Source organism: Apus apus, chromosome 2, assembly GCF_020740795.1.
Source record: "Apus apus isolate bApuApu2 chromosome 2, bApuApu2.pri.cur, whole genome shotgun sequence".
Lineage (NCBI taxonomy): Eukaryota > Metazoa > Chordata > Aves > Apodiformes > Apodidae > Apus > Apus apus.
In genome coordinates, this window is record NC_067283.1 from 70,391,208 (window position 1) to 70,443,327 (window position 52,120).

The 52,120-nt window shown below is 42.3% G+C and overlaps 1 protein-coding gene across 1 annotated transcript; it reads left to right on the forward strand.

Moving 5' to 3' along the window:
* Positions 1-8,814: 8,814 nt before the first annotated feature.
* DUSP22 (dual specificity phosphatase 22) lies at positions 8,815-51,654 on the forward strand. The gene is made up of 7 exons (XM_051610582.1): positions 8,815-9,113; positions 15,033-15,066; positions 23,142-23,224; positions 37,994-38,043; positions 43,297-43,371; positions 44,815-44,986; positions 47,858-51,654. Exons 1-7 carry the CDS (start codon positions 9,093-9,095, stop codon positions 48,041-48,043), a joined length of 621 nt encoding a protein of 206 aa, XP_051466542.1. The 5' UTR covers positions 8,815-9,092; the 3' UTR covers positions 48,044-51,654.
* The last annotated feature ends 466 nt before the right edge of the window (positions 51,655-52,120 follow it).

Sequence of the window (52,120 nt, forward strand, 5' to 3'; positions counted from 1 at the left end):
CTCTATTCAGGTATTAAGAGAGTATAAGATGAGTTTCATTTTCTGCCAAACGACAAATAAAGTAACCATCAAAGAAGGTGAAATAATAACCAGATGAAAAAAGACACTGAAATTTCCTGAAATGTCTTATTTCTTCATTTACAAAAAGATCAAATGAATCTTCTATGACAAAAGGTGTTCCTGTTCCTACTAAAATCTGTGACAAAACTCATTGACAACTTCATTGACTTCACAGCATAAGCTGCTCCCATTAGGCAGTAAAAATACAAATCCTGACTGTGCCTTCGTGGACTTCGGTGTAAATTTGCGCTAACCCTACCCGAATCTAAGTAGAGTTTGACTATTGCATTCCCTCCATGTGGGTTTGACTCTTTCTGAACAAAGTACAGTTGTTCACAATGAAGAGACAAAAGTATTTTTGCTTACAGAATCAGGTTGAAAGACATGAGTTAATGAAAAAAAACGTAGTAAGTCTACTGATTAGCAGAACATTCAGCCTGTGTCATCAGCCTTGTCAGATGGATTTCAGCGGAAATACACTGTTTTTTCACAAGTAGTGCTCTGGCAGACTGCAAAATTTTCTCAGGTTAAGGGGAAGCATACACAGAAGGAAGACTAAAAACTTTCTGCTCTCAGAGACATCTCCTTGCTCCCCACCCTTCTCCCTACTCCCCACCCTTCTCCCTACTCCCCACCCTTCTCCCTACTCCAATTTCCCCCAGTATTTGTATAATGGTCTTTTTCAGAATTCTTTTCCCAGGATTCCTCAAACCCTAAAAGGCTCATTAAAAAGCCTGAGTTTGAAGGAAGGTCCTTTTGTGGATTAGTAACTGGTTAGAGGATGAAAAGCAAAGGTGGGAGCTACTGATCTTTTTTCACAATTAAAGGAAGTTGCAAGAGGAAGGCAGGGGAAGGAGACCGTGCCAGGCCCTGCATTGTCCAAGACATCCACAAATGCGCTGGAAGAGATGGTGGATAGCCAAGATGGCTGATGAGTCAAAGGTGTTTCAATAGAAAAAAAAATGAAGCTGCCTGAGAAATAGCACAAGGATCTGGCATTATCAACAGACTGGGCAATAAAAATGGCAGAGAAAAGACAATGCTAATAAATACTAAACCGTGCATATGGGAAAAAATACAACCCTAATAAATGCAAAGAGCTCTGAATGAGCAGTTGTCACTCAAGAAATAGATCTTGGAGTCACTGTAAATGTTAACATAAAAACAACCAGCTGAACATTCAGACAGGGAACTGGGTGTGCCCTTGGCTCACAAACCTGACCTGCTGGTTGCCAGAAACTGGAAGATATAAAAGGGGAAGGAACCATTTGTACTCACTCGGTTTCTCGTAGGTGTCCTCTCCTTGCCACTGTGGAGCTATATGGATCTTTGCTATGATCTAGAACAGCTGCTCTTATATTGTTATGTAAAATGAACTGTTTGAGAGAGTAGATCTAACCTGGAGTCACAAAAGAAAGTGAAACTATAGAGAAGTATTCAACCTGGGAACCAAAGTCTCAAGTCACGTACATAATCAAGTCCCAGGCTAAAGGACCAAAGGACCAGAACAAACAAAAAAGCCTCAGAAGAGACCACAAGGAGACCCTGAATTAACCCTTGACAGGTTAGAAGCTTGCTGGGTCTTGCTGGTGCTTTAGCACAGGGGATGACCAAGACTCCAAAATACCACAATAAAACATCAAAGAAACACTTGGAAGAGCTCAGAGACAGATGACAGCAACACATCCTGCAACTGCAAGGTGTCCAGTAGGTGCAGAAAGAGACAGACATCAGCTTAGTGAACAGAATGTATACAAGGAAGACAGTATCAGCAATTCCAGTAGCTCTTCCTTGGAAAAAAAGGTCAATGACCTGTCAACCTAAAAGCAAGGGGGCCTATCCCCGACCCATAATTCTTACATTCTATGACATAACTTTACTGATGACTGTGCCTGTTGTGCTGGACAAGACATATGGGATACTATAATGTCTGAAAAAGTCTTTAGTCTAATGACCCTTAATTTACACCATGTGCAGTGGAGTACAGGTTTACACATCAACATCAGATGTTAATCTTTACTTAACTGGGCCACAACAGTGAAATAGTATGTCAGTGGTTGATACTTTGCTCAGTACACACAGTGCTCAACAGGAGGTATGTTAGAACAGGGATTTGTAGAAGCATGAAGAGACAGATATAGAGGCAAAGAATAGAATTTGAATACCTGCCATTGTTACTGCTTCCTGAGCTTGTCATGATCCACATCCCCAAAAGTACTAAACAGTTGCTGAGAGCAGTTGCAGTTATATTGATCCAGGATGTCTCAGATGGCCACATACTTAAGAGAGAAAACACATTTTTAATTATAACTTGCGGCAGGCAGGCAGACAAGGGCGCTCAGTCTGCTCCTTAACTTGGGAATATCTTAGTAGTTTACACCTGAACACCCAGAGAGGGACATTTCTTGGCTCTAAGCATGCTCTGTGCCCTGCTTCCCTTATCTCCGATTCTTGGCTACACCACAGACTGCTCACAGACAGCCCACTGAAGTGTCCTGGGCATGCAGAATCCCAGATACACTGGAAACATTCTGCCAGACTTTCAAGGTAACCAGCTACCTCGGAGACAACTTTGGAGGGATTGTGTTGCCACAGTCAGATAACTGCAACAGGCCAAAATAACCAAACCAAGTGAAAACTCTGCAAGGGAAATCAAATAACTAATTTTGGATAATAATACTGCTGTATCAAGAGCGAGCCACTAGTCCAAGTAACAGTGCAAGGGCCTAAAGAGTAACTGAATGTTCTTGGAGAATGCAATAAATGTATTGGAAAATCAATAATTTTGATTGTGTTTTTCATAAATGGTATTTAGGGGCTACTATTTTAGATACTGGCTGAGAAAAAAAGATACAGAGAAAACAGAACTGTATCTTTAACTGTTTTCAGGCTTCCAAACACAGGAACTCTTAAAACATATTCCGTTAAGCAGAAGTTATTGGGAAAATGTCATAAAAATAAAGCACTCTGCCCAGTGCTGGAGGCAGGCTGTGATTACTAAATGCCACAGTTTACACTGAGTATCATGTGATGGTGGAGGGATGGGGAACTACCTCCTGGCACTGACCACAGCCACTTCTGTGGCTAATTCAAAGATTCCTGCTGACTTTGGTGGGTCACAGCTGGTGGCTGAAAATCTCAATGATGCTCACCAAATTTCAGTGGGAACTTAAAAATTTATCTCTTTCTACTCTGAAAAGCTTTAATGGACAGTGTAAGAGAAGTCCAATGGATCTTATGGTCTGTTGGCATCCTGCAGGGAGGTGTTGTGAAGGCTGTGTTCCCCTAGGATTACATGTATGTGACCTGGAAGCAGAGGTTAGGTTATTATAACATTATTTTTCCATTTGAGGACACTTTGATATGTGCCCAGAGAGACAAATACATACCAAGCTTATCAAGGGAACATATTTGGATATTTTCAGTCACACTCAGCAATGGACTATTCTTAGTAACTAATAATATACATGTGCCTTGCAGCATGCTTTTTGATAGCCTAGTTTCTGTTCTTTAGGGATCTAACATTTTATCATATTTCCAAAGAATTCTGGATTAAAATAAAATGTCTTAGTCTTTTTATAACATGGCAGTTTCTCACAGTGAAAAATAATCAGATCTGCTGCTAGGACTAATGTCTTTCTTATGTATGAATTGGAGGTCAAAGTGCCAGGTTGAGCTGGTAAATATGTGCAAGTCAAAGCAGTATAAATGAAGGGTTAAAACTGACTGCTGTAAATGTTAAAGAAATTATGTATTTCTAATCACTTAGTGAAATCAGAATTTTCAAGGCCTAATATTTTTTTCTATCTCTATTTTTTAAGTGTTTAAACCAAGAACTCCGTGGTGATCCCAGTATCTGCAGTTCATTTGCAATCCATAATGAGTTTTAAGGTGGATTAGTTGATTTGGTTTTTTTTTTGAAGCCTGAAGTACCTACAGACAATAGCTGCTGGCAGGTTTAAAGACACAGAAGTGCAGTAATGTGGTACACGGTTGCCATAGCAGCTAACCTACATCTAAATTATCCATTTGCTAGTGTTCTTCCTCCTGTCTGAATGGCCAGTTCCATTTTTTTGAGACCTGCCTTCTGCAAAGCCTTCCTTTGACCCACTTCAGCCTCATCTGCTGGATCAGCCCTTTCATCCTGGCATACTCCACATTCTGTTCATATTATCCGTTAATGGAAGGGGAAGCGAGAGGAGTACAGGGTAGAAGGAGATGATGGTTGTCCAGCTACTCTGCCTGCTGAGAGTGGCTTCTTGAAAGCTTATTTTTGCTGAAGTAGACCACAGTGGTAACTCCTTTCAGTTTCAGGACTTAAATCATGCTACAACATAATTTCTTTCGATGAAGTTACTGCAGATTCATAGTGACATAATAAAAGCCAAATTTGGCCTTAAGATGGTGAATTTATCAAACGGTGAATGAATTCTGCTCTGTGGATACATGGCAATAAATCAGGATGCTATCTCTTCTATCCACAAACAGGCTTTGTAATGCTTTAGTAATGTTTATTACCAAGTAGAAATAATAAAAGAAAAGGCACTGAGCCATACAAGCTTTTTCCCTTCCATTTCACTCCCTCCCAGCACAGTTAGAAAACAAGTCCAGTGGTACTTTATTAATGTTAAGGTTATGTTGTTTATTTCTGGTGAGACAGCTCCTTTCTGTCAAATCACTCTTATTTCAGAGGAAAACCATTCCACGGACTATTTCTGACCAATCATAACTTTAATCTCCCTTCTTGCCACCTCTAAGAACTAAGCTGTGACGCCACTTCAGGGGAACCCAGCCCAAGTCTTATCAGTTCCTGACAGATCATGGGTCGCTGACATGCCTTCTGCATATGGCTGAATGTGAGCTCAGGGTTTACAGAAAGTGAGATCAGAAGATAAATAGACAGTATTTACTTACTTATTTTTAATATAGTATGCTCAATGTACTGTCAAAGCAGAAGTTTTGCTAATTTTTTTCAGAAGGTTCAGTTTCAGTATCAGTTTGGCTGGTTGTTAGTTTTCAGGCAGTTGCCTAGAAGACAATCACTGCTGCTGAAGACTTGGCATTGTCAGATACATTTGCATGCAAAATAAAGGAGTGGGGATTACTGAATTTATCATCCTTATATCACAACGAAGTAGCAAAATCCCCATATTTGTCAGATTACAGGCCATGCTAAAGTGATTTCTCTTTTCAGGGATACTGAAAGGTATGAGATTCAGCAATAGTTGTTTTTTTTTTCTTATTTTCTGAGTTCATTTATACAGTCCAGCCACCTCAGGATAACTTGCTTTTAAAAATGGACTTTCAGAATATTAAAACCAGTGCAGATATTAAGCACAAGGAATAAAACCTTGAGAAGTGACAGTGAATAACACTTGACGTTGATTTAGGCTTGCTGAAGACCTGTCCCTGTAAATGCATTATGTGGTAGTTTATGGGACAACAGCTGAAGAACTAAAGCCATCAGGTTGTGGAATAACTGACAAGAGAGACAGGTCTGGCAGCAGTATCAGGATTCCCCCTCTAGACCCATGAGGAGGAAAAAGAGCTACTATATATCATCCTAAATGTTTTAAGAAAGAAGTGGATTTCCTCCCACTGCTTTTTTAGTCTTGGCACGTTACACTCTCCCACTCTGGTTTTTGCTCTTTCACTGTAAAAAGCTGCATGCATGCAATACAGTTCTAATAAGGAAAAGCACTGCAGGCTGAAGTAGGCACCCTGAAGGGAGTCACGAAACTTGAACATAAAACAGAGAATCATACTTCCCATTCAGAAGAGCAGGAATGCATGACACTTTGCATTCAGAAAAATGTCAGTTGTATTTCATCTGTATTGTCTAATATAGCAATTTCATGTGAATTGCCCATGCAGGATAATTTTCAGGACTCTTTGCAAATATCAGAAATATTATTTGTATTTTACAGATGGAGAAGCCAAGTTATGGGGAACTGAAGTCTGACCAGCCCAGACTTCCAGCATATTGACTGCAAGGCCTTCCGGTTACCATCAACCTCAGCACAACACGGGTCCCTGCAATAATCAGGGATATTGTTTACTGTTTATTCTTTTGTCTCACAAAAAGAAACTACTTGCCAGAGTTGCTGGCAAGGAATTATTTCATTTGGGAGCAGAATGTGTTTAGTTGTTATTATGGCAAGCTGTGATTCATACCTTTTAGACCTCAGCTGTATTTTGCAGGGCATGAGAATGAAGTAAATGGAGAAAAAAGCTCTGGAGAGCTTTGCCAATGAAATATTAAAGCCAGTATCTGTGATAAAGCTCACAGCTATTGCTTTTCAGCAGTATTGAGGGGGGACGGAGGGAAGAAGTGCAGTACAGTAAGTTCGGTGGCTATCCTTGCTGGCCTTACAGAAGAGACTACTCTGATGTTTTTGTGGCCAACAATGACACGACACACACCTCAAGCTGTGGAGTCTCAGGGAGGAGAGGTTGAGAAATGGTTCAAAAACCAAAACAATGTCTCCTAGTTGTTCCCCTGTGCTGCTGCCAGCTGTGGCAGGGCCGGGCAAACTGCTAAGTCCAAGAGGCTGTCTGGGAGTTTCATGTGATGAAATGATCCAGGCTGAAGTATGTGTTGGCTTCCTACTGCTCTGCTGGCAAGGATCCTTGGGGGAGACCCAGACGTGCAGGAACCAGCAGGGGCTGGTTCACACTAAACCTCCCTGACATGGGTTGAGGTGTAGCTCAGCAGTGCTCTTGGGGCTGCCCGATTCAGGTAGAGCAGAAGTGGCCCATCCTCAGCAGTCCATGCTGCTTGCTTTCCTCTTAGAACTCCACGACAAGATTACTCTGCAAACCTCTTGCTAGCACCTGCCTCCTCGCGGGTGATCCACACACTGCTGGCACCGAAGCTGGTGCTGACCTGCCTGCAGGCTGCAGACTGCTCTGGAGCCCTTCCTACCTCAGCTGTCCTGGGCTGCACTCCTCCAGCAATGCTGCTCTTGGGTGTGTTTCCTCGCCCTGAAACTTAAGCATCTGTGGTGATGACATGGCTGTTTCACAGCAAGAATTTTCCAGCTTCACAGGCAGTTAAACTGATGGCGTGACTTCTGTTTTGCTTTCAAGTGTGTCATTGGCTTCTGTGGGAACAGCACTGCTTTTTGAAGGTGTAGCAGAAGCAGGTGGTCCGGCTCCCTGTCTCCGTGTGCACTGCTCTGATCCCACAGGGAGCGGGCTGTCACCACCCAGCTTGCTGTGGGGTTAGTTCACTGCACAAGTTTGGTGTCAGGGTTGCTTACGGAAGGGGTCAGCTGAGGGTACAGTTGAGGGTGGCGTGGAGGACATGTGACCACCTCTTAAGCAATAGCCAGCATTTGATTGCAGGAGGAGGTTGTGAAATTGTCCCTTCAGAGTGTGTTTGCACTGGAAACCACTGTCTCTAAGTAACAGTCTCCCATCACTCATCTATCCGTCATTTCATAGTTCATCCATCCATCTCCATCATTTCAGAGTTCACCCATCCGTTACTTGATACCTGTCTTTGCTGCCTGGAGGCTTTACTCTGGTCTCCATCTGTCACCTTTCTACTGTGTACGTTGGGCTGCAGGTGCCCCTGACCTGCCTGGTCCTACCAAAGTGTGTCCAACAAATGACATCTTGACAGAACTTCGAGTCACAGGTGACATGTGTGTACCCGTGTCGTTGGTTTTTGTGGTTTTTTTTTTTTTTTTTTTCAGCGTAGCATTTGTTTATGTAATGACAACTGCTGGGAATGGAGATGCATTTGTCTACAGTAAGATATTTTAAGTATCTCTATGAAATATTATACACACTTGACACTGATGCGTATGTCAGTGTGTAGGGAACCTGAGGGTGGCTGTGGAGCAGCACCCCTTGTCTTTGCTTTGCCTTTGAGCAAAATCCACTAAGGACTTCAGTTTTTTGGGTGTGTTATTGGGTTGATTAATGGGAGAGATCTGATCTGGTAACGTCCCTTGTGTATTTAAACTGTATCCCTTCAACCGTGTGCACGCCGGATGACATGAGCTCTTTGGAGTAAGTTATCTTCGCTCACCACCAGACAGACCCCAAACAGCTGCCTGCAGCTACCAGGATAGGGCTGCATCATGCCACGTTTAACTGCGCATCAGGGCGCAAAAGCGAGGGCTTGGAAGGACCGAGCCTGCCCAGGCGCTGCGACAAGCACCTTTCCCTGCCTGAGGAGTGGCATGAGACCAGGTGGCCTCCCTTCCCACCGCAGCCAGCCTGGCACCGTGATCTTTGCTCCAAGCTACTTGCTACTTGCGCGCAGGGACAAGGACGCGGGTCGCTCGGCGAGCCCTGCTCCCCCGGCAGCCCGCGCCTCACGCCCGCGGCCAAGCGCTGCTCCTCGGCCTGGCGCCCGGGCACCGCACGCCGGAGGCGGGAGGCGGGAGGCTGCGGGCCCGCAGAGGCAGGCAGGCAGCACCTGCCCGCCCCGGCACCGCGTGTGGCAGCCCCACCCTCCCCGGGGGCACCGGCAGCGGGCAGGTCCCGCCGGGCAGCCGCAGCGGGGCTCCCAGCAGACGATCCCGATCCCGACCCGGCGCTTACTCATCCCCTCGGGAGCGGGGCGAGGCCGGGCGGCCGGCGGGGCGCCGGCGGGGGGGGCAGGTCGGCGGCGCGGGGGCCGCTGGGAGCTGTAGTTCGGCTTGGCGGGCGGCGGCGGGGCGGCGGGGCGGCGCGGACTACGGGCCCCAGGGTGCCCGGCGGCCGGGGCTGTCCCCGCACGTCGGGGCGGCGGCGGGAGGCAGTGCCTGGCGGCGCGGCCCCGCGGCTCGGCGCTCCCGGGGGCGGCCGAGCGGAAACCCGCCCCCGGCAGCCCGGAGAGAGCCCCGGCCAGGGCGGGGGGAGATGCGCCTCACCCTTCCCGAGAGCAGCAAGCCGCGGCCGTCCTTTCGTTAACAAGTAGCTCGCCCCCGGCCCCCCTTCCCTCCCCGGCAAGCCCTGTCCCATGCACGCTGCCCCGGCGGCGCGCTAGCCGGCAGCCGACGGCTCCTCCCGCCGTGCGGGGCGGGGGGGCTTGAGCCATGGGGAATGGGATGAACAAGGTAACGCCGCTCGTCGTGGTTGCTGCGCGGGAGTGCATGTGCGGGGGCCGTGGCCCCTGCCCCGCCTTGGCGCGGCCGCTGGGCGCCCGCGTTGAAAACACAAAGGCCAGGGCAGGAGAGGCTGCTCCCCGCCGACTGCGGGGGTCCCCTGGAGCGGGGGGGGGGGGGGGGGGGAAGGCGGGGAGGCTGTGGCTGCGCCGCTCCCTCCCGGGGCGCGCCTCCCGCCCAGCCGCAGCGGGGGAGGGGGGGGGGGGGGAGCCCGGTTTCGGTGATGCTCGCCCGGGCTTCCCCTCCCCGCGGTACGCGAGCCCAGGTCCCCAGCGAGCCGTGCCCCCCCCCCCCCCCCGGCGCTGCGCTTCAGGCCGCCGCGGGGGCCGGGCCCGCTCGCTTTCCGCCCGCCTTCCCCGCCGGGGGTGCCCTGGGGCGCGGGGCAGAGGCGGCAGCTCCCGGGCTTTGCGGCAGGACCTGCGGCGTGGTGCTGCCAGCCCGCAGAAGCCTGCGAGCGCGGGGCCGTGTCGTGTGGCTTCTCCGTCCCCTGCCGCCCTCCCGCCAACAGGCTTGAGGGCCCGCGGGGGCTCTGCCCGCCCCGCCCTGGGGTGCGGGTCTCGGGGGGCCTGGTGCTGGTGGGACGGGAGAGCGTGGTCCCCGCGGAGACGGCAGCAAGGACGGCAGGTGGATCTGGTTTGCCGAGGGTGTTGGCCCTTTGGCAGCGGGGTCTGGCTGCAAGTGCCGGTTCCCCTGGCGTGTCGGGGTGGTTACCCCGAAGGACAGCTGTGATTTTTTTTCTCAGAATCTCCTCCTCTGTTTTAAACCTAGGTCTGAAAGTGCGGTGGTAACTGGCCTTTTATATGCAGCTTACTGTGAGGAGCAGAAGTTGAGTCATCTCTCTGTAACATCCTGCTTTGAAGTACTTTGGGCGTGAGCTTTAGTGTGAGCGTGGCCTCCAATAAAGCGGAGAAGAGCTAGAGGTAGCTGCTGACAAGGTGTACCTCCTTGCCCCCTTGCAAGTCAGATTGGTGAACATCCAGAGTGCATGGCATGCAACCTGAGAGGTGAAGCTTTTTTATCCTCTGGATAGAGACATTGAAATAGGAACTTCAGGCAGGGGAAGGACCTGGCTAGTCCGAATGAGTTGACAGGTAGGAGGGAGAACCTCCCTTGGTTCTTCCCTCCTTTTTGGCTTCCCAAGTCTGGCAATAATGTTGTGACAGGTAGCCACTCCTTGGAAGTACCTTCTAGGCTTCGCCAGTTAGGAAGAAACACAGAAATCTGAATTCTTTCAGATTTCTAGTATGTTTGTAGTTCTTTCCTGGGAATGTTTGAAATCATCACATTTAGAGTGACATTATAAGGGGTGCTGAAGTTGCAGTCTAAGGGGGGGGGGGGGATGAGAATTGTCAACCCTTTGAAGCTCAGCACTCTTTGCATTGCATCTTGCAGACATTGTGTGGGTAGGAATTGGCGATCTGTGACTCTAGGCAAGGTGGTCATTTTAATTCAGTTAAGTGTTGCCCTGACACATATCAACCACAGCTTTTGAAATAAGCGTAACACTACTCTGATTTTTCTCCTCCTTTCTTATGCCTGTATCCGAGAGGATGAAATGTTGAGCAGTTTGGGAGGAGCAGGCTCCTTTAAGGAGGCTACAATCATGTTGGGTACTGGCCATCAGGGTTTATTTTTGTAGGGGTCCCCGCATGTAGGTCTAGTACTTGCCACCTTCAGAATGTGCTGCTGGATCATCTGTTCCTTTTGATCTTCTGAGTCAGTGAACGTTGGAGGGGCAAGGACAGGCGTGGAGTCATCAAGGGTGATGTAGGGGAGGGGTATTTGTTTGACTCAGTGCAGTCTATCAATACTAATTGTCTTAGTTCCAACTGAAGTGGTTTTTTTTGTGGTAGAGCTGTATGCGAGTGGCAGGAGAAAAGCAGTTTATCCAATGGTGGATTATTTTATTTAGGGAATCTCTTTGTACTGATGCCAGGGGGAGAGGATTAGTGGTGACCTGGAATGGGTATGGTAAGGAAAAGTTCCAGAGTTTCCTACAGCTGCTGTGGCTGCTCTTGGATGCTGAGCCTTTCTCAGTGGCATGGTCCTTCTGTCACATGATATTGATGTATTTCATAGCAAATAGCAATTGCACCTGACTTCATGTGGCCATTAGTGCTGATCAAGGCCTGGAGGTCTGGCATTCTTTTTAGGTGGGGCTTATCTTTTGTTGCTAGTTTTTTCTGTAAAGCTATCTCTGCTTAGTTTTTTCCTGAAGCCCACCCAAGCCTCCTGACTTTTTCCCAAAATAAACTGAAAGCACTGGTTCATAAATACACTTCTTATTCTGCTCAGAAAATGAGAGTTGGCTAGTGAGTGTGCATTGGCTTAGGTACTATTAATTTTCAGTGCTTTACTTTGTTTTTTTAAAATCTTTTAAGTACAGGATGAGTAATGGGGTCTGACTTTGGAAATTGTCTGGGCGGCATGATTGTCTTCATGCTTAATGTTTAACTTTGACTTGTATTCAAAGTTCAAGTTGAAGTCTGTGGTTGAAAATTACAATGTTTTCCAGGAGCTGAAGTCTAACAGCTGAGATGGTGACAAGAGACTGTAGTACTTAGGTTTGATTATCTGTGAACAAGATATGCTTAGTGGAGAGTTTTTCCTGGGTTTTAGTTCTTGTTACAGTTAACAGCCTGTTACTCATGCAGGCTCTTCTGAAGCTGCTGAGTTGAGTGTTATCTCTACAGAAAGGGCAGATAAGCCCTGTTGGTTGTAGGAGTTGATTCATAAGAAATGTAAATCAGTGTGGATAGTTACAGCTAATGCAACCAGTTCTGGGGAAGCTGCACAGATTCACCATCAGCAGCAAATCCCACTGCCTGACCCATGGCACTCTGTTATACTGCTGGACAAGGTGGGCTCGTCTGCTCCTGCAGCACTTGGCAGTCTTGTCAAAAAGCCCAATAAACAACCCTGGAGTGCCCATTGGTACTAGCACATCTAGAAGCTGTGTTTGGCAAGGAGTTAGATGCTTTATTATAAGTGTGTGCCTATATAGGAAGCAGTCCTTTAAGACATTTTCCAGAGAGGATTATGAGAACATAAGCAGCTAGAGCAATGATCTTCCATTGCAGGGCTCTGCCTTTGTGCAAGGTGGAGAACGTAAGCTGCTCTCATGCAAGGTAGCAGCAAAGGCAGGCATTGGTTCCCTGTTGCTTGGTTGTGCATTCTTCTACATCTGTTTTTTAGTCCATGGTAATTTTCTCAATGTTTCAGATGATATAAAGAGGCTACTGTTTTTATTCATAAAGCAGTGGTTGAAAAGTTCACAAAAACAACCACCTTATTTTTCTTCTCTTCTGACTCCCACCCCTTCTCTCTCACACGCCCTTAGCAGCCATCGGCCTTCATTTTGCACGGGCTGGAGTTGCAGTTACTGAAGGCAGTGTGAGATGACACAGCTGAAAGTTCCCAGCCGTAGTCTAGTGCCGAAGTATTAGTCAGCACGGCATGAAGATTCACTTCTTTCCAGGTAGCTTTCACCCATAGTAATGTTTCTTGCTTCTAGAATGACTAGGACAACAGGGGTAACATCTGTCCTTGGTTGCATGGTGTCCTAATTTCCTATCTAGCATACAACATTGCTTCACGATGCACAAATGCAAGCTTCTGGATTTTTCCTCCTTTGCCAGCAGCAATCTTAAGAAGCCTCATTTTTGCAGCCCCCCAGTGCTTCTTGGTATCTTTTAATTTATAATGACTGTGACTGAAATTTAAAGCTTTTATCCTCGCTTGAGAGCACATACTTGATGCAGAAATAATATCCTGTAGTCTAAAATGCTGTAGTCTACAGTAGTGGTGGTGTGATTTGAGCTGCAGACAGCTATGTAAAAATATCAGAAAAGGTTTTTCATTTTTAATTTATTATTTTTTTTAAGGTGAGGGACCTCAGTGGGATGATCTGATTGGTGAATTGTGTTCATAACTTGGCGTTTTTGCTTTAGAGTGTATTTTCTTTATTTCAGAATTCGACCCTTAGCGATGGCCATTAGGTGCTCTGCTCTCTGGAGTAGCTACCATCTAATTCTTAGCCTGGAATGGTGGCCTTTGAGCTGTACTTCTAGCAGAGTCATCAAGTGTGCTTAAAATAATGAATCAGTCCAGGAAACCAAGAGTCTTGAGCATCTGGAAGGGGACAGCAGAATGTTGTTAGGGTTCTTTTCTCTATTTGATACCTTGGCATTGGAAACTATCCTGCTGATGTTGGCTGTCTTTGTAGGCATGTCAGATTTGTACAAAGGGAAGGAAAGGGGAGAAAACCATCAGAGCTTATGTGTGTAAAACTTAAAGGTCCCTCTTTTGTACCAGACTAAAGAACCATTTTATTGTCTAGCTGGTGTTGTCAAGCAGCCCTTAACTTATAAGCAGTTCAGGGTACAGCAAGGGTCCCAGGGAAGTGGTCTTTCAGTATTGGTGGTGCCGTGGTTACAGCTGGTGTGACCAGGCAGGGAGATGGAGATCACCTGGCAGAGCTGACAGGGAGAAACTTTTGCACAAACCAAAGCTGCAGGCAGTATGAGAAGTGCTGTAGCCTTTCTGTTGATTGGTTTGTTGTCTTTGTTTTGCAAGGCTAGATAGATAAATAAGAGTGAACATGATGTTTTCATAGGACGAAAGCCCCCAAATTAAGGCAGATCAGAAGGTATTTTGCAGGCCCTTCTGTCGGCCTGTCACCCTCTGCCTGGTAAGCTGGGTCGCCTTTCAGCAGGAAGGCTGCAGTGAAACGGAGACTGGGGCGATAATCCCTGGTGAAAAGTCCTTCAGGGCTTTTGGAACTTGGCGACTGCCGACCAGGCAAAGTGGGTGGAGTTTTCCCTTTAAATAGCTGTGCCCGGGAGACACTTGCTGCTGTTTTGGTGACACTTGGGTGTTGCTAAGGCTGTAGGAAGTCTGTGCTGACATATCTGTATTGGTGGTATGCTCTGCATGTACTGAAGAAAAATGGATTGTAAGGTTTCACCACTGCAGTTCTTGTCTCTTCAAAGGATGTGGGCATGGGTCAGAGACTTCAGGTGGCAGAGAACTTAATTTTTGGGCCAGAAAATGTGTGTTCAGTGTGTCTGGGTTTTTTTTTCATTTCCTTACTGCTGTTCCTAAGTTGGGAGGGTTATGAGAGGGTGGGAGGGGTAGCAAGGCAGTGTCAGCCACCTCTGGGTGCGTGCGTGCACGTGTCCTCAGACTGCACAGGCTGGTCCTCAGGCTGACCTTGAAACTCCCCAGTTAAAGAAAGTCCTGTAACTGAGACCTGTGCAGGCTTCTGGGAGTGTTGGGGTGAGTGGGTAGATCTGGGAGAGAAATAAGTAACTAGAGGACTTTCATAAACTCTCTTTTTGTGTGAATACACCACTTCTTGTTTGCAGTGATTTCCTTTAGCGAAAAGCCCAACAGTGCTGCAGCTCTGACTTGCATAGTTTTGCACTTCAAAAGACTTGAAGGATGTCTCTGTGCAGTGTTTTGTCCAGCTTGCTGAACAACTTTAGGCAAATCACCTTTACTGTATGAAGTTTCATCATTAGTTAAATGAGGGTAACTCTTATCCTGCTGTGGGGGCAGGGGGAGGGGTACATTGTGAGGCCCACTTAATCTTTGTGAACCACTTTAGCTATCCTTGGTGAGCCTCCATTATGTGAGAGTCTACATGATTAACACCCCCTGGCTGTCAACAAATGCTCTCAAGCCTGGCATACCTAGAGCTATGTAGTTTGAGAAGGTTGCAAAGAAGCACAAAATGTTGTCAGTGCTTTTTAGATTGCATTTGACAATAGTCTGCTGAAGTAGTATGTTCCATCCTGTATGCAAATTGAACTTTGTCAAATTGTCTTACCACAAGATATCTATATTTGATACTATATTTCTTTCTCACAGATTCTGCCGGGCTTGTTCATTGGCAACTTTAAAGGTAAGATTAGTTTTATTATTATTTCTAGGATTACTTATCAGGGGTCTTAAGGTATTGTTCAGCAGGCCTACAGAATTTTCTGACATCTCTGCAGCTTCTCTAACCCTACATTGCTTTCATTTCACCTGGTAGAACTTAAAGAAGAACTTGTTTGCTCTGCCATCCATGTGGTGTGCTGCAAGTACTTCTAAGAAGAGAAAAAATGAATGACATCTCCTCGGAGCATGCTTCAGCTGGAATTTCTAAACATTGGCATTAAACGATTCCTGTGCTTGGCAGTGAAGCCTTTAAGCCAGGCAGATTCTTTTCAAGGCTTATTTCAAGCCCTCCTTATAAGTAAAGGCTTAGTATGCCTGCTGCTCATTGCTTTCATTATTTTGGTTATTTATAACAACTGCTAAAGAGTTCTGTTATCACTGCTTGCGAGACTGATGGGTCTGCAGATTGCTGTCTGACCACTGACAGTTGTGTTGTCTGTGTCAGATGCAAGATTCTCTGGATTTTTTTCCTTTTTACATGAGGTTTATTTTGTGTACAAAAAGATGGAACCATATTTAGAAATCACAGGAAACTTTATGTAGGCATCCAAATAAATGACCTGTTCTCAAAGAAATCCATTAACAGCAGTTCCTGCTGACTGTTCCTACTCAGAAATAAACCAGTTGTGCCTGTACAGTCATTTTGATACACGTAGACTGTATTTCCTACATGTGCTTGGGTACAACAGCAAAGCAGGATTTCTAGGGGCTCCTGTGATATCCTGTCCTTCCTGGACTGTCTGATACCACAGCTGGTCTGTTGAGACTGGAGAACATCTGCATTGGATTTAGATGGAGCTGCACCTCCTCTCTGTCTCGTGCCCAGCCTTCCTTCATCCCCCACCCCCATCCTAAAACCTGTGTTTTTTGCCCAATTTACCTGCCTCTTCACCTGCTGACCCATGTTGCCAGTCCAGTGCTCTCTGCCCCTTGGGGAGTGGAGCTGATCACCTAGAGAGGCAACCCTTAGGTGCACGGGAAAGTAAAAGCTGCCTTTTGCCACATTGGGGTGCAAACACAAGTACAACGGTTAGTGTGTGATAGGGAGTTAATCATGCCATGATAAGGGAAGTGAGAGGATGGAGGTAAGAAGCAGGTAAGGAAAAGAGAATAAACAAAGAATGCAGGGGAAAGGGAATATAAGGAGCAAAGGATAGTTTTAAAAACACTTTGGACAAAGCAGTGCATGGGCCAGTGACAAAACTAACTGACTTGGTCACAGCCGTGTTGCTTCCTCTTTTTGTTTTCTTTTTCTTTTTTTTCCCGTTTCCTGTCAAGTAATTTAGGAGAGAGGCAGGATGGGAGGATGTTCAATAGTGGAGTCCTTTAGGTTTTAAGCTGTCTGGAAGGGTGGGCAGGATGGACCCAAGGGACGAGGCTCTAAATTGGTCCCTCTCTTAGTTGCTGTCCTGCTGGTGAGCCCTTGACAGTCTGCCCAGGGGAGTGAAACTCAGCCGGAGCATCTGTTTCTTGGTGCAGTTCTGTTTTCAGCTGATGAACAGTTTGACCAGCTGAAGGGAGTTGGCCGAGGTTGTGGAGTGAGTCAGCATCTCTGTGAATGCCAGGGCCTGCGACCCTCTCTGGTGCTGCTCTGGCCACTCAGCTGTGCACCTTGCTCGTGGCCTTTAAATAGCCTTTCAGGTCACTTCTACACAGAGCATAGAGGCGTGCACACTAAGGTGGCGTGAGTGGGCAGTGTTTCTGGGAGTCTGAAAAACAGCAGAGGCTGATGTGCTCCAGCTGCCTTCATAAATAGAGTAGGGACGGGTTGACTTTAATCTGTGTTTGGAGTCTGTTTTTCAAACTGATTAAAAACATAAATAAGACTTTTGTTTATTGCTATGACCTTTGCTCACATTGCATTTAATAATTATTTTCTGCCATCATGAGTGTCTGTTGTTATAATCTCAAATTATTTACCATACCTGGAGAGGAAGAGAGATTTGTGGTACTAATACAAAAGCAAACTTCTATAATTGTGTTTTTTTCTGCATGCCCTGTCCCTCAAACATCCTCTCTGCCTCGCTGCTTGAGAGCAATTGCAATGAGCTTTCTGTGCAGTGAAGTCATCCCACTGAGAACAGGCTGTTGGTTAATCACCAGTGTATTTTTCTGGAGAAGTTGAATTACCATGTTCTTGGGGCATGTTCTGATTTATGGCACTTTTTCAAAAAGTGACTAATGAATTTTGAGACTGCCATAGAGGGGATTGTTTACTGCAAAATATGCAGCAGTGTATACAGTTGGCATTGCTTAGAGTATCCTGATTTGGGCAGCTGAAATGTCTGGATACTTTTAAAGACATGGGTTTATAAAATTATTTGCTGTAATACACTTTTGAGCAGTCTCCCCTTTCTTCAGCTGGAGACTGATAGCTTGAATTGAATAAACTTGCATGTGGTCAGTAAGAGGAGTAACTCTGGAGCCCTGGCATTGTGCATCTCACCTGGACACAGGGCTGAGGCATCGTGGCACGCTCTGGGTCTCTGTGCAGGTAGCAGAGAGGAGGGAGCTAATCCAGGTGAGTCGGGTATCCCTGAGTTTCTCTGATCTGCCCTCTGGAGGATAATCTTCCCTCCTCCCTCCAGTGACTCTTCAGAGAGCCTGGGCAGGCAGGGTTGCATAGCTAGGTTAAGTACAGAGATTCCTGTCTCCCTACTGCATGGAACCTCTGGGGACACTGTCAGACTGGGGCGAGGTACAGTTGTTCCAGGTGGGTGCTTTCCTGCTGAGTGAAAGCAGGATATTAAAGATGTTAAACACTGTGATCCCGGAGGGCTGGTTGTCCGGAGATGACCTTCAGCAATTGTTCCAATTGGGGAATTATCCAATATTCACCGATGTTTCTACTTCACGTATAGGGTTTCTTACTGTCTTTAGGCCTAATCAACTTAAAAACAATCCGTGACATTGCAAGCACAAACTTCTGTGCATTTGACTGGGAGATAAACTAAGGCCGAAGAAAAACTTGTGAAGTTAATCTGTGGCAGAAGCAGGAGTTGAGCTTGCTCCTGGTTTGTCTGCTGCTGCTGCTGCATGAACCATTAGGTACATAGAATGAGAGGGGCTTCTCTAACCACCTTAGGGTAGAAAGTTATATGTAGTCCTGAGTATAGAAAGCACTGAAGTACATGCTGAAATTCCCTTAAGTCCAAAGGACGTGAGAATGTCTTGGGAAAACTTCCTGAAAAAGCATAGATCTCAGCATGTGCTTAAGGGCTTGTTATCTTACAAGATCTATAAGCATGGTTCTGCTTATTAATAGCACATTGAAATTGTGGTGTATTCCTGAGTGTATTTGAGATAGCACAGCTAGAGGGCAGAAAAATTCAAGATGAACCACAGATGTCCATACGAAATACCAAGATTGAGTTTAGTCTGAAAGCCCAGAAGGCAAAATTAGAGCTCTTGAGCTTCTTCAGTGGAAGCTAATGAGGAGTTATTTCTTTGCAAATGGGAGGGTGGGGGGCTAAGAGAGAAAAATTAAGGAAGAAAAAGAGGAAGTTAACTCTTCTTCCCACCTCTAGTTTGGGGGAAATTTTGGTTTGTTCCTTTTGTACCTTACAAATGAATTTTAATCCTTTCAAAAGACAATTTATTGTGGGATTGCAGGCCCGTGTGTCTTCTGCACTGGAAACCTGATGTCCCCTGAAAGACACCTGTGCTTACAATGAAAATAAGTGCTTTTTTCCTTGAGACTGGTATGACAGGGCTTTTTAGCCTTTTTCTCTGCACAAATAGAAAAAAAAAAAATACCATTTCTTTTGATAGGAGGTTTGAAATGGGTGCTTGTTTGGTTCCAAAATGAAAGGTGTAGCAGTAGCAAGCACCAGAGACTCAAGGAGTGTTTCTACCTTGAATATTGAAGAGCTTTTGTCCTTCCTTCCTAGTTAACAAATTTGGAAGATTCATGTTTTTCCAATGGAATATCTGGGGCTTTTTGATTTGAAGGGGAAAGCCACACTATGAGGTTTAATTCCCCCCAGAGAGTCCAGTGTTGCTGTGGGTGAGCTAGAGAGTCTTGGGAAAGTTTCTGCCCTTCCTGTTACTAAGCGTATAAAAAGGCAGCGCCCACCAAGTGTTTCTGCTGTGTTTCTAGATTAAATTAATTCCTGTTATCAGGGGCCCTAATTGTTTTGGGGAAAAGTTCCTTTTTCTAAGGCTTTATTTCAGGTGCTGAAAACAGGAGAACGTGAAGACACCGTTCCCTTTTTCAGGTTAATCTTTTTGAAGGAAGATGTTTTACAGGTGCTTTCATTAGCCAGAGGACTGGACCCTTTTCCCTACCTTTCCCACTCCCTGAGAAGGTTATTTCAAGAGGCTGGGACAAAATATGTATTAAAACAGCGTGTGGAGACAGAAAATGGGGAATTTTTGTTTGTGTGCTTTGTTTTTCCCTGTGTGTGTTTTTCTCTAAGTGTGAATCACTGGACGCTGAAACAAAGCTCTCCTGATGAGAAACCATTCTTAGTGATAGTTTTTAGTGCTCTGAACCACTAGAGAGGAGCTTCTCCTTTTGGTGTCTATCTGTGGTTTTCTCCAAAGTAGAAAATAGTGTAGACGAAATGTTTCTTTATTAAAAAAAATAAAATCTGGTGATGGTGAAACTGTAGGCTCTATACATCTGCAGTTTGAAGCTTAATACTGTTGTACCTACTGGGCTGATTTGCTTTCTCTAAGGCAACAAATAACCTAACATTTTATACTGAAAGCTTGATACTCGCTAGCTTACTGTGTTATAGGAGCATGTCTGTCTAACAGACTAACAACAAAGTCACAAATGTCAGCTTTGGAGGAGAAGCAAGGGAGGATGTATTTAGTCTGGGATAGCTGGCCAATGGGAGGGAAGGTGGCAAAATGAAAATAAACTCACCTCACTTACTTTGTGGAGACATTAAATCTTCTAAATTCACAGTTGACTTGCAGTTAAATTTTGCATATCAGGCCTGTATCACTGTAATGCTTTTTTTCCTCCCCTTCCTGACAGGATGCTTTTGTATTTTGTTGTTAGCAGTAGAGGTGGAAAGACTCTACAGCTGTTTCTTCCCATCCAACTTGACAGAGGGAGGAATCTTTTATTTCTTACCTTTCATCTTTACGGAAGTACTAAAATACTGAAGAGAGAATGGTTGTATGTACATTTAGAGACTCCATCAACCTAGTAGTGGAGTCCTTCAGCCACTGATGTGTCTTAATCAGAGTGGCTGGAGCAGTATTGTCTCCCTTTTGCCATATGGGCGTGGAAGCACCAAATGCTAGGTGATTTGCTCCCCAGCCACACAGTAAGGCTTCCCAGAGATGCAGGGAAATAAATCCTGTGTATCCACCACACTGCAACGCCCCCAGTCCCATTTTGATGACTTTGCTATTAATGCTTTTGTAAGTAAGTGTTTGCAGCTCTCTGCATATGAATTAAGCTCGGAGTCACAGAATGACACTGAGGGAAAATAAGCTAAATATGGGGGTGAGAGAGAGAGAGGAAGATTCCCCCAGTGTGATTTATGCCCAGTTGTGTGAGGAGTTTCCCGAAGGCTTACTCAGAAGTCCACATTAACTGAGAAGAGTTTCACTATATGAAACAGAATATTAGGTAACCTACTGTGAAGAATAATGCTACATTTGAGGGACCCTTTAGGGATTCACAAGATGGACACTTTCATTTTTAAGTTTGGAAATGGGGTGTTTCACACTGTGGTATCAAAAAGTGAGCCTGCATGTGGTTGTACAGCACTGTGCTACAGTAAAGAAGTTAGAATTGCTGTGATAATGGTGATTCTTTTGGCCTTTAATGGTCCTTTACGTAACCCCTTAATTTATTTTTGTAGTTTATGGTATGAAACAGTGAGTGACAGGATATAATTTGTACTGCTGTTTGAATAGTTTTGTCTGTAGCATTTTGTAGAGACTTAAGGCAGGTGCCAGGGGAATTTCCCCTTTGAAAACTGTTAAAAGTTTAGATCCAGATAATACAGTCATTGGCTGGGAAGCTTTTTCCCCTTTTATGATTTGAATGGTTGTTTCCTAAATATATTGAGAACCTACTGGTTATCCTGGGATGTAGGTCAGGGATAGCCATTTCCAGATTCTTTCCAGGAATATCTCAAATCCCACTGTCTTTCTGTATAGCTTTGATTTGTTGAAATTCCTTTAGCCTAAGCCTTTGGTTAACTGAAGAACTAAAATCTTTTCAGTCCTTTTGGGTTTTACTGTGTCCATTAGCCTTTCAGACTGGTTCAAAGCAGTCAACATTTAATTTGGATCGTATCTCCTTAGAAAGCTGTTAGTCTTCTGTGGCAAGCTGTTTCTTACCATGTGGGTTATACTGATAATTAGAGATCGGGGTCTCATTTTACTCGGTATGCATTGACTCCATGAGTTCCAGGCAACAGGCTCTGTAATCCACCCTTAGCCTTTGGAGAACAGAACACAGTGATTTTTAGGCTAGCTTCTGGGCTTCCAAGCTCTTTCCTGCCTAGGTGTTCTCTGAGGAATCATGACTGTCCTATAAGCAGTTAAAAAAATCTCAAGGTCATGTGGATTAGAAGACCTCTCCCAGCAAACATTTGCATTTCTTTTTTGAAATGCTCACTCGGATATTTTTAGGAAATACTTATTTTTTTTATGAAGCTAGACCTTAATTCTGTTTCAGACAGAGTTAGTGTTCATTCTCTCCTGAAGGATTAGACATCTCTGTTGATTGTGCAGGCTTGAGCAGTAGCAAGTGAAATCAATGCAGTATTGAGACTGCTCTCCATTTTATTAGCCTTGGAGAAGCTTTTGTAATTGGATTAGGGTTACATTTTATTTCCTGTTATTATGCTCATGTGATCTTGTCTGTGGGTCAGTATAATTAAAAAGTCCAGTTTGCCTTTGTGATGTAGAAGAGGCATTGAAACGCTATAGTCAAGTGGAATAAGCTGAAGCAAGAGATGCTAATTGAACTCTTGCACGTATATAAAGAATGTACAGGTGATGCCATTGTTATTTTTGTACCTAGAGAGAGCCGGTTTGAAAAATCTGTGGTCAGTGCTCTTTTTTTGTGTGCAGCGAGGCTGATGTGAACAGATTGTATGGGCAGATTTGGAAGGCAGGTGTTCACATCACAAAACCACTGCTGTAATTGCTGTGGTGTGCTGTGCCATTCTCAAATAAAAAGGTCAAAAATAAATGGACACAATCTAACTTTTACCTGTATTAGTGGTTCTTTGAGGTAATTTTCTGTCATGCTAATGGTTTAGTGTGGGGAAAGTTTTTCGCTGATGACAGATAAGCTATTTTACCTTCCTTCTCAGACAAACAAACCTTTGCTTTCACACCATCTAGATCGAATTTTCAGTCGCTCGAGTTTGCTTTTCTGTTTTGAATGTTCGAAACCCCTTGGTTACAGGTCTAGGAACCACCTTTTCGTAACTGCAGTTCCTTGCTAAAGCATTTTGCTTTTTCAAACATTTGTTATCTTGATCATCTCAATCTCTCTTCAGACTTAAAATTATGGAAGGTTTTGTCTAAATGCACAGTCCACAGGAAGTAAGCATCTAGCTGTCACTTAGGCTTGCCCATTAATACCTCAGTTCAATTTATATGGTTGGCCTCATTTCTCAGACCTGGATGTCACAAGGTCTGTCTCCCAAGTGACAACACATCTCCTGCAGGGGATTTGTGGGTAGAGAGGAGGTAAGCTATTTCTTGTACAGCTCTGACTGCTTGGTCAGATGGCCATCACCTGCACACAGGCATACACAGACTTACATTTCAAATGCAAAATACATGAAACTTCTGACTTGAGAACACATTCCTGAGTCACTTAAGCTTGTTCTTTATATAGTATATAATTTGTTTTGGAGTTAGAAATGTGTCTTCCCGTTACCCACTCTGATTGTGGTGTTCTAGAACAGCTGCATTTGGGGTTTTACTTTATGAAGCTCTAAAAATAAATGTACTAATGATAAGTGATTTTCAGCATGCACAATGGAGAGGGGAGAGGGTTATTTCAAGAGATTAAAGAAGTTAACTTACTTTTTTTCCCCTTTATCACAGATGCCCGAGATGTGGAGCAATTGAGTAAGAATAACATTACACACATTCTTTCAATCCATGACAGTGCCCGCCCAATGCTTGAGGTAAGAGGTGTGGGGGACTCCATGGTAAATCCTTACTTTGCAGTCGACTGTTGTAGTCATCTTGGGGTTAATTTCTTGTTTTGTACAGTTGACATTTTGAAACTGCTTTCTTGTGGCAATGTTTGACAGCTGTAGTTTTGGGATGCAGTCATGGATTTTGTTGTTACTGCTGCTATAACAACAAGAAAGCTAACTAACAAAAGAAGAGACTATTGCAGTGTCAGACAATATAACACAATAATGGAATTGTGTTATTACTTTAATAGTAAAGGTAAGTTTCCTTCTGTGTGGAATTCAAGCATCACATTAACAACAGCATTTCTTCTCCCACTTCCCCACTACCAACCCTCTGCACTTAGGCCCCTGTTCTGAGTATTTATAGGATAGCTGTGTAAGAGGTTTGCAGTCCTTTTCTGTGGGAAATAGCCTTGTTTAGGCTTGGGGTGTGGGAGTAACTAGTGCTCCCTCCTGTAATATATCTAATACAGCAGAGCATCCATAAGTCTCCAACACTTCAACATGAAGTATTTTTCCCCATTTTACTGAAGAGCTGAAATGACTGGACTTGCTGTGTCACCTTCAGCAGTGAAAGAGCAGGCTGTGTGTCTCCTGTGTTGAACTGTTGTGCTTTTTTCTTTAAGCCAGCTTACCTTGCAAGGAGTTGAGTTTCACTGGGCTTTGCTATACTTTAAAATCCTACTATTTGGTTTATGTTGGGAACTGTTGCCCTGTTGAATTTCTTTGTTCCTTCCCTGCATTCCCCTTTCCATGAAATACGGCAAAACAGTGGGTAAGGCAGTTGCTGCTGTTACCCCTCAGATGCTGCTGGGAATCTCTGCTTTTCATTATTTTCCTGTAAAAAGTCTCTAGTGAATTCAGTCCTTAAACTGAATTTCCACCTCTCCCAGGCACATCAATAGGTAAGCTGAAAAAAGGTGTCCCTGGTATGTCATGTTTAAAACTAAAATGAAGTTAATGGTGAATTCAGGGCGGACCTTGAACTTAGAAGTGTGCTGAAACAGAGCTTTAGCTGTTGACTTTATTATACTGTCCGCTTGACTTCTGTTGTGCCTGGTGCTTGTTAAGTCTGAAATGTGCTGAATATAAAGAGTGCTCTTAGTTGAGCAGAAACAGTTGTACTGAATAAGGTAGATGTAATGTGTCCTCCAGGGTGCTGTTCTCTAAAATGAGTAAAAGCTGGATTCATTTTATTGTCATGATTAGAAAAGGAGGAAGACTAATTATGGCACAGATTGGCTGCAGCATCAGACCAGTGTTTCTTGTGGTGGTGGTAGTTTTGGCAGCCCACGTGCCACCCCCTCACTTGTGGTGATGCATCTGTTTGTGAGGCTGGGAGCTCTTGTGGGTTAAATAAAGCCAAGTCACCATTTCTTCCTCTAGCTACCCCCACAAAAGACATGAAGGATTATAATTACCTGGATCTGGTTTTAGTCTGGTTCACAGTAGTGTCCCAAAAGTTACAGTGGTATGGGAGCAAGTAGTGGCTGATTGAAGATGGATGCTATTTTCTCAGCATGCAATATACTTTTATATGCTGGTGGTCTGAAAAACAATTGTTAAAACTTCTCCCCAGTTCTTAAAGTAGTGGAAGGATTGTAAATTCCATTTGTTTGGGAGCTGAGCTGATTATTAATTACTTTATCATTCATGGTCTTACTGTGGTGCTTGTTTGCAACTAAATGCTTCTCAAGAGCCTAGAAAACATCTGTTAGGCTGTGTTACCATATTTGTTATTTACGTCTTTGTCAGGTTATAGGTGGGTTTGTTTACAGCTTGTATATCTACATTGTTCTCAGAGCTTGTTTTCAAGTCTACTGAAATCTGATGTGTCTCTCTCTTCCCCTTTCCCCTCAGACTTCACCTGTGGAAAGATGGCTTACATTTGTGTTCAGAAATTAATCTGATATTAGTACCTTTAAGCATGGAATGCAGTGATATAAGAAACTTTGTTTCCTGTGACTCCCTGTTTTGTGTGTATTCCCTGTTTTGTATGTCTCTCAATATTTTATCTCAAGTAGTTCCTAGTCAGCCTACAGCAAATGCTACAAATACTTACACAAAGCTTTCTGTGCATGCTGTGGAACATAAGTGTTTCTAGACATGGAGAACTGGTGTTCTCCATGGTGTTGTGGTAACATGTTAGCCGTTTTTGGCTCTCTGTGGAACAAACATGGATGCATAAGTTAGCTCTCAGAGAGGTGACAGATGACCCACATCTTGCTTGTCAGATTTTGAAGTTTCAGTAATAACTGTCCTGATGCAATAATGCTTCTGATACAGCACCTAAAGCTGCTAATAGTGGGTAGAGAATGAAAATGACTCATCTAGCTTCATTGTCCTTAAGAATGCAGTACTCATTAAAGCAAATACCAAAGTATGTGGTGAACACCAGCTTGTAACAAATAGTAAAATTATTTTCCACTTAGTAACATACAGCATTTCACCTCACTGTGATGTTACAGACTGTTTGTACTTGATTGCTTAACATACAGTATTTCTTTAGAAGTGTGCTTTCCTCTGCTTTTTATACCGCAGTAGTTGGAAATATGCTGCTTTAGTCCCTCTTAAGTTGTTAAGGTATTAGAAAATGATTGAAGAGTTTACTTGAAGGTATTATATCGGTTTAGGTTACATAGTGTGTGCTTGCTGAGAAATAATAAAAAAAAATAATATCTTCTTACTGAAATTTGGTTTCAGACATTATTTCAATGATTGTTTACAAACCATCATGGATGTCTGATTCACGGGTGGCTCATAATCAATATTTTGCCTTTAGGAAGTTGTGTACTTGCAACCTGGAATAACAGGGAAAAAATAAGTTGTATTCTAAGGCTTTTTATACCTTTAAGCATTGGCAGCCGGCATTAAGTAAAAGACAGAATTGTTCTGTAAAGCTTCAAGTGATTTAGATTGGAAGGAACTTGCCAAATTTGGCTTGAGCTGTCTTGCAATATTACCCCTTAGCTCTTTTTAATAAACTATTTCAAGGAAATTTGTCCTTTAATAAAACCTATCCTGAAATTAATTTATATTGGGAGACTATCCAAAAAGCTGTTGTTCCAATGAAGTACATCATTGTCATAAAGGATCTTAACCACTCAGATAAGCATTTTGTAGTTTAAAGATGCAGGTTTGTAATCCTATCACAAAAAAAAACTTATAGGCAACTGGTCCAAGGAAAAGGACTGTATGTTGTATGGGGCAAAGTTTTTATTTCAGATGCACAGAAGTCACCCCCTGAGTAAGTGTGATGCCCAGCAGCATCATTGTGTTTCTACAGAGGCAATAGCCTTGGTGAATCAAGTTGGCTTTTCCAGAGCACTCTGGATGGCTGCCCATGGAACACTCACAAATGTTTTATAAATCCACACAAAAGCTGTATACAGAGGAGAATAATTAGGTTTCTTGCCACCTGCTTTCTAATCTATTTCTCAGGTAGTTCAGGTTTTAAAATCTCTGTGCAGAATTTGAGACACTGAAAGGCGGATGGGGAAACATATCTAAGAGTGTGCTTTAAATAATACTGTATTTGGCAGTGACCTGTTGGATCTGTCCAACAGGTTGTCATCTATCTGTTCTTCTGTAAAGAATTTGACACAGTTCACCACAACATTCTTCTCTAAATTGATACAGAGATACAGACTTTATAGGACTGTTCAATGGATGAGGAATTGGTTGGATGGTCACAACCAGAGGGTAGTGGTCAGTGTCTATATGGAGATCAGTGACAAGTGGGGTCCTTCAGGGATCCATATTGGGATCTTCATCATAATATTGATCGCCATCAATGATATAGACAGTGGAATCAAGTGCAAAGTCAGCAAGTTTGCAGATGACACCAAGCTGAGTGGTGCAATTGACACACCTGAGGGACAGATGCTGTTCAGAGGGACCTGGACAGACTTGACAAGTGGGCCTGTGTGAACCTCAGGAGGTCCAAAAAATCCAAGTCCAAGGCCCTGCACCTGGGTCAGGGCAGTCACTGGTATCAAAACAGGCTGAGGGATGAAGGGATTGAGAACAGTCCTGTGGAGAAGGACTGGGGTCACTGGTGGATAAAAAGCTGGACATGAGCTGGTAGTGTGCAGCTGCAGCCCAGAAAGCCAACCATATCCTGGGCTGCATCAAAAGAAGTGTGTCCAGCAGGTCAAGGGAGGTGATTCTCCCCCTCTACTCTACTCTCATGAGGCCTCACCTGGAGTTCTGTGTCTGGTTCTGGGGGCCCCAACACAAGAAGGACATGGCACTGTTGCAGCAAGTCCAGAGGACGGCCATGAAGATGATCAGAGGGCTGGAGCACCTCTGCTGTGAAGACAGGCTGAGAGAGTTGGAGTTGTTCAGCCTGGAGAAGAGAAGCTCCAAAGGGACCTTATAGTGGCCTTCCAGTACCTGAAAGGGCTACAGGACAGCTAGGGCGTGGCTTCTCACCGAAGAAGGTAGTGATAGGACAACGGGTAATGGTTTTAAACTGAAAGAGGGTAGATTTAGGTTAGATATAGGGAAGACATTTTTTATGGTGAAGGTGATGAAACGCTGGAACAGATTGCCCAGAGAGGTGATATAGGTCCCATCCTTGGAAACATTCAAGGTCAGGTTGGATGGGGCTTTGAGCAACCTGAACTAGTTGAAGATGTCCCTCCTCAGTGTAGGACAGTTGGACAAGATGACCTGATCTCTTGGTAGTGGAGTCCTTTGGCATTAATTTATCTGTAGCATTATCATTGTCAGACTGACCACTGCTGCATCACAGGAACCTCTGTATACTGCACTCATCTTGGAGACCATAATGATCACAGTAATCATAGAATTGTTTTAGTTGGAAAAGACCTTTAAGATCATTGAGTCCAGTCATTAACCCAGCACTGCATATCTTCAATCAACAAGAGTTTACCTGGGCATTCCTGTACTGTCCTCTGCCACAAAAGCTTTCCATTCTTTACTCTGTTTATGACAGACTGCATGAAGAGTAGGCTGTTGAATGTGTACTGTTTCTATATGCATGTCAGTTTTCTTTCTTTGTATTCTGTTGCTGTAAAATATTTGTTTTGCTTTTATTTTTAGTGTGTTGTTTTTTCAGATGAGGAAAGAGTACATCAGTGTATGTGGTACTTTCAATTAAAGTCATTTGGATGACACGTGAGTAAATGAAATCCCAACAAAACATGCACAGTTTTTTAGGTTGAAGGATATCGTCATCTCTCCTTGCTCAGTACTAGAGCTGTTTTAGGCATCTCCCATTTCTTGTGAATAGCTGGTCTGTGTCCGTGTGATACTCAGATATCAGATGGTTCAGTTTCAATTCCTAGTATTTGTGGGATTTCTTCTCAAAACAAAGATAATGATTTTAAAGCACTGTGTGGAGTATTTTGAATGTTGCAATAATGATTCCTCATTGCTGAGAAAATAGTCTGTGATGCCTATGAAACATTTGCTCTTCTTTTTCTTTTCTTAAAATATTACCTTTATAGGTTATGGATTTTCTCTTTCATTCTGCATAGTTAACCAGAACAGCTGCAGAAGACAGTCATTCTTTTTTTCTTTGCATTTTAGTGCCATTAATAATACAATGTCAATTTGGTACATGCTATCTCCAGAGCAGTTGTATACCTCCCCTTTTCCTGAATTGATGACTACCTAAATAACTGTTGATACGGTAAGTGTGTGGATGGGGAGGTAGAGAAGAGCTAATTGCTGACTAACCTAAGCATCTTGTCCAGTCTGTTAACTTGTGCAGCCAGCACAACTGTATCTTTGAATAAAAAACTTCATAGGCCAGCCCATCTTATGAAGAATTTTAGATAAATCTTTTTATTTATTTATTTATTTTTCCCTTGCAAGTGCTTAACATTTAATCAGAGTAGAAATATGGTTTCAATTACTCAGTATCTAAGAAGCTGAACTGAAAGGGAAGACTGCAGTTTAAAAAAGTCTGTGCTTATCTTTTGGAGCAATCTTTTATGTTCTCTGAGTAAACAGTCAAATGCATTAATAGAATAGAGGTAACACAAAGATGCTGTAACTGGAGCAGAACCAGTAAGTGTGAGGATTAGAAGTTACAGAAAAATAAGGATGCTACAGAGAGGCTGTATAGCTTCTCTGCACCAGTTTTATCTAGTGAATGGTGTGATATTATCTGTTTTATAAGGTGTTAAGGGTGAGAAAATGGCAGCTGGGGAAATCATAAGAGGAACTGCTGGATCAAGTTTATGAATTAAAAAAAGGTGTATGGCTGCCTGGTAAATTGAGAGCTTTGAAAGTGAAGAGCTAAATGACTGAATGCCCTATCAAAACTGAGAAATGTTTCTAAGATCAAATGGTTATATCCTGCAGACCTAGTATAGATAGTACATTCATATCAGCTTGCATTAAGATCTGAATCTTGTTTCATTTTTTTTTTTAAGTCTGGCTGAGTATTGTAAATCTTAAACCAGTTTTAGCTGGGCACAAGTCTTGTATGTTTACAGATCTTTAGACCATACATGTGCAGCTTTTTTACAAAAGCAGAGTTAGTTCCTATAGAGGAACTGGACTGGCAGTTCTAGCACAATGCAAGTAATCTGCTTAGCATAGTTTGTGGTTAGTATTTTTGCAGCTATTTTGTTTTTTGTTATAGAAACCTATCTTACCTGCTGTTAACAGCTAGGTTCACTATAAGTTTACTATAGGGAAGCTTTTACTGAAGCTTTGAAGGGAAACAGCCTCATTTTCTTCAATTTTTCTGATTCTTCCCTTTTATCACCAGTTTGTGGGAACTTTTTTCTTTATTTCATGGTTCTGGACCGACTTAATTTTTTGTTTATAACAGGGATTACTCTGTGCTAAGACAGAAATAAAAATTCCATTTGTGCCTTCAAGTTCCTCAGCTGGTAACTCTGGAAGTGCTGAACGCTGGTTTGGTGCTTGCTTTGGTTCTGTAATCTGAAGGAGCAGCTTCATGCAGACACCACTCAAGAAAGCATTTGTCTGGACTCAAAAGCCTATCACTGCTCAACATGAAATAACTGAATAGGGAAATACTGGGAAACCAGTCAGCCCTACTTTTTTTTAGAGGAAAGCATATGCTAATTCTGGACATACGCAGCTCAGCAATTGAGAACCACACAAGTCTATTAAAACCACACAATGATGTTGGATAGCATACAGAAGTTCTGAGCTGTAGGAGACCATTCATATATGAACATTGCAGCTTGATGACATTTTGAGAGAAGTCCATTCTGGATGTTGCTGGGCAGCATTTTCCCTGCAGAAGCTCTGATTTCTTTGGAATCCAGCCCAAAGACTTATGGAAGCTATTAAAGAGGAAGATGGCAAGATAGCCTTCAGAATCAGAGTTGCTAATACAGCAAAAGATGATTGCTGTTGTATAAAGATCAGCTCTGCAAATTAGTCAATTTAGTCAAGTCAGACTGTTGCATTTCCATCTATAGCACTACTGTCTTATATCATCAGTGTTGGAAGCTGTCAATATTCAGCCTTTGTGCTGTGGTCAAGAGGAAGTGTACAAGTGCTTCTCCTAATAAAAAAAAACCTTAACTTTCTTCTATGATGTTTCACTGCCTTTTCATGATAAGGGTTTCCCCTCATGAGATGTTTCAGAAGACCATGCTGAGCAAAATAGCTATCCTTTAAAAATCTTTCAGGTGTAGCGGCACCAGAAGATTCTCTAGTTTGAAGTAATGCCTTGTCTGGAATTGGCTCTGCTGGTGAAGTTGGAACCTCTGACTAATTTTTCAAAAATTACATTGGTAGCCCACTAAGACATCTCCAAAAGACTTACACAAAGCAGCTTTTAAAGTTTGTTGGGCTGGGCCTTCATCACAAGGAGCCCTTGGCAGAGACTGCTTTGGTGATGCACTAGGTCCACTGTTGGAATTGCTCAGCAAGCACTAGCTGTGTCAGGGGAAGGATGTTCCTGTAGTGGCAGATGGCAGAGAGGAGAGGACTGTCTGAAGCTTTCAATGGTGAGCTGTTTGCACAAGAGGTGTTTAGACCAGTAAATGCCTGGTGTTCCTCATTGCTTGGATACAGTGTGGAGGAGATGATGTGGAGAGGGTATTAATCCGCACTTGTAATGTGAGCATATTCCAGAGGTGTAGCGGTCATGATCCATTATTCCCTGAAAGAGAAAGGCAGGAGGGATATATTGTTTTGTTGTAGTACTCAAGATTGAGGGTTCAGGGACAAAGTGTGATAGGCAGTGTTCTAATGCTAGATACGCCCTGATGTGCCTGGGGGCTTGAATGCATCATCTAGTCAAGGCAGGCTAACAAGATCCTTCCTCTCAGCTGAAGTATGTAGTCCTGTAAATACTCTTGGTGTGTCCTCAAGGAGGTAAACCACAACTTTGTATAAACCATTAGTGTTTTTTCCTACAGTGCATTCCTTCAGATGAGCGAGATTAGAACTGCATTTCAGGGTTAGAACTGGAAATAGCATGTGCAGCTCTCTGTGCAAGTACAGTAAAATCCTTAACTCTTCAGCATTTCCCTCTTGCCATTTTAGAAAGGGTGCCAGAGGGGAGGGATTTAACAGGACACTTTATATTTTTGATTGGCACATTCCAGCCTTAATGATGTGGACTTTACAAAAGTCTCTGCTGAGACTACTTCCTAACAAGAACATGAATTGTAAAAACCACTGTATTATTCAAGAACACAAACCAAATGTATAAATTCTATTGCAGGAGCATCCCACTTGGTGGTTCATATTCTTCATGTAATTTCAATTTCATTTATAATATTTTTCACAACCAAACCTGAATGTGTTGTTCACTAAAGTCAATTAGTGTTTTTTTTTTTGCTGAAACACAAATGTATTTTCTATGAGTCATTAATAAAAGCGGCACCAATGATGATTGCTACAGAAAGTAACTGAAAGGACAAACAAACGGTTGAACGGTTTTCAGTTCAGCAGGTTCAGTTTGGTGTATTACTGGACAAAACCCTTGATAAACTCTTGTTGGTTTGGCTTGAGGAAGCTTTGTGCTGGCTGTTTCCCACTTTAGCTTTTTTGTTGAAATGCCCCTAAACAAAAATAAGTTGTCCTGCCCTCATCTGTTGGTCTGACGACTCAAACTAACCCAGGGTTTTTGACTAACCTGAAAGAACCTGCCAGGTGCTGGAGGTTTTCTATTTGCATCTGGGTTCACAAATTTAAGTTCAGGGTTTTAGGTTCTAAAAAACTTTCTTGGAAGTCGTTGATGGTATCTTTACATAAATTTAAATAGAGAGGTTTAATGCTGAAAATACAACCCTGCTCTTTTTAGACTTTTTTTTTTTTTAATTTTGTTTTTACAACCCCTTCCCCCTACTCCCTGCCTTTGGAGAATAGAGTTTTTGTAATTTGATGTCTTTTGCCCCGTCTCCTCGCCTTTTAACATCTGAAGTTCTAGATTCAGGTTTCCAGTGCTAACTAGACCCACAGAAATGCACATACAGCAGTGGTGGGGACAATATTCTGAGGGACATCTGTAAAAAACATTACTTGGAAAACCCACTGATCATGAAATACTGAGTAGCATTTTTAGTCATTCCTCTTATTCTTGTGCATCCTGTTTTGCTTGAGGATTCAGTTTTATATAAAAAATTAGGATGTAGTCAAACTGAGCATAACTCTCAATTACTTCAGGACATCTTTGTTACAAAGGAGCAAATATCCATATAGGTGCTGTGTTTGTTTCATGGTACTTTTTCAATCCTGTTCGGAGTAAAAATTATTCTTGCTGTTGTGCAGTGAAATTTGTACATGTTCTTTAGAGATCCTATTCTCAGTCACTGACCCATTATCTGACATGTAGTACTTACAGATGTCTCATTTTGCTACTGCAAAATTCTGTGTTCCACTAAAAAAACCCAAATGCCAGTTTTTACAAGTTTAGTTAGAATGAAACTGGAGCTTTTAAAATAAATTATAGGTAAGTAGAATAGAAACAGTGTTCCTTGAACTGGATTGATATGTTTCCTGAGCACTACATGAAATATTGGATTTAATATCAAAGACAGACATAGTCTTGCTGACTTGTCCAAATGTGAGATAACTGTTCAGTTTCCAATCTCAGTAAATCAACCTCTAAAATAACTAGAAATTTGAAAATTACTGCAATTCTATTAATACTTTATTAACTGTACTGTAAAATCTCTGCATATATATGTGTGTGCCTAAACATTTCTGGTTTTAATACTTTGATGCTCATTGCAGCAGAACTGACAGTTCTAGAATGTGATGAAATTGTGCAAGTGTTGTTGTTTCTCAAACAACAGTGAATTTTAGAAATTTTACTTAACTCTCGCTTGTTTCAACTTTGACAATCTTGAAATCAGAATACTTGCTCTAGTTTTGTTAGCTCTCACTGTATCGGTTTAACTGTAGCATTTAGTTTCAGGGCCTAAGAGAGATAGAAATCTAGTTTTGGTGGTTACTCTTGTCTGCTGAAACAGAAAACAGAGGAGTAGAATTATATTTTATTTTACTGAATTTTAGGGGTATTCTTGACAGGTTCAAAATACCAAAAGAAACAGGAGTAGTGCTTTTATGTGATGAGGGCATCAGGTAGGATTATCATGTGAATAACTTTAGAGGAGTGTGTGTCTTGGAGTGTAGGGGTTGTGTGGTGGTGGTTATTGATGGAGAATGGAAAAGTGAGCAATGGTTTAAAAGTAACAAGTGGAAAGCAGTAGTGAATGGAGATGAGCAGGAGAAAGCTTCGTTCAGCATCTCATTGACCTAGGAGCTTGGTTTTGACCACATTCTATATGGTTGGAATGTTTTATTAACTAAGAACATACAGAATTTCTCTTTAATTAAAAAGGTGGGATTGCTTTTTTTTAAAAAAACCACAAAAACAAACAAGCAACAAACGGGTAGTCTGGGGAAAAAACTTGTTTGGAAGATAAGACACAACTGACACCACTGACAGCTGAAGAAATGCTTGAATAACAATATATTAGCAGCAGTATTCAATAAATAAAGTGGGTGTATTACTTCTTGTAGTATTTAAAATAGTATTTCTCTTTTCATCAGTTTTGATAATTGCAAGCTTTTCTCTTTGCTTTGAACAAATACCATGTTTTGGGATGAGTAGCTATTCTGTGGCACGTAATTCAGTGTGTGTAGGTGAAGTGGTACAATACCTGTTTTGAATTGTTCTGTCTGTCATCCACTGAATAATTTTTTGAGATTTGTCATTTCTAGGGAGCAAAACAGTGTTAATTTAAAAATAAATTAATAAAATAAAGACTTCCATATGGCTGACATAAAATTTGTATTTGCCTTCCCATCTTAATGAGCGTGCAATCTTAGTTCAGGTTTGGTTATTGCATCTGCAACCAGATTCAAGTTTGGTTCGTGAAACTGCAGACGAGGTGCTGATTTGGAGCTTGCTGAAATTTCCACTAAGAGCTGGTTTACTTTAGTCTTACTGTGTTTTAGTTGCTGTTTCAGTGATTGTTGCCTTCTTACATCTTACGCTTTGCAGGTTCAGAACAGCAAGCAAAGTGCTAGGTAACAAAATAGTGACGTGTCTTTCTTTCTTGCGTGCTAGTACCCCATCGAAAATGTAGGTACTTATTGTTTCTTTGGCATTAACTGTTCTACTTTGAAAGGTCCCTTTGGGACAGTTCTTAGATGTTATCTGCAGGGTATATGCGCAGGAAGGATAACAGTGTCTTGGGGCACAAATATACAAATAATATGATTCTGGCTAGTTTGGGTTTTTTTTAGCAATCTCAGAGACCAGGGTTCTGTAATTAAGTAATTCCTTTTGCCAATGTGTTTAAAAATGACAAAAAGACAGTCTATCCAGTATATGTGAGGAAAAGCTAATTCAACAGTGATCAACATATGTATCTACACAGAAAATACCTCAAAGTTGCATTTATGAATACCTGCCCCATACTGTCTTGTATTTCAGGTATCCAATTATGATGGAAGATATTTGAACCTACTATTATCATTGTTATTTTAACCAACTTGATGATAGGGTGGGATCCTCAGGAGTTACCAAACCTGGCCAAACTGTTTGGGTCAAAGTCACTGAGAGTTTCACTGTTGATTTTTGTGGGAGTCAGATTAAGTCACCTGCACAGTACTTTTGAAATCCCACCTCTAACTATTTCTGAGTTGAGTGTGTGATGATTTCCTCAGAGGGAGGGGTCCATCACCACAGCCTTCCAGAAACATCATACAAGTGACATGCATCAGTCAAAATACCAAATTCCAGTAACTTTAACCATCTCCTGTCTGAGAAGCTATATTAATAAAGCTGATAGCTGTTGCTGAGCATTTGTGGGCACAGTAGTGAAAAGTGTACCATGGGCTTTGCTGGAAGCTGTAAGTGGTGAAGACCTCCAGGATCAGGCTCTGGATGAGCCATTCAGTAACGTGTGGTCTCTCGTACGCTAGTTTCATGCTTGCTTGTGGTAGTGGGAACTAGCCAGCCATGACAAAAAAAGAACATTGTGGGTCTGAAAAGTTGTGCTGGTGCTACTTCTGCTTTTCAAGTGAACATGATCTGAAAGCCTCTCTGCACTCAGCCTCTGAGGAGCACTCTGCATGTGCCATAGCTTCTAAAATCTGTGGAACAGCTTGTGTCAGTGCATGCTGGAGAAGCAAACCTTCTGGCATATAGCATGCTCCAGAGTTAAACCATCTCCTGCCTTCAGTTTTCTTCCTGGTTTTTTCCCTTAGTGGTGCAGAATTAGTGGAGTTGTCTAGAGGTGTGGGGGAAAGAAAAGCATGTAAATTTACTTTCAGGTCACAGGCCCTCCTTCTACTGGAGTGACTCACTTGAAGTGATACTAGTGTCCAAGATAAACCTCTCAGATGTGTCATACTAGATGCTTATTATCGTAATTAATCTGTCACAATATAATGATCATATTCATCTTGGCAGCCTATCAATATATGTATTTCTGCTCCATTGTCTTTCTAAATGAATGTATCTGTGCAAGCTGTTGTGGATCAGCTTATGGCTGTGTAGCCATCCTGGTTGCCTCCAGCAGGCATCCCTTCTCTTCATACAAGGCAGGAGGAACTGTTTCTTGTTGATGCTCTTGCCTCCAGCAGCAAAGCTGCTTTGGTTTGCAAACTGTCTTCATTCTCGTTCTGTCTCCCCTCAGCTGCATTTTGCCATGCAGCTCTCACACAAAATGACACATGCTGTCACTGGCTTGGTGTTGTCCTGATGGTGCCTTCTTCCTTGTCAGATGCTGCCATGTCTTCATCTCCATGCTTGGCACTGTCTGTAGAGCCTTCCTTGCTCTGACTCTGCCTTCCCCAAACCAGAAGGCCATAAAGAGAAGCCACTCTCCTCTGGTTGTGGCATACTGGGCTGACCTGTCAGTGAAGAAGTCTAGTAAAGCATGGTGAGGTCAGGACAGGCTCCCAAATCTGTGTGGCTGTGAATAACACACTGGATGAAGGTGGACTGAAAAAGTGGCTGGTGCCATGTGTAAATGGTGAAGAGATAGGAGTGAGGTATCACCACATCCTTTCTGACATAGTGGTAAAGTTCATGCATCTTGCAGAGGATTAGCATGACGTGTCATGGTGCCAGGGGACAGGACCTTTGATAAAAGGGATTCATTCCTCTTTAGTGTAAGATGGCAAGTGAAGTAACAGTGCTTGTAGGGGAAATTAAATGGGTTTCTGAACCACCAAAGCAAAGGTGGTGTTGGAGAAGATGCTGCCTCAGGTAGCCACTAGAGTTGAGTGATGACATTTTCACACACCCCCACCCTAGTTGGCAAATGAAATGCCTGGTAGATGCATGCTGTGTTTCGCCTTGTTGGGAATAGATAAATGTGTGAATTTCCATGTGTGTTGTTGGACACATGGGATTATTACAGGGGTTTGCATTGTTACAAAAAGATAAACTAATGTACATTTTATGGTGGACCTTTTGCTGTGAATCCTTATCTTTACAAGTACATCTGAATAATTCATAACTGTGCTTCTGAGCTAAGTTGAAAGTCTCCCAGAGAGCAGTGTAGCTGTTGTGTGTCTGAGCTGCAACCTGTATTCTTGGAATTCCTATTTGAGAAGTTATACAAATAATGCTTGCAGAAGTGTTCTTTTTCTTAACAGCCATAAGAGCAAGCTTTGGAAAGAAAATTACAGTTAAAATGAGTGTTGACAATGCAAAGCAGTAGTGTGTGATTATAGTGTTGCTTTAAATATACTCAGTAACATTTTTAATGAATCAGAAATGGGTTAACTAACTTCCCTAATTGATCTTGTAACTTACAATTGCTGACTAAGAAAGTGAGGCTAACTTTGTGGAAGAAAAGCATGAGTTTTCCAAAATTCCTACCACAAACATGGTTCATCTCTGGAAAGCATTTTGTTTGGTTTATCAACTAGGTAAAGTTGGTAAACCAGGTTGTAGCATCTGTTCAGAGAAAAAGAAGGGCAGGAGAACATGCAACTTACTTTTAATAGAAATGTAAGAAAAATGAAAATTTAAAAAAGAGATTTACATGTGTTTAGTAAAGATGCTTATGTTTAAAAAAGCTTCCTGTTGGGCACTGGGATAAGCATGACTAAGCTATGTGCTGGTGTCTTAGCTACAAAGCAGATGTGAAAACTTTCAAAATCTGGCTGTGTAGAGATGATCTCTGCTTGTCTGAATAATGGTGTGCTTTCCTCAAAGTCAATAAAACTGCACCAATCTTGAGCAGGACGTGCATGGTGGTAGATAAATGTACTTAACTTGGATATTTTCTTCTCATTCCTTTTTGCTTCTTTACACAGGGACTGAAGTATCTGTGTATTCCTGCTGCTGACTCACCCTCGCAGAATTTGTAAGTTTTCTTTAAAAATAAATCACAAAACCCCAGAAATCCCTCAGGACCGTGATGCCTGTGTTACAATGAGCTGCAAGATCTGATTCTCATCTCTCACAAGCGTTACAGAAATGTGGGTTTTAATCTGTTCAGAAAACAGAGCAATACTTTATTCCAGCCACATAGATTCAGACCCTGCTTTTCATACGTAAGGGTTTGTAGGAGAGTCAATATGTAAACACCTTTCATTTGTTGCCTTAAACTTTAGGAATTCCCTAGTGAGTCTGCTCCTAATTATTCCCAGTTTATTCTAGCCATTGTTTTTTGTTAATATTTTTGCTTGGCTATTCTATTTTGTTAGCATTATCTTGATCTATTAACAAAATGAAAATATTGGAAAGAGGCATGCAGCCTGGTACTTCATGGGTTGAAATAAATTCCTCACAGTGGGTCTTCAAGATAAAGTCCCAGTGTGCAAACTACCCCTGCAACTATCTGCTCTGGACTTCTTGAACCTTCCTCAGAAGGCCCTGCTGCTTCTAGTGGTAGGCTGGCACAGCAGGGAGTTTCTGCCCTACAGCGAGTCTTGCCTTGAGGATAAATATGCTGAAACTAGGGTGTTTCAACCTCACTCTTTCTCATTTCATCTTCTCATCTGCTAACATTCCTGAAGTGCTAATTGACTTGCCCTTGGTTTTAATACTTTGAGCCATTGAGCATAGCAAGTATCTATTCCAAAGACAAATAAAAACAGGTATTTGTAAGAGAACTGGGATGGTGACCAATTCTTTCTTCTAGAGCTCACTGTTTATGTTGGAGAGAGGTATGCAGGGGTTTCAGCCACATCCTGCCACCAAGTTTTGTAGAGAAACAAATAGTTGAAAGAGGCTTGCAAGGTACGGAAGGAAATGCAGCGCTGCTTTTCTCTCACATCACAGCAATATTCCGGCTCATGCTTTCGGGGGATATTTTTAAAGTATGTGTTTCTCATACCCTAGAAGGATTCCAGTGTGGCATTTGATGTGTGGTGATTTGCCTTTTCATTCTGCATTTCTGTTGTGATTTTGGGGCGGGGGGGGGAACAGATACACCACACACATGCACCACCCCAACCCACAACAAAAACACCCCAAACCCCTAAGCTTCAAGACAAGTAGGCAATCAGAAGGCAGACAGCTAACTGTCTTTGTCATGGACAACTTCTGTGGCCTTAATACTTAAACAGAAACAAATACATGTAGAAAAAATCCTTTTGGGAAGGAAAAAAAAAAAGATTACTGGGAAACATTCACGTATGTTAATTGTTTATTGGTATTCTGAGATCTGTAGCTTTTTCTCTCAACATTTTGCAGATCTGCTTCCTTTCTTAATAGACATCTGGATCAATTGGGAATGGAAATAGAAAGGATGGCATTTGTGATGAGTGTTAATCAATGTACAATTCAGCCCCTTCCTTACTGTTAAATATCAAGGAGTTATACTGAAAAACCACCTCCTGTACTTGAGCTGTCTGGCGCAATACCAAAACTTTTAAAGCTTCAGTAAGAAGATACAACATTTGCATGAGTATTGTTTCTGTTATGCTGCAGGCATCTAAAATAACTTGCTTTGGTATCAGGTGGTTGCAAGCAAACATCATTACTTCTAATACTGATACATTTTATCACTTAAAATAAAACTTGATGAGTAACTGATTTTTCTTTTTTGCTTTGTACAGTTCAGATCTTCAAGTAAAATCAAGTCATGATGCTTGCAAATAGTGATGTTGCTTCCTTTGCACATACAATCTTATAAAAGCAGTTTGTGAGGATTTGGCACAGTCTTATCTAGGAGGGGTTAACGTTACTGCCTGTGCCCTCAGCAGAGGGAGGCATAGCTGGGGAACAGGAAAGGGATTTGATACCTCTACAACATCTTTGTCAACCTGTCTTTCATAAGACACATTCTGGTATTGTCAGAGAAGAGAGGAGAAAAAAAAAAAAAAGCAGCATCGTGCATTGCAAGTCCTTGTGTTTTCTTAGCCATAGTTGTCAGCCACAATTGACCAGATACACACTGCAGCCTTGTCTGTTTCTCCCAACAGCAGGTTTGTCAAGAGCTTTGCTTCTACTTTGCAACTGAAGGCAGGTTGATAAGTTCCAACTGAAAGCCTTTACCCAGGGAGTTTTGGGACTGTGAGCTCTTTGTTCACTTGAGCTCAGTTTTTCTGAGGAAACTTCTGGTTTTTATGTGTGTGTTGCAAATGCGCTCCTAGTAAGCTTGTTTAGTGGAGCTCCCTTCCTCAGAGGAATGAATTTCCAGGGAAATACACCAGGGATTCCCCAGTTTACATGTGGACGTTCACTAAAGCATCTCAAAAGTCTGCTTCTACTCCTGTGTTCTGCCCCTAGCAAACAGAAGAATCAAGCTGTTGCTTTTGAGACTCAAGATGCTTCCTGGGTGGTTAATGAGTGTTTTCCCTGGATTGTGAGAATTTTACCTTGGATCATTGACTTCTCCAGAAATGCCATATCCTATAGAACGTGTTGCTAAAACATTAATTCTATAGAAATCATCTTCCCTTTCTGTCCTGTTCCAGCTAGTTGTTTTAGACTATGTGTTTCTAAGGAACTAACCTCCAACAGACAGGCTGTTAGTGGTGATAACACAGAAACCAGATAATCTATTAAAAAAAGAAATGTTGGTGGATCTTTGTTGCATTTACATTGCCAAAGGAAAGGAACATCAAGATGATTCTTTCTGTCTGATCTGAACGCTTTCTTTTTAACCTTTATAATATTCCTAGAAGTCTGACTAGCAACATTACCTTCAGCCTAGTTTTGGGTTATTCAGCTTGCTAATGCATGATTTAGACAACTTTTACAACATACTGGTAAAGGCACTGTGCTGGTTCTTCCCGTGGTGTTTTCCCTGTGAAGATGATGCAGTTCAGGACCCAGCTTTAATGTGGGAGATGTGAAAGCCAGATATCATGTGATAAATTGTCTTGAAGTAACTGTTCAGTCCAACAAAGAGGCTGCAAATCAACACATTTGTCAAGTGCTTTCCTGTTGCAGATGGTAATCAACTGTTTTGAGGTTAATGTAAGACTTGCCATTCTTCTGGGTGTCTGGCACTTGCCACACAGCTAACTGGTCCTTGGTCCTATTTTTTGTATAAATATGTTTAGTTAGTTTGTTAGTTTATTAGTTTAGGCAACTGTGCCTGTTGGAGCCAGCAGAGACCCTGATACCATACAGTTGTGGAGGAGTATGTTTCTCCTTTCCTCTCAAGGTGAGGAGGAGGGGCCATGGTTCTGCAGAGCAGCACTAATTCTAAGCTTGGCAATTTCTCTTCTCATTTTAATGAATAACTGTAAACATTTACACTTGACAGTGGTTCTGCAGACAGTGTCAGCAATAAGGAAGGTTGAATAAAACTGAGAGGATGGAGTTCACTGCTAGCTCTATTTAGGACCTTTCAAAGGTGTTATGTTCATTTGCAGATATTTTCAAACCAAAGCGTTGAAGTGTTTAACTAAAAATTGTGCTAGACCACTGAAGTGAATTCACTTGGAGCTGCACTGTGGGTCTGATTTTCTAGAGAGAAAGCAAGATGTCTGTGTGAGAAGATTGGGATGTTGACCCTAACCAAATTTCATCTCACTGAATCTGTTCAATCTCAGAGAAGTGCTTCTTCATTGTGCAATAGCAACACCTCTTGCACACATAGCCCAACAGCTCATTTATCCTCCGAGTTCATTTATGTGAAGCTGCTTGTGCCCCCCAGGCAGAGCTGGTTGCCATGATTTGTTAGAACTCAGCCATGGAAAATGTTTTGGAGTGGTAGTCTGAGTAGAAATGCAATTGTGTTTTCATGTTGTACCCAGCAATACAAGAACTTACTTGGAAAAGGAGTCCTGGGCTTTGGGTTCTTTCTTTTTAGATATTTCAGCTTAGATGGCATTATTTTTGTAAGTTCCACAGGCACTGTCATTCTGTTGCATCACTGTTGTCCTCCTCCACATCTTGAGTGTTTATAGTATCAGCAGCTGCACTGTTGGGCAGGAAGGGAAGCTTCCTTTTGTGTGGGTATTCCTGATTTTTTTGTGGCTGCTCGTGCTGGGCTGAGGTTTTTTTTCTTTCACCCTTGTGGTATAATATTCACCCTGAGAGGGGAAACATCTTGAATACAGGACGTTGTGTTTCATGGGTGCTGAGTGCAGTGTGCTTTCAGGTTTGCCTTTGCCAATAAGCCTGGTTCTTACTGCCCATGAAGAACCTCTTTGTCTATGTGTTGGCACACATTTCTTACTGCTTGTGAGCTTAAATAGCAAGAACATTCAGAGGCCAGAGTGAACTCCAGATCTGTTGAACTAAGAGGTGCTGCTGGCACTCGTGATAAGCTGCAGGCAGCCCCAAAGGCTTTGTAGTCTGAATGGCAGAGGCTGGGTAGGCAACTTGAGACTGGGATGCAAAGAGGTGATGCTGCATATTTACTGAGATGATGGCAGCTGCCCAATTACTTTCCTTCAGACTTGCCCCACTTAAAATGAAGAGGCATGTGTAAATGATAATAAGAGTACAAACCTTTAAGGCTTGTAAACTTCTCCACGTTTTCTCCTCCACAGCTTTAAAAAAGGTAGGCTTTAGGCAGGGGTTGGCTTCACACCCTGAATAAGGGTGGTCTGAGGGGAGGAGACTGGAAGGAGCTGAAGAAGCCAGCACTTGAATTGAGATTTTTTTCATAGCAGAGACAAAAGGTCCCCCTGAGAGATTCCATATTGCAAAGAAGAAGGTCATAGTATTTCTCTGTGTCTCAGTACATGGTTTGAAGGAGGAGGTGAAGTCAAAAGTTAGGCATCAGTTTTGGTAGCGGGTAGTGGGTGCCCCTCTGTGAGGGACAGTGTACCTTTAGAAGTGTTCCTGTGGGTTGTGCTGTGTTTCATCTGACATCTGAGCGTATGCAAGGACAGGTGAGGTCTGGTTCCTAGTTTAGAGAGGAGTAAAACACAAACTGAAATACAGATTTGACAGGCATCAGAATAAAGTGTTTATTAATGTTTATCACACTGTAGTGCCTAAGATACCAGTTTCTGCTTCAAGAAGGATAGAGGATAACTATGCTTTGTGTTCCAGTGGCAGACACTAACTTTTACCACATAAGACCTGTATTCAGTTCTAAATTCTAGAAACAGTGTTAAGTGAGCTTTCGGATACATTTCTCTCTTTCTAAGTAGTGATTTTACTAAATAGAGCACTTTCTTTATTTCCCTTCTACTTCTGTTTTCAGGGCAAGGCATTTCAGAGAGAGCATCAAATTTATCCATGAGTGCCGGCTTGCAGGTGAAGGCTGTCTAGTCCATTGGTATGTATATCACTTGCTAGAAAAAATTGTCAAGGGTTTCTCTACCTTGATTTGGATGTTCATCATTTCAATGATAAGTTAGTGTACATGTCCTTTTTATAGCAAAATCCTCTTGAACTGAAATGCCCCCTTTATTTGAATAAACCCAGAAGATTTTACAAAGGCTACTAAAGCTCAGCCTAGGACTTTAAGTCACTAGAGTGGGCACTGCCTGCAGATAAAAGGAGCCCAAGAGATTATTCTTGGCCTTCTTTTCTCATCAAACCTTTTTGTAGGATTGATTTGACTGGAGATGCATTGACTAGAGATGTATTATTTATTTCCCATTATTTTAATCACTGTAGTTCTAAATGTAATTTCCATAATCGTAATGATTAATTTCTCAAACAGCTATTTTCTTTAAACTGCTGAAGCATTCAAATGTTGTATTTGTTAGTAACAAGTCTCTGATTGGAGAGATGCTACTGTGACTGTAGGCAATAGAAAAGGAAATCCCACCCTGGATTTTGTCTTGCTCTCTGCTATTGATTGTAGCCTCTGTAGTCTTTGTGCTGTATGTCCAAGTGGCATATCTGAGTCTATATCTGGAATCAGAATCATCTCATGATTTGAACACTGGACTTGTACACAGGCCCTGAGCATAAATCCTCAGTTTGCTACTGACTAATGATAGGGCTGTACACGACTTACTTGGTCAACCTCCATACATGTAAAACAGGGATAATTAGTCTGAATGCTGACAGTTTTAGAAAATGTATATTTAAATTTGTGAAGCATTTCAAAGGCACAAAATATTCTCAAACTGCCAAGTAAAAAAGTCTAGTACAAATGTAACTCAAACACATTCTTTATACTCAAAATTACAATAGTTGAGAATTTTTTTGTTTTTGTTGCTCTTCAACCAGTAATAGTGAATGATTCTGACTTTATTCCAGTGTTTCATGTGGGGAAACGGGAGTCCTGAAAATTGGACTTTCACGGTGCATGGATAGCAGAAAGAGGAAAAGAACTCAAGTAACCAGATGCGTACTTTAACAGTTCAGTTAAACTTCATTTTGGCCCCATAAAATTAAAGCCTTCATTCATGGTGTAGAGGGAATAGTCTTACTTCATTGCTCTGATCTATACGAGCAGAAGGAAGTGGTTGATTTATTAAAAACTAAATCTAACTTGGAATGTGTGCACTGTCCCCTGGTTTTGTGAAGTTTTAAAACTTACTTCTTCCTTTCTGGTCTCTTAGAATGCACTTTCTTGATCTTGTCATACATTTGTTCTGATGCTATTGAAAAAGTAGCACTAAAATCTTTAACTCCACTTATGTAATATTAATTGCTGGTGGCAAGCAACACAGCAGCCTGCTGTGATGTTGGGAAGTGATGCTTTTAACTGTGATCAGTGGAGTACAGCCCTACTTCAATTTAGTGCACCTCCTTTTTCATGCAGCCTTGCAGGTGTCTCCAGGAGCGTAACATTGGTGGTTGCCTACATCATGACCATCACAGACTTTGGTTGGGAAGATGCACTGTCTGTTGTCCGCGCAGCGAGATCCTGTGCCAATCCTAACATGGGCTTCCAGAGGCAGCTACAGGACTTTGAAAAACATGATGTTGATCAGGTAAATGAACTACAGACAAATAAGCTGTGAAACGCAACCCAAGTCTCATCTCATGGGCTACTGCTTATTATTTTGAGGCCTGGATGGTTATCTGCCTGCCTGGTTTTGCTTTGAGGGATTGCCTTCTTGGCCAGGACTGCTCCACTGGGGAGGTGTGAATAGAAGTGAAGGTATCAGGGAATGCTGGATGGAAGAAGAGACAAAACACAGCACCTAGACAAACCTCTTGCCCAGTTGTGTTCTCAATCCAGTGATTGGTTTTTGGCTGCCAAGACACAAGACTGACACTTCTAGAGGTGAAAAAGCTGAAGAGTGGCTCAGAATGCAGCAGAAAGACCAACCTACAAGTACCAGTTACATAAAAATAGTGTGTTTCCCACCAACACGTTAATTTGGAATAGTAAGAAGAAAAGAAATAATAATCAGAAATCTTTGCTATTCAGGAGTTAAACTAGGTTCTCATTATGACTTAGGCCTTATGTTTCCCCCCCCCTTTTGTGGCTGAGACTTAATACATTTTTTGATGTGTAGAACAGTCTCAAATCTGACCCTTTTTTCTTCTTAACCTTTGAAGGCTTTGTAGGACTAGGAGAACTGAGGGACCAGTAAGACTGCAAAGTGGTTTTCATAAAACAAAAAAGAGTTTCTCACCCCGAAAAAGAACCATCCCACGCAAAAGACCTGCTCCCCGTGGGTGATTGGTGACTTCCCCTTATGTTAACAACCTACTCTGGCAGTCCCCTCTGTTTTCCATTGCTCAGCATGTTGCCATTCTCTGGGCCTTTGTACCTATTGGGTTTATTAAAAAATAAATAACAACAACAGTAGCAAACCAAAATTGGAAAACAAAGTACATAAGGCAAAGGATGTTGTTTTTTGTTTGTTTGCTGTTTGTTTGTTTGTTTGTTTAATTCCATCCCTGTCATTCTGCTGCAGAAAGCTCAGAGTTCAGAAATTACCATTTGTTTTGCATGATGCAGCCTGCAACTGTAAATATTTGCTTTTTTTTAATATTTAACTGAATGTTTCCTGGATCGTTTGGAACTGGTGTCAATGGTAGAATAACTGATTTTTAAGAGACAAAAGTCAGTGGGGGACTTTCCAGACTTGTCTCCTTCCTCCCTTACAGTCATTTCTATTCTAATTGGTCTGGGCTAACAGCAATGACAATTAAGGCTATATGCAAATAGCCTGATAAAGACAGTAACGTCTCTCTTTTTTCATCCACCATGGACTGCATATTCTGCCTTTTTTCCCTGAGGGGGAGGCAGTAGGTTGCAAAAAGAAATATCCACCTGTCGTCACTGGCTGGGCTGTAGTTTCCTACTGTCTCTCAACAGCAACCACATCCTTAGCAGGTGTCTGTTTACACACCTGATTTCCGTGGAGCAATGCCACCTGCCAAGGGCATGAATATTTTTCAGATTTCAGCAGCATGAGTGTTTTGCTGTGCCACTATGGGGTAGTATCCTGTAGGGTTTCTGGAACGGGGTCCTTTAGATCTTGTTCTTACGGGAAGGGGCTTAGTCACCTAGGTCACAACATGGTTTGCAACAATTCCAAACTTCCACGTGGTAGCCTGAGGCTTCAGGTTTGACTCAGGACCTTATGATATTTTAGGAATGGGAGAGTAACTGTGTTGAGGTCTTGTCTTCCAGTGTGCTAATAAATGATCTTTATCAATAAAGCTGTCCATGAGCCACAAGCAGAACAAAGCTATGAAAGTTAAGGCTTAAGAAATGAATATTCTCACCACTAGGACAGAACAGTTCAGTGTCTACTTGCTGCTATTGCAGAAAAGAACAAGATTGTCAGGAATGACTTAAGTGAACTCAAATTCCTCAACTGGCAAAAAATGACAGAAAAGGATGTGATAAAGATCTATAAAGTTGAGTGGAATAGAGAAAGTGAACAGGTGTGATTTCCATCCTTCCCTGTAATGTGACACAGAGCTATAAGTTGGCAGCTCCCAATCAAGGAAAAGGAGAGGTTTTTATACAATATGTACTTGGGGAGCTTGTTGGCATCCAGATATTCTATGGTAAAAAATTGTGGATTCAAAAAGTGATCTCATGGCAGAAAAAAGTACTTTTTTGCTGTTAAACACAAAGATACTGCCTCAGCCTTTGAAAGTACTTAAGCTGAAAATTGCTGGAAGGTGAGGAAATTACCAGGAAAAAGGTCCCAGCATTATTGCCCTGCCATTGCCTGATTCTTTCTTTGGCGTTCACATCTGGCTACTCTCATACCAAGATACAGAGCTGGACTGACCTTTGACTGGACATGCTATGTCTGTTACCATGTACTATAATCAGTCATACGTGTCAGTAATAAATAGGGTCCTCTTCTATAGCTTTTAAAGCTTCTGCACTTTTTCTTCCTAGAAGGTACCTTTCTTGATATCTACAGTACATTTTTTACTACTTGCTTTTGTGGGTTCAGGATAAAAAAACCCAAAACCTGTAGGAGTGGTTCACTTTCTGATCTTCAACCTTCTTGCAGCTTATTGAGACTTGGGCAAGTTGGCTGATCATATTAGCTTCCACACTAATTTAGCTTAATGTTTGTCTATGCAACAGGAGGAGGGTCCTTTTAGCTCCAGGATGTCCTTGCTCAGTGGGTATCCCTTACTCCGTATTACTCCAGACAACCAAGCTGTTATGTATGTGTCTTTTTTTAGGGAATGTAAGGGATTTTGGTGATTTCAAATGTGTGTTCCTGTGTCTATGTATTCTGTGCTGCTATTGAAGGACATGCAATATTTGGAGTGCTTTTCTTTAAACCGTTTGTCTTCTTAAAGGAATGTTAACTTCTACATTAGTCTGATGTTGTTATTTCATCCTGTTGTATATGTACGTTCACTTTCTGCAGTTCAGGCAGTGGCTGAAAGAAGAATATGGGCAAAACTCTTCTCAGGATCTGCAAGAAGCCAAAAATCTTCTGAGCAAATATAAAGAGCAGGCAGAATTGCAGCAGAGTACCGGAGGAAGACAGTGGAATAACAACTTCTCATCTGTGCCATCTCTCTCATACAGCAACTACACAACAGAGACCTAATCGTAGGAGGCTGATTAATTTTTTTTTTCTTTCTACCTTTGAAAAACACCTTGACATAATTTCCATCCCATCTTGAAAACACTCAGCAGTAATCATGCAAACAGTTGATTTGTAGAAAGCTTCTTGATGAAAATACTACATTATGTATGTGTGTATGAGTGTGTTTGACAGAGTTTTACAATTTGGGCAGGATCAAGTTCTCTGTATGCCCAGAGACATGGTCCACTTCCTGTGGCTGAGCCAGTCAGCCAGCCACAGCTATTATCCCCTGTGCCCACATTGCCTGGCATTTGCTGTGAGGTTAGCTCAACGCCTTTCATTGTAGGCTAGCAAAGGGCTCTCAGAGATGAAGTCCGGTGATCCGAGCTGTGGCAGTTTGACACCTCTGCAGTATTGATGTGGCAAAGATGGTATTTCACCTGAAGAAGGGAATTCAGGTCTGTGTCTCTGCTGCTCCTCTTCACAGTCCCTCAGCAAGTAAAACTGGAGAGGTGGGATTGAATTTGAATGGTAGGCTGCAAACTGGAGCAGTTGAGACATGGGTACATGTACCTTTCTGCCAACAGTAGCATCTAGGAGAGATGTGGGACAGACAGCTCTGAGTAATAACATCTTCAGCTGCCACGGTTGTACTTGCTTCGGTGCACGTGAGACAGAGCTGTTGGTAGAACTGCCACAGACCAAAAGCACCGAGACTGTCACCACAGCTCAGCTGATGTGCAGTGATTTAAGTCGTGGTCCCTTGATTGTGCATCTAGTCTTCCAACATAAGCTTCTCTGGAGAATAGTTTATCAGGTCTCCAGTGCCACTGAACTTCATTCCCTATGGAACACGTGCCTCTTCAACATGCGCACATGATAACGTGTCTCCAAAGAGTGGGCTCGGTGTGAGTGCAAGCACCTGTTTCTTTGCTTGTGCTGTGGTTTGCTCTTTGACTTCAGCTACCTCAGAAATGCTGTTCTTGTCATTGTGGTCGTAAATGCAACTTTAAAAAATGGCCTTGTGTAATCTTAATCTGACATTGAGTGAAGTAGGTGTGTGTGTGTGCGCGCGTGAGTGTGTGTTCATGTATATTTCACAAATGTCTGCATTTGAGTTTACTGTTTTCTTTCAGAATTGCCCATATTTCTCACTGTTTTAAAAGTTGAGTTGTTTGAATTTGACTTTCTGCCTTTTAAAAGCCTCTATTTATTTTGCTGTGATCAGATTTGTAGGAATGCATTTGTAAAATATATTTTAAACTACTTTAAAACTAGGGCCAGACTCTGTTCTTGGTAACATTGTGTTTTTCTGGAACGGAGCCATTGCTGGGCTCGAGTGTATTCTAAGAGTGTAACTTCAGATGTGTCACCAGGGATGCTGGGCAGTGTATTGATTTCTGAGAGTGTAATGGGGGGTGGCACTGATGCAGAGATCATGATTTCTTCTCTTTGATGGTGGAAGGCCTGTTTTTCTTGAAAATTGCAGTGAATAAAAAATACCTCCCAAACAGCCAGGATAGAAAAACAAAAACAACCCCCGCATTTGTTTAAATGTGATGTATATCATGCTACAAGCTGAGTACTGAGCAAGAAGCAGTTCACATACTAAATAGACTGTTGCCTCCTCTTTCGGTTTTTTTGGTACTGTGACCTTCTATCCCTTCACAAATTTCCTTTTCATGTGACTTCCTGCTTGCTTTGGGTGGCAGTGAATTCGTTGGATGGGAGCAAGGCTTTTGGGGTCAAGTAAACTCTGGCTGTTAAATATCTGTTGTTAGGTATCTTCAAAAAATGTATGTTAAGGCTTTTGAAATACAGATCTTAAGTATCAATAATTGCCAAAAGGAAAAAAGGGAATGGGGTGGAACTGGCCTGACCATTTCATCTTAGTCCAAGCCTGCATCAGGGTTTTGTTGCACTAAGTGCTTTAAGTGTACTGAACACAGTGAGAGCAGGATAACCATATCTGTGTTGCAGTAAGGGATGCTGTTGGATTTGGGAAAAGTGCTGGAACTGACTTGGTTTTCAAGCTTGTAGCTAAGTGAACCACTACCTGTTTGTTATGTCCAACTACTGCTCTGTGTTTGCCTGGTAAGAGAAGCATTTAGCTCTTCTTGAAGATGTTGATCTGCAAATAATTGGCTTTTCAGGAATTCCAGCACATCAGTGCCCTCCTTGGCAATCTTCTCTGTGCTCTGAGGTCAGATGTGGGAACTGGAAAATACTTTCCTCGGTAACAGGGTCTGACATATGTTGAGGATGCTGCTCCATTTCTTCAATCCTCTACTCATAATAGGGTATATAGTGCGACTTCAGCCTGTCCCACCTGTGCTCTTGCAGGTATCCAGGCAGTCCGTCCTGTAGCTGACAGCCAACACTAGCTATCCCATAACACTGCTGGCGCTCCCGTCCTTGCAGTAGTAACCCTGCAAGCACTGGAAAGTTGGCAATTCCTTTTTTCTGTTCTGACAAATTCAAAGCAGAACAGGAACATCTGTTAATGTTGTGTGTCTAAGATTATTCCGTACTGGAATTTTTGGTAGTTTGGCTGTCCGCAAGGAGTCAGTCCCAGATATAGGATTTTTTGGTTGTTTTTTTTAGAAGTGACTTTGGCTTTAGGACCATATAGTCACATTGATGTGCATTTATGCTGCAGCTTGAAAGCAGATACAGGGTAAAGCAGGAAGACAGAGGGAGTGCCATATTGTCAGCAAGTGAAAGTGCTTCTCTCTTTTTAAAAAGACAAAAGAGGTTATTTTCTGTGGTCTCTTCTACATCTTTAGTGGTCTTGTGTGTTACTGCATTTAAGAGTGGTAAAAGAGCAACAGCAGTGTAAGAAAACTTGGATCTGGTTTCGCCATGTAGGGAGCAGAATAATAGTTTACTCCTTCATTACCATGAGGTGCAGAAGAGAGAGGAGCTACAGTTCCCACCTTTGGCCTTTTTAGAAAGGGAGAGGAGCTAACACAGACTGAGAACATGACATGATTTGTCTTCCAGCCAGCCTTTCAGTGGCAGTTTGTAGGACTTTCTAGCTATTTGGAACATGACTAGACCCTCGTCCACCTCTTAGTAGTTGGCATTTACAGTGTAGACAATGCATTCAGTTGTTTTGTTTCTGTACTTCAAAACGCCGTCCTCATTTTGGTGTTCACTGGAAAATGTATAAAGTTTATAACACTGTATTGGATATCCAGATTTGAAATATGTAATAGATTTTATTTGGCTAAACTCAATATCCATGTGTGATTATAAGCAGATGTTTAGTGTTATACAATGTAGGTAATGGGTAAATGCAGTAGTATTTATTACCCTGATTTTTAACCTGGAAAGAGTTGCTTCCTTACATTTTGTGGCTGGGTGGGAAGATATGGCAAATCACATCTCTGTTTTTTAAAAAGGACAGTAATAACACTGGTTGCTATAATGGCCACTGCCTGTAAAGAAGTCAGTGAAAAATTATAGTCATTACTTCAGCTAGTTTGAAAACTCTAAACCCAGTAAGCTTCTTGATTCTCTGTCTTCCTCTTCCTGGGCATCTTAGCGAAGCCTTGATTGCTTTTTCCAAATGTTTGTATTTAATACGTTCTACAGTTTTTTTATAAATAAAAGTAAATGTTAACACCTGATCTGCTTGTGTATTTCTTGACATAAATATAATCTCTGGAAGGTTTCTACGCACTGTTTATCCCCGCAGATACAGTAAGAGTACAAGACAAACTCTTTCTGGTATTTATATTACTTTCTTCTCCTGCACACAGACTTCTTCAGACTTCCCCTCTCTTCACCCAGTTATTCCAGGTAAGTTCAAGAATCTGCAGAACAAGCATCTTTTGAGGGTAGTGCCACAAAAGGATGTTGCACTTTACTCTCTTACTTATCATTGCTGGCCCATCATTACAACAGTGCATGTGGTGAATCCAAATTTGTTGTTCTTTTGAAATACCTTCTTTTCCTTAGGACACTGCTTTAGGGCTTAATTAGCTGCTAAACTGAAATGATTTACAGACTGTCAAGACTCAAGGCTTTCAGTAGTGGTTTGTCAGAGGATGCTGATGTAAGTAGCAGATGATGATTCTCAGGGAAAAAAAAACC

Bases quoted from the DNA above. Each gene is read 5' to 3' on its own strand.
- DUSP22 (XM_051610582.1), top strand. From the start codon at position 9,093: ATGGGGAATGGGATGAACAAG. The intron at 9,114-15,032 runs GTAACGCCGCTC...TCTTTCTCACAG, and splicing joins TGGGGAATGGGATGAACAAG to ATTCTGCCGGGCTTGTTCAT. The intron at 44,987-47,857 runs GTAAATGAACTA...CACTTTCTGCAG, and splicing joins AAAAACATGATGTTGATCAG to TTCAGGCAGTGGCTGAAAGA.